General features: G+C 35.6%; 1 long non-coding RNA gene across 1 annotated transcript; it reads left to right on the top strand.

Moving 5' to 3' along the window:
* Positions 1-39,817: 39,817 nt before the first annotated feature.
* On the top strand, positions 39,818-69,816 carry LOC139040960 (uncharacterized). The gene is made up of 3 exons (XR_011495285.1): positions 39,818-40,059; positions 67,036-67,171; positions 68,832-69,816. It is a non-coding gene; the product is annotated as an uncharacterized lncRNA (long non-coding RNA).
* Positions 69,817-72,089: the final 2,273 nt, after the last annotated feature.

Below are 72,089 nucleotides of genomic sequence, written 5' to 3'. Positions count from 1 at the left end.
ACAGCTACTCAGTGATATTCCGAGTAGAACATGTGGTATCAAGTGATCGCCTACTCTCAAAATAGAAATATAAAAGACAGAGGGATTTGAGCCTCCATTTTATTTTATTCTTCCCAATGTTATCTTCAGCGGATTAAGGATGACTGATGTTGATACACTGAAACAACTAGTTTAGATGAAGTGATTCTTGAGACAGAGAAATGAGTGATGTATCCAGCTGTGCACCGGAGCACTCGGAAAATATTGAGGATATTGTGCTCTGAGTTTAGAAATGTTCACTCTGATAGATCTTGAGTCCTGTAGGAAAGAGAAAAGCCATGTGAAGTCTGTGTAAATGTCATACTCGGAATGTCAAATTGGCATTTTTGTGAATATACTTCTTACTTAGAAGTAAAATTAAAAAAGGAAATATACAATATAGCTTAGTCTCCTAGACTGCGTCTACATTTATTAAAAGTGCTCACTACTTTTTTGATCGATGAAATACATTTTTAATCCCCCACTTGGCAATTATGCCGCACAGTGAGTCCTTCAGCAGAAACTGCTCTTGGCAGAAGATGACAGTGTCACTGTAGGAGTGTCACCACACAGGGCAACCCAAGACCAGCTTCACAACTCTGATAAAAATGAATAGTACTTAAACTCTGTTTCCTCGGGTCCCAGAAAAGTGTCTTGTAAATCTGGTTAATGCTTAGAAATGTTTCCTGAATTAAATTATGAACAAATGGTGAAAGCCCAAGTAAATTAAAGGTTGCAATTTTTAAAAATAACAAATAAATAATGAAAGAGGAACTGTTATTGTGGGGAATTTAGATTACACTCTTGAAGGAGGCTACTTCATGCATTCTACTTCTATTTTTTTTTCCAATAATGAACACACATTAATTCTTTTCATTAAATAACCACTTGCAAAATGAGTTGTCTTGAATCACAAGGTCTGCTTGTGTGTCCTCAAGTAGACTAACACACTGTGATGTGACCCCAATTCCATAGTTTAATTTCCATATGATAGATCCCCTCAAAAAACCATCATAGTGTGTCTTAACAATTCACTTGAATAGTAAAATGTCCATTAGGTTGATAAATTGCCTTTATCATTTAGTATCAGGAAAAATGAGTTCCTTTAAATAATTAGTGTAAGCTCCTTTTTATCAGATAATGAGAATTACATAATCTGTCATGTTTCCATTTTCATTCAGGCTTTCAGAATGCAGTTAACTAAATATAATGGCCAAGCATGGCAACTAGGTTATGCATATATTGATATTTTCTTCATATTTTTTGATATGTTTTTATTTTGCTCTATCCAATGTCCTCATGTGTTTTAATTTTGCAGTGAGTAGCCAGTTAGATGTCGATAGGATATTTTCCAGCAGGAGAACAGGAAATCAGTCTCCTTGAATAGACACACACAAGCCTTGAAGGAAGTCTTGGTGGTTGGGATCGAGGAAGATCACCTATATAGACCAGTAGTAGAGAGAGCCACAGTTTTCCCCTTGATTGATGGGTGGGCTCTCTTTTAGTACTATGTCAAAGATAGTCTCCATGGCAGTCTGTTTAGGAAGACATCTCAGTAACACAAGTAGAACCGTGAAGGATAAAACTGAAATAAATAATATGGCAAGAAGTCAAATCACTTTGCTTATCAAGTCCCCATATGGCTCACTTTGCCCTACTACTGCAACGCATCTCATCTAAAAAAAAAAGGTATTGCAAATCAACAGAACAAGAAATTGCCAAAAATTCTCTTTCTACGTTTAGGTTCATAAGGAAAAGCTAAACAATATTTTACCAAAATATATGGTCTAGATGTATAAAGTTAATTAATATTAATATGTTTTATTTTCCTCAAAAAGTAGACATAGGATGCCATGTGGAATTTACTTTTCCAACTATTTGTGAATATTCAAAGTCATATGTAAGAAATATTACTTTGATAACATATATAAAACAAATTTCAGACTATGGAATTGTGATAGTATTTCTTCAGATTCTTTTCTATGAAGCTTTCCAATGTAGCATTGGAATAATATATTTGTTTTAAACAGTAAAATATTTTAAACAAAGAAGTGAGATCACACATTTTCTTTTTCAATAAGAAATTAATATAAATTAAAGTTACTGCTATGTTGAAGTTAGTGTCACATGAAGTCACCGGATACATAGTGTTTTACATAGAGATTACACTCTGTTTATAAGATGGACAAAGCCAAAAGTCTAAGTTAAACTTCTGCAAGAGAAAGCAATTTGGAAGAACTAGTACCACATATTTAATTCTCTGGATAGGACAATGTGCTAAGGAGTCTTGTACTATCTAGAAATCAAAGAAGTAGTTATTCTGATATAATATGCACAAATTAAAATATGAGAGTTATGTAGAAAGAAAACAGAAGGAAAAGATGACTGTTGCATTTTCTTAAGTGGGGGCCTCTTTTTAAAGATATTCTATCACCGTCGAGAGATATATATTTTAAAACTTATCAAGTTGTACATACCATATACATATAGTTTGTTGCCTCTAATTATACCTCAATAAAGTATTAAAATAAATTGTTACACACACATACCCACAAAAGAGTTCTGGAAAATCCAAGCCCTGAGAACCAACCAACCAAACAAACAGATAAACAAAAATCATTCTTCATTGGCATCTTAGGACAGTGAATGAAACAATTAAACACACTTTTAGATTTTATACAAAAATCATTTTACAATTAATTGCGATGTTCAGATGATATGACCCACCTCACCAGAAATCAAATAATGCCCCCAGTGCTCTCTGTCTATAGCAATACAGGGAATGAGTAGCAACTCAAATGCTCAGTAGTCAGGTGCTACTGCTCGGAGTCCATAATTCAGTAGTGATTTTTCTAATGATTGGTGAATATTAAATTTTTATCCCTGTATGTGAGATGCTTTAAGAAATATCATCATTGATTTTGAATTCTAAGGGCGCCTATCCCTCCCTTAGTGACTTTAACTTTTTTCTAAAAACTGTTTCATTAGCAGTTGGCCCCAACCTGCCCTAACCCTCACATCTTATACTAAACCCACGGATTGCATTACTGGTATTTTTGCTTCTGTAGCTTTGGATATTCTCTTTAATGTGTGTGGCTTTCCTTCTCCCCACCACAAGCCCATCTGTCTCAAATGTTACTTACTTTGCACCGTAATTTCTTTATGACTGGCACCTTCCAAACCGTGTCTTCATGCTCCATTAGTGAACTTTGTGTATCTGGGTCTGCACTCACATCACATTTTGTTGTGAGTTATTGTGTCAGAAACGAATATCCCATAGTAGAATATGACATCATCAGGGTAGAAAACATAACTTTTCATTTTTCTTCTTGTTTCTGGAGAACAAGTATAAATGTTGATGCATTGGGGTACAAAAGACATTACTATTAACTTGAAGGATCTGGAAGGATTTTACAATGGAAGCTGTATTTGAACTGACCTTAAAATTCAAAGATGAGGATAATTTGGATTGGAAAAGATGGAGTGCGAGGGCATTCTAGGCAGAGAAAATGATGTAAGCCCAGTTCTCATAGTGTGTTCCATGGACACTAATGTGATCCCCAAGATTCTTTCAGGAAGTTTGCAAAGTCAAAATTATTTTCACAATAATGCTAAGCTGTTATATGACCTTTTCACTGTGTTGACATTTGATATGATGGTGCAAAAGCAATGGTGGGTAAAGCAGGTAGTGACATAACACCAATCAAGGCAGTGACACCAAAATGTACTCATTGTCATTGCATTCTTAACTACCACACGTTAAAAATAAAACATAACAAAATGAGGAGTTAACAATGACCTAAATAAAACAGTAAAAATAAAAATTATATTATTCAATCTCTGGTCTTGAGTACGTATTTCTTCAATATTCTGTTTGACCAGTTGGGAAGCATATTTAAGCAGTTATGCTACACAATAAAGTTTTCTTTCATTTCTTGGAGTGAAAGCAGTTCTATGGTCTTTTGAGTGGTGAGTTGACCAAGACATTTTGTTCAAGAAACATTTTTGTTTGGAAGAATGACAAACATGTAAGCTATGGTCTGGGTAACATAAGATATGTCCTCAAAAATTAATGAGGTGCTCTGAAAATATACATTTAAAAATTATTAGCGTATGGATTGCATTTAAAACAAAAGGGTAGGTAATATTACGTCAAGAGTGGGAATAGAGAAGAAAAGAGATCAAAGACTGATTTCTGAGACTCTCAAAGATTGAATATTCACTGTTACTTCAAAGAAAATTAACACTATTTGTTGCAAATAATAAAATTTATGCTTTCAAGAAAGAATTAGAATTTTGGAAAACTTCTATCTTGCCACTATGACTTTAACAGCTTCTGAACACAAAGATAATTTTGATAATACTGGTGATAATATTAATGAATATGAATCCTTTAAAAAAATAATATATCAACATTTGCAGGATCTTCATAGTGTAGTGAACCAATATTTTCCAAATGCCCAGTGCATGACAGCACAAAATCATGTGTGGGCAAAAGACCTATTCAAAGCACAAGAGAAAACAATGGATGATATTAGAGTGAAAAAAAGTCAATGATATTGTTTCAGATTTCACATTGTAAATTTTGAAGTTTTGGTGTAGTATCGAAAAAGAATATTCACAATTATCTGAAAAGATTTTAAAGATTTGTCTGTCTTTTCTAATACTTTTCTGTGTGATGCCTGGTTTTCATTATATGCTCTCACCAAAACGTCATATTATAACAGATTGAATACAGAAGCAATATTAGTAGTCAACTGTCTTCTCTTAAACTAGATATTAAAGAGACTTGCAAAAATGTAAAATAATGCTTCTAGCTCACTAATTTTTAAAATACAGTTGTTATCATAAATGCATGTTATGTAAAAATTTAATAGATTTATCGTTATGTTTAAAAGTGTTAATAAACTTAACAATTTTTAAATTTAATTTCTAGCATAGTGTTAATAGAGTCATCCTACATAAACAAAAGTTTTTTGGGGATTCTCAATGATTTTTAAGAGGATATATGTTCCCTGAGGCCAACATTGTTGAGAATGGCAGATACAGACAAAAGCAAGAAGGATGGAAAGTGTAGAAGGCATGTTTGGAAACAGTGAGAATCCAACAGGCTTAGAGCATTGACTGTGTAAATGAGATCAGAATAGGATAAGACTACAGGTGTGGTTGAGCCAAATTATCATGGAGGGTTAATGAGAGTCTACAGGTATTGGAACCACCTTAGGAAGTATACATACCTAGGAGTCCATAAGGCATTAATACCTAAATCCTCTTTGCAAAAGTCAGTGCATGTTATACTTTCCTCAGAAGCAGGTAATGTATTGAGATCTCAGCATATTTAGTGAACCATATTCACGTACATAATGGAAAATTAATAGCTTAAAATAATTTATATAATGTAAAGTATGAGCCAAGTGAAGAGATTCATCTATATAAAGCACATATCTGGGAAAATTGCCAAGAAATTACTAAGGTGATATAAGAATCTGAGCTTGTTATAGGCACTTTTAATTTAGATTACAGGACAAGAATATTTTCTGAGCTCTCTGCCTTCTTTTAAAGTTGTAGTGTGCTCTAATAAGCTTGGCTGTAACACACTTATCTATATCCTGATATTGTGCTGCCTAAGAATTGAGCATTTTTAAAATGTTAAAAATTGAAACAAAAATTTTTGTCTAGTAAATATACAAGAGAATCTCAAAACTTAATTTTATACCACTTCTGAGAGTTTGATGGCTTAATTTTAAAATTCATACCTAATTTATTGGCTTTGAATTCCCTCTATTTATATTTCTTTCATCAAAAAATTTGTTTACCAAGATCGTCTTGATGTTTAAGATGTCTTCAGAACTATTATACTACTGCTTTTCTCCCCAAAATGGAGCCTTTTTGATTCTGTTACAATAATATGTGCACAGTGTATTAGCTAAAATTTGAATTAAAGTTCGAAACTAATTCCTGAAACAGAAAAGAAAAAGGATTCTGAGTAGGTGAGATTCAGGCAGAGGATATGCAGTTACTCCAGAAATAGTTTATTTAATGAGGGAAAAGTAACTAATATTTTTTTTATTTTCGTAAACACACTTAATTGAAATTGTCCTCACTTTTGCTATTCTTCCCACGATTTCCTTAATTTTAATTCCATTTTTTCACATCAGAACAACTGAGTGGGGAAAGATCTACTCTTCATGAACCATGGAGCTCAGTTGGTAGAAGTTCCAAAGACGTCTGTCACCTCCTCAGGGAGTAGTGGTAGGCCATAATGAAATAGAAATTCTTCTCTCAGTCTGGTGGGAGTTGGGGCCCAAATAATCTTTTATCCTGAGTAAAAATTAATAAGACCTTTTGTTCTCCTTATGAGAATAAAAAAGATAAGAAAATCTCCCATATGAATGTTGGTAGAGACGTGATGAATAATATTCCTCTGAAACTTGGTTTCTCAGAGACCAAGTTTCAGAAGGTTTAGGTAAACGTGTGTGTGCGTGTGTGTGTGTGCATGTGTGATCATGCTTACTGGAGGTTGGGTACAAATGGATGGCAGAGCTTAGTGGAGACCTAAACCTTTTTTCTTGTGATGAGAAAAATGTAAGTTACCTGACTCAAGTTTCCAGTCCTAGTTACAGATGGTGACATGGGAGACCATAAAGAGCAAGAATGGGGCAAGAATGACTCTCTAGGGACTGTTCTCTGGCAACTTATTAATCTCTTTTTTTGGTTTTTAAGATTTTTTAAATTTTTTTCCCCAAAGCCCCCCAGTGCATAGTTGTATACTCTTTGTTGTGGGTCCTTCTAGTTGTGGCATGTGGGACGCTGCCTCAGCGTGGTCTGATGAGCAGTGCCATGTCCACACCCAGGATTAGAACCAAGGAAACACTGGGCCGTCTGCAGCAGAGTGCATGAACTTAACCACTCGGCCACAGGGCCAGCCCCACCACTTATTAATCTTATTTACAGATTCTTTTCTGAAGGCAAGATCTTTCAGCTTGCTTAGCTCACATTTGTTAGTCCTTTCTCCAGGCTCAGAAGAAAGTCTTACATTAGGCCAGAGAATGTAAAATATCTGTCTTCCTTTTGGCTCTAATTCCTTGGTTTTCAAGGGAATAATTTACATATGTAAATATATGTAAAATTTCTAAGAAAATGTTGTACAGAAAATAAACGTAACATGATAGGCTTGCAAAAATATAAAACCTTTTTTCCTCAACTTCTCAATTCAGCTGGAGGCGGCAGCCTAAAGAATCTTTGAGCCTGGGGGAAAGCCAGTAGAACTTTTAGATAAAATTATGAGACTAAAAAAAAGAAGAAGAAATCTATCTTATACTTTTTAAATATTATAGTTTTCTTTTTTTTTAAATTTCTGCAGCTACACACCTGGAGTACATCATTTAACATGGTGAGCATTTTGCACTGACTGAATGCCAAAGAGATAAATGGATGCATGGATGAGAAAGTGGTCATGAAGATAAAATTTAATTTTTCTTTGATATTAAAGAAAATTAGCTGTTAAAATTAAAAATAAAATTATTTAAAAGACAATGTATTTTAAGATTCAAAACATAAATATGCATTCATTTTACTATGATTTACTGGAAGTTTCATTCTGGGAAATATTGTCTTTCTGTTTCCATGTTATGACCTGATCAGTGGAATATATGCTATTGATATCCTTCATATATATTAGTCTCTGATGTCTTGTGAGTTTCATGCAATTTACTCTTTAATTATGAGTACTGATAATTGAGAAGTGACTGGACAGTGGCATTATATCTGCATATAGCACCCTTGACACATGTAAAAGTTGTATAGAAGGAACTAAAATTTAACCTCTACTTAGACCCAATTCTCTCCTCAAGCTCAGCATATTCCATGAAAGAAAGGAGTGGTTAAGACTTTCTTCATGGTGTTCCTCATATTTACAGAAGTCTCTCATTAGAATATTTTTACTACAGCATTAAGTATTTAAGCAAGATATCAGGGAGAAAAAGTCTATCCTTTGGTGGGATTGTCAGAGAATAATGGACATACTCAATCACATAGTTTATGCAGATTTTTTTTGTTTTGTCTTATTGCTTTCTGTCTCATACAAACTTATTTTCATCAAAGTGACTCCAATCATCTACTGTAATACCCAGATTAGAGCAAGTGAATGAATGAATAGATGACAGAAATGAAGATGGCGTGATAGTGGATGGAATATTATGTAGCTATCAACTATCATGTTTTTGAGAACTATATGACATGAAAAATATTTACGTTTAAATAATCAGTTAAAAAATAGGCAAGAAATGCACCAGTAATAACAAGTCTAGAAATAACAAAAATATTACATAATACTTTATGTAATGCTATTTCAGCACCAGACCCAGTTATAAGTGTATTATTATAAAACCAACTGACATAATTCTCTCAGTTCTGTACTAAGACACAAATAATTCTATTAGCTTTCTTATTTCACACAAATAATAAGACACACATGAGTGGTTGAAATGTAAGTTGTTTGGTTACAAAGTCTGCCTTGTAGATTTTCATAAGAAATTTTAGATTTTATGGTGAGCAAGAAGGAAAGCCATTAGCAGAGTTTGAGCAGAGAGTGATATGGACTGTTTTAGAAAGTTGTATGTTTTAGAAAGGATCAAATCTGATACCAACAGTGTAGTTGGTGGTGACACAAAGGTAAAATAAAGAAAACCCAGTTTGATGGCCCAATAGTATGTGATGATTGAAAGGATGGAATGTGTGAAAGAAATTCAGGAGTCAGTGATGACTGTATTTGGTCCAAGCTCCTGGAGGGGTAGTTAACTTTCCTGCATTTATCTACAAACTTCCAGCCTGACAGAAAAGTGGAATGATGTGTTAAAGGCACTTTTTTGATGGTTACTTGAAGATACCACCTTAAAAGCAATCATTACATCACGCTAGTTCCCCAGGAGGTAGAATACACAGCTTTGGAAACTAAGGGCTATGGGTGAAAGTGTTAGATTCATCATCACTCTCAATGATCCACTTGGCGTATTCCTGTTCCCTGTTCCAGTAATTTGAAGGTCTTGGTGCTCATAGGAAGACACTTCCACTAGGTGACATAGTAAGATTTCCATTAAACTTACATCTATGACAGCCACTTGAGCACTTTGTGCCCATCATGCTGGAAGACCTGCAGAAGCGCTAGCGAAGAGGAGGGAAATCTAGAATGAACAGTGGAAGGGAGATGATGAGTATCATTTACAAATTCAAGATCAAATGCAGCCGCAAGGAGTTTACTTTGTCTCACTCTCCTCTTGTAATTTTTCCCATAAGTTGTGATTAACTAAAATCCTGAAGAAACAGTGCCTCTATGAAGTAACCTTAAAGAAAGAAAGAAATTGAAACTTAGTGAGAGAAGAAAGTTGATCTAGATGGTGCAAGAATGTAGTAGTCATGGTGAGGCCCTGTTTACATCACCTTCTCAGGTTTATGCACGCATCCTCTAGCTGCTGCCAAGGATGCACAGCTAGCATCTTCTCTAGAGATTGCCTACATGCCAATAGGAGGTGCCTCACATCCAGGAGATTGCACACTCCTGACTCCAGGAGTGGGAGGAAGCTTCAGGCCAATGATGAATTAACCAAAAGTCCATCTTCCTTGCCATAAGGTGGGAGGAACTCTCTAGTGTGTTTTGTACTCCAGGGGTCCCTGTGAGATCAGATGGAATCTAATCTTCCGTTGAAACAACAACCATGTTTACTAATTTTTCTCCCTTGATCCGAAAGTGTTCCATCAATACATCATTTTTCTAGGCTCTGTTTCTAGTGAACGCAATATAATACAGCACAATTAGTGTTAATGACAAGATGAAGGTAAAATTCCTTTGAGAAAGGCTGACCAAGCAAGAGTGAAGAATGGTATCCACTCTGCCCTTAAGTATGTAGCAGAGTTGAAGCCGGCATCTATTCTCAAAGGAAACATTTGACAAATATTTCAAAAAGGTTTGAACAAAGTTTGCATTATAGCAGAATAAAAACAGATCATTCCTGACTGGGCAAGACAGGAAGGGGATGGAGCACGTGGGTGGGTGGGAAGCATTGGTTGGTAATGGCGGAGGCACAACATTCTGGGTGGGAAAAATGCCATGAATAATACTGAAAGGTCTTTAACGCCAGCATAGGAGATTTGGAATTATTTTAGGCAATGAGGAATCTCAGTTTCTGAACAGGACTATCCTACTTGTCTATCATATATTTAGACCTACCAATCTGGCCAGGTTGAGTAGAATGAATTGGATAAAGAGTGACTGGAAAAAGATTTCTTTCAATAGTCTTGTTAACATATAATAATGGATTAACTGTGATGATGTGTGTAAAAATGGAAACGAAGGGAAAATCCAACTGATACTTGAAATGTATCTTTCTTTTAATGCCAAACTAATTGCCTAAAGAAGGAAAAGTCGAGAAACAGTCAAGGTAGAGAAGAGCCCAAATCTTCATCTGTAGAAGAACATGGTGTTGCAACCAGACAGGAACAGCCAATGGGAAAAATTGATTTGGTTAGAGTGTTTATGAGCACAAACTTGGACACATCAAATTTGAGTAATTTGCAAGACACATATTAGAGACAGAATGTTAGTAAGTCAGAATGAGAATCTGTAAAGAATTTGAAGCTGTGCTTTTTTTTTTTTCTTTTTGAGAAAGGTTGGCCCTGAGCTAACATCTGTGCCCATCTTCCTCCATTTTATACATGGGACACCTACCACAGCACGGCTTGCTAAAGCGATGCCATGTCCGCACCCGGGATCCAGACTGGCGAACCATGGGCCTCTGAAGTGGAACGTGTGCACTTATCCGCTGCGCCCCGAGGCCGGCCCCTGAGGCTGTGCTTTGAGAGGCAGCTAGCTCCACAGATGTGGGCAAGCCTTTGATGGAGAGTGAATAAATGCAAATAGGAGAGTCACAGACAAAATCTTTAGGGACATTCCTTAAGGGAATCTCAGAGAAAGATAAGAAGACGAATTTGAGCTAACATAGTGGTGAGGCACCATCCTTCAACAAATTTTAAATTTGAAAATTTAAGGTTGAAACTCAGTCAGTTAGGCAACATATAACCTGTAGTATCTTTAGAATCAACATGGTAGTAGGAAGGGTATGTTTTTGGAGTCAGATAATCTGTGTCTGGGGTATCCTGGCTCTGTGTTGTTTGATATCTCTGCTATTCAGCTTTTTTATCTGTAAAACAGAAATAATAATATATACTTAATAAATTTATGATTGAGAATTAAATGAAATAATCTATCTGGCCCTGGGCTTCTCTGTGTTGGAAGTTTTTGATTTACTCTTTCAATCTCTTTACTAGCAATTGGTCTGTTCAGATTTTCCATTTCTTCATGATTCAGTCTTGGGAGGATGTATGTTTCTAGGAATTTATCCATTTCTTCCAGGTTATCCAGTTGCTAGGAGTATAACTGTTCACCAATTTCTTTTATGATTCTTTGTATTTCTATGCCACCAGGTGTAATGTCTTGTCTTTCATTCTAATTTTATTTGAGTTTTCTCTCTTTTTTTCTTAGTCTAGCTAATGGTTTGTCAATAAAGGGAGAGTTTCATGACAGTGGTCTTGGCAATGACTTCGTGGATGTGACACCAAAAGCAAAAGCAAGAAAAGTAAAACTGGACAACTGGAACTACATCAAACTAAAACTTTTTCACAGCACAGGAAACAATTGACAGAATCAAAATGCAAACTATGAAGTGAGAGCATATGTTTGCAAACCATATATGTACGATAAGAGGTTAATTTCCAAAATATATAAGAAACTTCTGCAACTTAATAGCAAACAAACAAATAACCCATTCAAAAAATGAGTGAAGGATTTGTATAGACATTTCTCCGAAGAGGACATATAAATGGCTAACAGGTATATGAAAAGGTGCTCAACATCATTAATCATCAAAGAAATGCAAATCAAATCACAAGGAGATGTCACAACATTAGGTAACTAATATATTAAATAATAATAGTTATCAAGGTAGCTGTTATCAAAACAAGCAAAAGATAGGTTGGCAAGGAAGTGGAGAATTTGAAAACCTTGTAAACTCTTGGTAGGGATGTAAAATGAGGAAGCTACTATGGAAAACTGTATGATGGTTCCTCAAAAATTTGAAAATATAACTACATATGATCCACCAATCTCATTCCTGGGTATATATCCAAAAGAATTGAATCATAATCTCAAAGAAATATCTGCACTCCCATGCTTATTGCAGCATTTTTTACAAAGCCAAGATATGGAAACAACCCAAATGTCTACGGCCAGATGAACTGATAAAGCAAATGTGGTATCTACATGCAATGGAATATTATTTATCCTTAGAAAAGAAGGAAATTTTCCCATTTGCGACAACATGAATGGAACTGAAAGACGTTATGCTAAGTGAAATAAGCCAGACACAGAAGGACAAATATTGCATGATTCTATTTACATGCAGTACCTAAAATAATGAAACTCATAGAAGCAGTGAATAGAATGGTGGATGCCAGGGGATGGGGGCAGAGGCAATTGGGGAGTTCTTGTTCAATGGGTATGAGGTTACAGCTACACAAGGTGAGTAAGTTCTAGAGAGCTGCTGCACAGCGTAGCACCTGTCAGTAACAGAATGGTGTAGTGCACTTAAAAACTTGTTAAGAGGGTAGAGCTCATGCTAAATATTCTTACCAACAACAACAAAAAGCAAAGGATATGATGACTCTTTTGGAGGTGATGGATGTGTTTATTGCTTTGATTGTGTTGATGGTCTCATAGGTGTATGCTTATGTCTGAATTCCTCAAAACGAATACATTAAATATGTGCAATTTTTTATATCTTAAGTACAACACAATAAAACTGAAAAAAAAGAAAGAACCTATATGCAGTGCCAAGGACAAGGTCAGGTCCCTAGTCAGAGTCCAATAAATATGTCCCTATCAGCCCAGCTTCCTTTTGCATTTTTCTTCTCTCTTGGACCACTCAACCACCAAGACATACTTTCTTCTTCTTTATATTCTCCCTGAATAATTTGTTTATAAGCATACTCCAACTGCCCGTAGGCAGAGTATCTGGAGTGAGTGTCTGTGTTAGTATGTGTTTATGTGAGTATTTGTGTGTGGGTCTTTGTGTTTCCTTGTAACGGATGCTTTTTGTAGTTTTAAAGAAAAGAGACTAAAACATCTCCTTTTGCTATAATACTATGAATAAATAATTCAATCTCCAGAAAAAAAGCCAGTGACAGGTCATTGAGATACTTATGCAAATTCTGATATATAGTTTCCCAGTGCTTTGTAAATGTTAAAATCCTGTCACAGATTTTACTTGCTTCTTTTCTTGTTGGTGACATCTGAGGACTCTCTACTCTCTTACTTTTGATTATTTGTGTCATGGATTTTAATACCCAGGACAATTTAATTCTGAGGCAGCTAAACAGAACGAAAATTGCCCATAAATTTGAGAGATGCTTAATCACAGTGGGATTAAGAGTGACAAAGAAAGGAATTAACAAATCAACAATGGCTATCTCGAAATAAATAAAAGTGAGTGGAGAACCAAGTAGTTAGCTAACAGACTATTGCAGTTCTACAGAGAGAGATGAAGAAATCCCTGCAATATACAGTAGCCTTTATTGAGGAAATAGGTCAAAAAAATAATAATTTTTAAATTTACTTGCATGTTAATTTACCAGCTTATTTAGGGTATTTCTTTTTAATTCTCAATATTTTCTTAATTGCTCTCTAGTTCGATGTCCATTTTGATTGAGTAACTCACATATGATAATATGTGTATAATGAGACATGTTGAGTCAGTCAGTTCCTCCTGTAAGGAAGGACTTGTTGCCCAGTTATAGAAAGTGTGGTCATCAGACACTTTCTAGCTGTCATATCTTTTAGGGTATGCTATCCTACAGCTTCTGTCACCTTGTCTGAGGTGACATGTGGCTCACAAAATCACAGTGACTGGGAGAAATGGAGTATAAAGGGTGAACATTTCTGGCCAATGCAGGACACCATAATGGATAATATTTGTTCCAGAGCTGCACACCAACTGGCCAAGACTCTGTCATCCTGCAATGTAGTTCAATATCTTCTTCTGGCCAATCTTACTTTCTTCACATTCCTTTTACAAGTGTTGATGCCTAACAAATATCTCTTCTCAATGTCTGTTACTGCAGAATCCAATCTGCTACAAATACCTCATGCTTAACAAGCAGTTGATAAATATTAGTTACATAGGAAAATAAACAACCGTTATTCACAATAGGTATTTGTTGAAAATCTAGACTTTTTTATGCATAATGTATGTAAACAATTATTGTTTAGACAGAATCCTCACACAACAGGACATTCCACTAATTGGTAGGCAGTATAGGACAATGCCTGGTAGGACTCATTTCAGGGATATTAAACTTCTTTTTTCCCAAGTACTTTCTTCTATTTTATGATTAGTGTGTATCTTTGGACATTTATTGTGGTTTTAAATACAAATAACTCTTACAGATGTAACTTTTTGAATTTCACTGTAAGATTGCCATCACCCTCCTCTGAAGACTTCCTGAACACCTGTAGTTGGACAAAGTTGGGTTTATTGACTCTTTCTATTGAGGGAGAACCCACATCATGGGTGATTCTGGGGCATCTTAGTAAGTGATGTTAGAAGGGGCTTATCATAGTATTTGAGCATGTGATAGGATATTTGGGGAAGGTTTCAAAGAACTGTGGGTTTGTTCTGTATTTGTTGCTGTCATAAAATGGAAGCAATTCTATGATTTTGTGTCAATTTTTATCGGAGAAGAAAGAGGAACAGAAAGGGGCTTGGGCTAAAACCCTAATTGGTAAATAAGGAGCAGTTCCCCATGTTGGCCAAGAGAGGGAGATATTTGGTCACTTCTTTGATTTAGACGGTGTTTTCAGCGGGGTGGCTGGGCGATCAAATGTAATTATGGAGCAATATTTCCCTCTCAGTCGTCACCCACGCATAGTGGCTTTGATGACATTAGTACTCTGTGATATTATGTTCAACAGGAGAACAAATGATCCTGTTATTAGTCTATCAGACCTGCTCCTATCCGACAACAATCAGGGGCTGCTTTATTTCCTTTCTCGAGATATGCATGATTGAGATCAAGTTTTTGCCTGATAATAGTTTCATTAAAGGGAATGACTAGAGGACAAAGAGGTACTGGGCACACAACAGTGATAAGGCAGCAAAGATAACTCTTTTTGACTTTATTATTTTGCTTAGGGCTGACCCATGTTACAGGTACCTGAACTAAGATACTTGGGAGCATTTGAAAAATGAAGAGACTGGGGTTCACCCAGATCTTTGGAGAGCGGAAAGCAGACTTCACTGAATAAGCCCCTATGTAGGAAATTCCTATATGCTTTAATTTAATATTCACCATTTTGGAAAGTGAATGTGACCATCAAATTAACTGAACATATTACTTCAGTGGAATAATTCCAGAAAAATAGAATTAGACTGAAACCACATGGCCTGCTTTTTAGATATACTTTTAGTAGTAATCAGTTGTATAACTGAGAACAAGTAGCTTAACATCTCCACTTCTCTGGAAGGAATCAACTGAAGCTGGGGAACTCTAAGGTCCATTAGGACTCCCAAATTCTATGATCCTGTATGCATTAATTAGGACCTTAACTAAGAATTCCACCTCTTAGGTACAATCAGGACCAAGAAGAAATGGAACGCTGGAGAAACTGATTTTGCTTGTAGCAAGGGCTATCTCAGGTAAAGTGTAGCACTGAAAGAAAGTACTATATAGTCAGGAGACAAACATCCTAGAACTTGGGAAAGATAGAGCTGAACTTGGCAGATAACATCTAGCCAGGAAGCTTTCCAGTAAGAGATTGTGGCCAGCCACAGAAGCAAGAAGCCAACATGGGTTAAGCCAAGATTAAACAAACAGTTACTGCTCTATTCAAGCCAGGATGAATAACCCTCGACATCAAGATGAATTCAAAGCAATAAACATAAATTACTCATCCAAGAGCTGGACAGAGTCATGGAATGAAGTGAAGAATGGACAATTTAGGGCAGGGTTGAAGGAGGAATCCAAGACATGGGACCAGGGAGATAAAAAGCCCTGAGTGTCTGTCATTTCCAGTAGCATGATGTTTGTGGTGTCATCACTAGTAAATTTAGTGAAGTTTGTGGTGTCTGACAAACTTGACCTTATTGGACACTTCAAAAAAAATATTAAAGGATTATTAAAAGGAGAACATAACAGGGCATGGAAAGTTTACTAGAGAATGAACAAATGTTTCCCTTATTTTAAGGTCATTTCTGCTTAAAAAAACTGAATTTAATAATAACTAGGCAAATACATTACCTGCATATATGTAAAGATACTTAAAACTTATAAATGCCAGAAATCTTGTATTTCCTGAAAAGTGACTAGCACACTCAACCTAATATATGTAATGAAATTTAAAATTATATTTATTTTAAAGTAAGCTGGATTCCAGAGAAATTGAAGGAGAAGGAGAAATTCTGAGAGGTAATTATCACCACTAACAATAGAACCACTAAAACATGCCTTTGTCACTTCTCAAATAGTTCATCGAGAACATTCCCTTGGCTATAGTCACAAGAATCACATCCCAAAAAATATTTATTGGACATCCAGATGCTCCTTACTTGTGTACCTCCCAACTTAAAGTTATAAGGGAAAAATTAATAAGAATTTAATCTGTAGAGTGGATATGGAAACTGCAAATTGTTAAAAATATAATCTTTTACATATCCAATTTCACGGTTCAGGATTGTCACAGGGACAAGAAGTCATCTTGTCTTGATGAACATGCCGGTCCTGGAACACTTCTGAACTCATAGCTTCCATGCTTTGGTACCAACTTCAGTTGGCTCTCTGTTCTTCCAGGTGCTCAAATGAATACTTCAATACAAGCTGTCTCAGTCTCAAGTGGTGTTCTCGCAATTACTGGAAAGTCAGCTTCTGGCATGGATAACAGCTTCTTTCCTACATATTGCCATTGTTTTTCTCCCTTTCCTCTTTATTACATGAGTCAGGAGCCAACTCCTTATCTGTTCATAAAACTAGGTTCATACATCCCTGTTACTGAAGAAACATCTTAGCTTCACTATGGTTTATCTTCCAAAATATTTATTCTTATTCATAAGGCATTAGTGAATAAACACCCTGCAGTCAACCACTTCTTGCTTCTACAACTTAAAAGTGAAAGAGATTCACTCCCCTTCAAGAGCTTTTTGCACAGTGTTGACCACATGGTTGACATTTGAATATTTTTATTAAACAAATAAAGGAATAATCTCAGATATAAAATGCAAACATAAATTTTTTTTAGAATGCTGTTTATATCAATTTACCACTTTAAGTTATTCTAGAGTGAGCCTTGTTGCACTGAAGAGCATTAAAACAAGAGACAACACAAATTTCCCACTCAGCACAGTGCATCACAAGCTTTTAGTTTCTTTCTCTCTCCTCACATTTGGCCTTGTTGAGCTCTGCATCAAGATTCAGGCTATTGGCCTTGTCTTCACCACCTTGTCCAGGTAAAACTTTATGAAACAGCTATGGAGTTATATAGCATGGGAGAACAATAGCATAAGAAAGAACCTAAACACTTAAGTTTTTAACAAAGCTGGCTAACATCCTCATTTTTTCTATTTGTATGAATTCCCAAAAATCTCTGTTACTGTATTTTTTCACATATGAAAACCTCAGAATATTGTATTTTAAATGATTTAACCATGGTAAAGATAATGATTTTAAACCCGAATGACTATTATTGAGGAGTAATTCAGACAAATTGGAGATTATTGTCCCTGGATAAATTACAGGAATAAACATAGATATTGACAAAATCTAAAAAGAATTTTAAAAACATACTCAAGAACACTTTTGTAAAGGTGAGATAATAAATAAAGATGAGAGTTCGACTCAAAAGCTCAATCTCTAAATAAGAAATGTTCCATGGGGTCATTTTATATTATTATTATCATTTTTATTTTCACCAATGCATAAGCTGGTTTAGTTGAATTCTGGGAACTGCTAACATTGTTTTCCATGGCTATATTTTATTTATAAATTCCATTTAGAAAGATAGATGTTCCAAATCTGTGTATTTTTACATTTGTAATTGTCAATTTCTGATCTTATAAATAATGCACATTTGTTGCAGAAAACCAGAAAACTTCTAAATTGTAAAGAAAGTAATTGTTACTTTGTGGTGGGGCTGAGATTGGTTGTCCCAACTCCAGAGGTTGAATTTTAACTGTCATATGAAGCTTCCTTATCATATATATTTATCTGTCTCTCTCCTTCTCTCTCTCAGGCCCTTTTCACACACACACATATGATAAAGCCATATTATGTATTTTAAATACACATATAAATTATATTGTACAGAAACATCATTGTTTATCACTGTTTCAATTCAGTATTCTGTGGTTAAGAATCGCCATGTGGTCATGTATAAGTCTACTTACAATTTGTTTTATAACTTGCAGTAACTTTTATAACTTGCAGTAATTCATTAGATGTTAATAGGTGTTACTGAACTAATTTGGTGATTATGATGCCAAATAGCCTTAGGAAATTTTTTTTTTCCCGCTGCATAACTTTTCAGATCATTTAATAGATTCATATGTAAAATGATTATCTAAAGAGTAGTGTTTATACTTAATATCATCCCTCAATTTTGATATACTTTGAAAAATCTCAACTTAACAAAACACTGTGAAGAATTTTCTGTTTCTATTAAAATTATTTGGTTACTTGTGATGTATTTCGCCACATCCTATTTAAATAAAATGGTACCTATTTCCAAGAATTCTACTATTGTAAATTTTAATTCATGATATTAAACATCAATATTTATGCACATCTGTGATCCCCCTCAGGTAAGATTTCTAGAATATGATTTATTATAACAATAATAGGCATAATATAAATAATTTTAGTGACTTGAATAACAGTGAAAAAATGACCATTAGAACGTTTGCACCTATTTTGACCCCATCTAGAAAGATCTGTGTCTATTTCTCCATATTTTCATCTCCTTTTCCACATTTTTCTATTGGACTCTCTTATCTTTTTAAATTGAAATGTGGCAACTTCATTTGCATTTTGTGGTAAATAATTTCATTTTCTTATTTGTCTTTATTTTGCTTGCTATTTTTTATACCTGGACATTAAATTGATATTATTCTTCATTTCATAATGTCCTTGCAAGGACTTTTCTCTTGGTGATAGGTACATTGCATTATTGGCCCCAAATTTCACTCTCCCTGTATTCCTATCCATTACTGTGAGACTTTGCAGTTTTTTCCAACAACACAGCAGGTTATGATTGTCCACCTTGTGCTTTGTGTTCAGTAACGTGACCTGTTCTAACCAGTGGATTGAGGTAGAACGAAGTGTGTGCCAATATCATGCCTAAGACTTAGAGGCTATGTGGGATTTTCCTTGCTCGCTTTTGCCTCTGCCGTCACTGTGAGCATCCCCGGGTTAGTGTGATGGCGGAGGGAGATGAGAGGCATGTGGAACAGAGCCAGGCCTGCTGTGTCCAGCCTTCATTTGCTGACTCCCACTGTCAGCTGTTCAAAGTTCAGCTTAGATTAGTTGAACCTCTAATCAGAACCTGCAGACACGAGTTATGACAAATGATTTATATTTTAAACCACTGAGTGTTGAGGTGGTTTGATATGCAGCAATAGTTAGCCAGTATATTCACTTTGAGATAACATAAAACTTTGGATGTACTTTCTTTTAGAATATCATAAATCCATCTATATGATATAATGTTCTAAATTTATTGTTCTAACACTCACAGTATTTCAAATTGGTTGAGCGCTTAGTAGAGAGCAGTCACTCTTGTAAACTATTTATCTCTATTACATGAGAAAATATTTTCAATAACTTTTTGGATATCACTTTTTTCATTTTACAGATGAAATAACTAAGATGAAAGCAGTTTAAACAATTTCCCCAAAGACACAGACCTAGTGAGTGTCAAAGACAAATCTCAAAAGTAAGCTGAGTACAGTGTTTTCTTAACTTCTGTAAAATTAACTACCTCCCAATACTTAACCCATTATTCCATCCCTATTTATTGAATAATAACCACCCCACAGTGTCGAAGAGCATGTTTATTATGTGTTTATTTCAGACATGATCTTGGGGCTGTTCTTGGCATTCTATTACAGCAATCTAGTAATCATCTGTCTACTTTTGTCTTTCCAAAATAGCAGCCAAGAGGGAAAACCTAGTTCATATCTCTCATCTTACTCACTCTTTCCATTAAAGTTATTTTATGCATATAAATATATATACACATATATGTATATTTGTATATATAAGTATATGTGTGTATATATATGCATATGTGTGTGTATATATGTATATGTGTGTATATATAAATGTATGTATATGAAAAGAATAGTTATGGAAGGGAAAACAATGACTGTGGGCTAAGTAGCTATCCTCCAATGTTTCACATTAGACCTCTGGAATTACCCTTTCTGGAAACTGTTTTTATAGCTTATCCCCATATCAGGTCAGGGTTTACGCTAGAAAGTCCCCCAGTCTGGATCCAAGGAAGTAAGCCAAATCGAAGGGCTAGTACCCAGAGGAAAAATCGGTTTCTTTCAAGAGCAGACTTGTCTAGTAATCATCACTGAATTGCTTAAAAATATTTATTTGGAGTTACTTGTTCACAAAATATTCTCTCTAACTGGTCCAAATGTCAGGAATCTTTTTGTTTCCTTCTATTTTTGATAGTTTTGCATGGAGGGTAATCTTGCCAGCACTTCCCTGGCTCATATATGTGTCTAAAACAATTGTTTTCTCAGATCCACTGCCAGCCTCCCTAAATTTAGATCAGAACGCTGCTTTAGAATTTGCAAGTACATCACACTACTGCCGTAATCCTATAGCCATAACTTTTTCCTCTTTACATTTAAAAGCTCTGTTAGTATTTACGTGTCGATGCTTTAGTTTCAGAAATCGTTTTATCCTCACAGCCTTAAGTAGTGTGAAACTTAAAGGAAAAAATCACTCTTTAAAAAATAATTTTAAAACCTTAAACAGATGACTGTAGCCATGGAATCTTACCTCTAGATGCTTACCCATTTTTCCCTCATATAATGATGAAATTTTCTTCTCTTTCACAAAAATAGTTGGTTTAGTTTTCAGACTTTGATGAAGAAAAAAGCATAACGGTGTAAAATAAGTTTTATATAGACTTATGAATTTTTTAAAGCATTTTTGTGAAGAACATTTAAAAAACCAAATTTTTTCAATAAATTGGATGATTTTAAGTAAAGTGGGGTGATGCTCAATATTTCTACTGAATGTTAGCTGAAAAGGCTCTGTATTAGTTATCTATTAGTAGGTAATAAGTTGCCCCAAAACATAATGACTTAAAACAATAATTATTTATTATTTCTATGGATTTCTTGGGTCGGAAACCCAGGTTTATCTTCTCTGCATGCCTCGGATTTAAGATTTCTCGGGGGAAAGGATGCAGCCATCTAGGCTCAGCTAGGGGAGGACGGCTTTCTGAACTCACTCATGTGACTGTTGGCTGGCCTCAGGCCCGTGCTGGTTGGTGGCTGCAGGAAGACATCAGTTCCTTGTCTCATGGCCTCTCACAATGTGACAGCTGGCTTCACCCACAGGCAGGGCTCAGAAAGAGAGCAAGAGATGGAAGTCTCAATTATTTTTGTAATCTAATCTTGGAGGTGACATCTCATTACTTTTGATGTGTTTTATTTGTTAGCTGTGAGTCTCTAGGTCCAGCCCACACTCCAGGAGAGAAGCTTACTCAAGGATGTGAATATCAGTGCAGTTTTGGGGGTCATTTTAGATTCTAAGACAGGTCAGTTATTTTGTTTTGTTCAATTTGTCCATTTCTCCTCACTCTCTAATAGATGAACTCTCCACAGCTCAACTTTCAGATATATAGTATATGCCTGTAAATCAAACTATAAACCTCTAACATTTTTTTTTCTGGAAAAAAATACTGATTATAAGAGTGTCGCTTCTGCAGCATGCCAGCATATCGTTTTGAAATCTGCTTTGGATTCCAGCCTGACATTGTGCTGTCACAACAACCACGTTCATTTACCCACATTGTGTTTATTTGACTCTGTCTTTACCAGACAGCGAACAAAATTAGTATTTAACTTCTTCAAACCCAGCATGCATATCATTATTCACACTTCTTAGTTATGTCAATAGCATTAGGAAGTTTTTGAAAATTAAATCAATTGTAATTTTTCCCCAGGTAGTTTGAACATAGATTGTATGCATTTTTTCCTATTTTTAAATTTTTATATTACTTACATTCTTCGTGTCAATTATAAGACATGATTTGCTTTTTGGTAAAATTGGGAATTAGGCATAGAATTAATTATCTTCTTGAAGCTTTTCCAATGTTTCAAAAATATTAATTCTGGAAATTTCTGCTTCCAAAGGAATTGGTTTGGGAAATACCATGGTTAATTTTTCTCCTTTAGAAATTAACTTCATGTTTATATTCATTGTTCATGTTCTGTTTTCTACACAATTTTTTCATGGCCAAAATGTTATTTTAGCCAAAAAATGCAATATGTTATTTTTGAAATTTGAAGTTACTCTGACATATTTATTTTGAAAACATTAATAATAGAAATTTTAACTTACTTTTTATAGTCTTTTATAATTTACATAGTGTTTTCTCACAAATTAGTTTTTTTTCTGATGATCATAATAAGCTTATTGAGAGAAATAGGTCAGTTATGTTTGGTTCTGTTTACAGATAAATAAACTTGATCAGAGACAATAAATGACGTAAGGATAGAAAACTAGTGGATATCATAGGCTAGACTTAGAATGGAGTCTTGAACTTGAGTCTTAACCAGTGTCTACTTCAGTCAGTTCTTAAATAATTACACTTTCTAATTTTCTATTGTCCTTATTAAGGGCAATGTATACAAATATTTTGCGTTTCACTATATTCACTAAATTAAGAAAAGCATTAGGTCTCATCTTACTTAACCTTTAGTTGTTTTTCTCTCAAAGATTTTCTTCTTACGCCAGGCCCCTTAACCACAGAGTTCACAGAAATGTCTATGGATGGAGCGCAATACAGAAATGTTACTGCTCTAACTTCCTGGCCCAAGAGATCACAAATACGCTTCAAATAATAATTTTTTACTAGGTTCTTCTGCTGCCTTCCTATTTAAAACATTTATCTCATTACTCAAAACATAAAATTAGAGTCAAGAGATCCTTTACTGCTCTCTGTACATCACCTCCATATCCTGTCCATCTTCCAGGTCTTTCATATTTACCTTCAATCATATCCGTATGTGTTCACTTCTTTCTGTCTCTTTGACCACCATCCTATTCAAACCACCATTAGCTTGTGATTGTTCTACTCCTGATTGGTTCTTGCCCTGTTCCTTCACAAGCCATTCTCCACACAGCAGACAGAGTGGTAGTTTAACAACATACAGCAAATTGCATCACTGTCCCTGCTTGGAATCTGTAAACACATTCTCACGGGACTTCAACTTCAAATTCTTGACTGTATTTATTTAGGTAATTCTGGCTCATGTAACGGATACATCTCAAAATTGCAGTGGTATAATATAGTAAATGTTTATTTCTTGCTCACATAAAGTCTACAAACAATCTTCTTGGTTATTTTGCAGCTCACTCTCAATGGTGATTAAGTAACCCAAGCCCTTTGAAGTCCTGCCTCTGCCGACTTCAACAGGCAACTTTCAAAGTGGACATTGCTGGGGCATATATATAGACTGTAGAACTGCAGAAAGCAGCATACATGGGAATGTTTATTAGCCAAGTTGAATGTGTTTCTTGAACATTCGAAGCCTATCCCTACTATCTTCCTTTGGTGAACTTTGTTCTCCATTTAGGAGCTTGCTGGATCCTTTCTAAAATTCATGTCTTTTCTCAATTGTCAACTTCTCAGAAAGACCTTTCCTAACAATGGAATATAATAACTTCCAGTCATTCTATTTCAAAATCCTGATTTATTTCCAACTCATCACAATCTGAAATCATCATTGCATCATTTTCTCATTTATTGTTTTTCTCTCTGCCTCTCCCTAAGCTTCTCTGAGAACAAAGATCTTGACTGTCAGGCTCAATGCTGTACGTGAGAACTTAGAAGGACTGGTATCTCACGGACACTTAGATAAACACATTTTTGAATGAATGACGCAGCGTGCATATGAAACTAATCAACATTTTTACTAAAAAAAAATTAAGAGAGTTAATTCTTTGTCAGTGAAATTAGAGAAAGGACTCATAAGAAAGCATTAAGGAGAATCCTCAAATTTGCATAAAAAGTCAGAGGTTGACAGAGAATAGAAACTGGAGATTTAGACATCTTATCTAGGCTTTATTTCAGAACTGTGCACAGTTCTAATTAGAAGTCAAGCATTTCCATATATAATATGCTCTAATTTCTCAGGAGACATGTCTACACAGGTTCTTAAAAGATTTAACTACCCTCCCTCACCAACTCCTCCACCCCTTCTATTTTTTGCTGAACTTGAGAACTGTTAGTTCAAATGAAAGAGAAACTTTGAAGCTTAAAGTGAAAAACGCTACATGTAATCTCCAAAGTTTTTCTCATCTTGCTTTCTCCATTTTACTTCCTACCTTATATAGGTTTTAGTCAGAACAGCAAGGAAAAGAGCAGCTTAGCTAGTTGATGATTTGCAACAAAACGTTATAATTTGAGTTCTTCATTATTTATGCTTTATTCAGTAAATGATAGCTAGTTGTAAAATAATATTTTGGAGGGTTTTTCCTATTTAGATAATGTTAATCATTAAGACAATTAAAAATAAAAATGCATGATATCCTTACTCAGCAAAGATATTGACATTAATCCTACCCATATTTATTCACAAGTCTACTTTAAGATTGGAATTTAAAGAAAAAAGGGAAACATTATTATAACAAACCATGACAATTGTTCAAAAAATACTTTGTAAACAAGTCAAATCATATTAGAACAAAGATCTCTAACTGTTCTTTCAAGGTCTAGCTAATAATTCCTTTATTCCATAAGTGACATTCTGCTCTAGTAAAATAATATGAATAACCTCAGTAACTTGCCCAGTCTCTTAGAACTTATATAATTGGACTGTAAATCCTTCTAATGAGGTTTGTCCTTTGTACATCTTGAACCAGCTTTTTCCTGATTTTGTCTCTCTTTCAGTTCATATATTTTAGTAACAGGATCTAAGTGATCTGGAAGTGACATGGCCTCTGGAGAATGGGTACTGTGCAGGGAAAATTTAACTCACTCTCATATCTCAAAGTCCTAGGCAGTATTTTATTTCTAAGTCTTCTAATATATTGGGCTTCAGTTGTGATAATTTGCATAAGGTAAGGAATAAAACTCCATTTATGATGTGGCAAGAATGACACTGAAAAGATAGAAAAAGTAAAACTTAGGTGCCAAAACTGTGCTATCAGAGTCAGCTAAGTCGACAGAGTGAGGAATTCAGAAACTACATTTCATATACAACTGAGAAAAACAGTTAACTCTAGAAGTGGGAATTAGAGAATTTCCATGGAGGCCATCTATGCAAGGAAAACAACAGGGTCATGTGAAATATGCCAGGAAAATCAAGTAAATGTCTTGATTGTCAAGTGAGTGCCTAAGAGAAGTTGTGGAATGTAGGGTAGTGATTGATAAGAAATCTAGAACAAGAGAGACCTGTTTTCAATTCCTGGCTCATGCTCTTTTCTAGCTGTGTGTCTTGAGACAAGTTACTTAAGCTCTCCGATAACTGTGTTCTTATATTTAGAATGGGGTTAATTAAACATAAATCAAAGAGTTATTGATAATATTAAATGAAATACAGTAGTGTATATTGTGAGTTAGGGCATAATAACTGTGATTTGCTGCTGCTGCTGCTGCTGCTGCTGATGGTGATGATAATGATCGTTCCTAAGGTATAGTCATATGCAGTCAACTTGCTTAGGTTTGTCATTTTATATATCATCCATAACAAATATTGATATAGTTTTGTCCTGGTATCAGACACATTTGTAGGCTACATGTAACTATATAACAGTGTGTATAATGTAGACTATTCTATAACAGTATAGCATCAGTTATAGAACATAAACTGGCTTTAATACTGTCTATGCACAATTACATACCCCATAACCATTCCCTATTTTAACCTTTTTATTTTATATTGCTAAAATTTTCTTTTACATACTTTAATTTAGATATGCAGCAAGATAGACTAAATATTAAATCACAACTAAATATTTTGGGCTCAGTAGTTGACACCACGTTTGTTTAAAATTTATTCACCTCCTTAAAAATCAGGTCAAAATGAATCATTCTATGTGGCTAATTAGCCCAGGAAGACTATAATAAAAATAAGTCTTCTAGAGAATGACCAGATTAGAAGGTAGCTCAAATTTTGGTTTATCTACTATTTGGATTATCCCCATCTTTCATACACATGGCACAACAATTGAAATTTGTATACTTACCATACTAATTACGACAGACAGGATAACGGTTCATTGGTTTGCTTTGATGATTGATGGTCCTATGAAATTTAAAAGCAAACCCAATGGATCAGCACCTTCTTTGAGTAAATGTTACTGGGGCTTAAGGAAGGTCAGACTCTTGTGTGAGAACTGCCAGTATCTGTCCTCTGTGCTCTCTTGAGACGCAGGGCAGAGTGAGATGCACAGAGTCCACCTGTTGAGAAAGATGAGAGTTGAGCCCGAGACAGAGAAGTAAAGCTTCTGAAAGGAGAGGATTAGTTTAGTTTGCCATTTGATCAAGAGGTCCCAGGCAGCCTTATGGAAAAAACCCAAAAGGACCTTGGGGGAGCAAGACAGACAGTTTTTCTCATTGATCCGTTGATTCATCAATGCATTGATTCATTAATCCATCCATTCTTCAAGACATGCCTCACTAAAACCATTTAATCTATTTTCCAATGTGTTAATGTTTTAGATTGCCTTTCACAGCAAATCCAAATAAAGACTTTGGTACCACTCTACCCTAACATTAAACGTTACCTCTTTTTCAAGGAAAAACTCAGAACTTATAAAAAAAATTTGAAATATGAAAATAAGATTTGTTTTATTTAGCAAATAGAGCTTTTCTCTGTGGTCTGATGCTACCCAAAATCTCCAGTAATTAATCAGCAAATGAAGTGGTAAATTGGTGAAGTATTTCTATTTCAAACTTTAATAATTACTTACATTTAAAATGCAAGACTCTCCTTCTACTGGTGTCTGTAAGTGTTTCATTTCCAGCTAAGGTAATGAGTACTTTAGAAAAGAAACATGTGTAAAATTATTACAATTTAGTTGCTTTAAAAGGGCAAATTTGAAAAATACATCAAAATGAGTAGTTAGTTCCCCGAGTGGATGAGTGAGCATGCTGGTAAGGACTAACATATACTTAAGATTTACTGTAATTTCTTGCTTGGATCACTCCCACTTCTTTGATTAGAGTTGAAACTACCTTAAGGTATATAACACACTCGTCACTCTAGAAATGCACCCTGAACTATGCCAGGAGAGGAAGGAACAAAAGATAAGAGTTTGTCAAAAGAAACAGCTCTATCTACCTTCGCACTTTAGAAAGTACTGAGTGGTCTTTTTTCAAGCAGTTGTGTCCCTCGTTATTTTTATCGGCTTATTTATATTTTTCAAGAAAAGTGAGCATTGAAAAATTCCAGGCAATTTTAAATACATTGTAAATAGAGATTTAAAGAAAAATATTTTTGAAAATATAGAGGAACCGGTAGTAGAAATAGGACATGGGATTTCACATGAGTGCGTCTATATTTCTTCTTGATTTTTCTTTGTTTCTCTTCATATCCTCCCACAGAGGAGTGGAATTTGATAAGAGAAACTCTACCTGAGCTGGGGTGGGATTGCCTGAGTTGGGAAAACTAGGTTGGATTTTATTGCATCCCTAATTAATAAAGACATTTTTAGTGAAACATCAGATGTCAATTGGTACTTAAATTGGAGGCACAGTTTCAATGTAAGGCTCCCTTATGACTTCCTATGCATGAATGCCTTCCCAACTTCCTTTCTTTTCCTTTTTCTGCCAGATTCCCAGTACTTGTACAGATTTCTGGCAGAATTTGCTCTACCAAACCAAATTTGCAATTCTCTCCTTCTAATTCCAACACTATAAATATCATAGTTTGGTATGTATTTCCTTATTTTCAACAATTCAGACTAAGTTATAGATTCCTCAGCCTTCTTTCACTGGTTATTTGGAATTTATCTCATTTGTGGTCCTGTGGGATGGTCGTTCTTTGTATTTTGTTCTACGTGGCAACAAGGTTGAGCCTTTAAGCCAAGCTAGGCCAATTATAACATTGCATCCCTGTAGGAAGAGTAATCGATTCAAAGAAGGGCAGCAGGCCTCAGGTAGACCAATGAGATTCATCCTGTGAATTTCCCTGCTGGGAATGATGGGAAATACTGTCTTGATTTTGAATCATTAGCTCTAAACAAATAGAGTATGATACGCAGGAGTCATCCTTCTTGGTTGGGCAAAAAGCTTATCTGCAGCAAGAATGCAAAGGCCTGTGTGAAAAAAGAGGCACAGATAAGCTGAACTGAGAAATGGAAGCAGAGCCATGACAATATTCCTTTAACTCCGATTCTATCAACCTGAAATAAACCCCTTGATACATGAGCTAATAATTTTAAGTTAGTTTGAGTTGGGTTTCAGTAATACGCATGGGTGAATAAGTTTACCCAAACCAAATTATTTATATTATTAACCAAATAATTAAGTCATGGAATTTTTGGGAATATAAATTTGTAAACAATAATAATATGTTTAAATACTTATTATTATGTGATAATTTATAGTACCTTTGTGTACTTTGTGTAGAGCTTACAGTTTTCAGATATTTTACAAGTATTTGTTCATTGTATTTCACATTTATTCTCTGAATAATTTAACACAAGTGTTAACTAGTTTAGTTTTTGATGACGACCACACAGCTAGTAAATACTCAAGGTGGATTAGAACTAGATGTTTTAATGCCTATTTTAGGACTTTTTATTAATACTGAATACTTCTTTCCTTTCTGTAACTCCTTTTCTACTCTGACTTTTCTCAAGTTCTGTGTGACTCCCTTTTCACTGATCAGCTTTATATTCAGCAATGCAATGACACATGATTCTGTCACATTCCTCAGTCCCCCTCCACAACTTTTCCCAACCCAAACAAACACATTGTTCCATGTATAATCCTAAGACAGAAAGTATGAGTTAAGAGAGGAAGTGGTGAGAGTACAGACTTGGGAAGGACAAGTACACGGTAACACGAGGCTTCCTGTGTGTGCAACTTGCAAACGCTTGATTTACGAATATCCCACACATATAAAGAGAGTTGGCTTGTATAGAGTCAAAACCTTATGCTATGAGGTCTTCTTTCCCACATACAGAGGCCAGGACTATTATGCAGTTAAAGCAATTGAGTTATAAATAATCCCCCCAAAAATCACTTCTAAGAAGATGTAGACAGTTAAAAGATTATTGGAGTCCGAAAATATTTACCTCATCCGTCCTTTTCCTACTGGTCCAAAAACCATGCTAAAATTTAGGGAACATTCTGCTTTCACTGGTAGTACAAAGGGAAAGCTGTAGTTCCTGGTATCAAAGATGGGCATATGGGCTACATTTTGCAAAGTGAGTAGAGAAACAGATGGTAATTGGATGGGAATAGAAAGGTTTTTATTTATTTATTTATTTATTAGTGGGAAATATCAGAGCAGGTAACAAAGTTGATTCTAGGTTCCTGTAGACAGGCAACATATTCTTTTGCTAACTCTTATTTGTTTTTCCATATCCCACCTAGAATATTCTCATGTTGACCATGAGAATGAGCTTCTCGGACTTCCTGCTACAGAGAGCATAATTGACATGGAGCCCTAGCTGCTTTGCTTTGAAAGTCAGCCCTGAGTGTGAGCCAAGGCGTTTCCTCCCACAGGTTGCTCCATGTTAGTAAGAGAGTGTGGCAGAGAAACTAAGGTAGAGCCTTTCCTGGGAAACGTCGTATCCATTGTCAGCTGACTTTGGCTCAATAAATCTGTGACATATTTGTTGAATATTCATTAGAGCGCATGGCAGTCTGCCATGTTTCTGCCTCACATTCTCTCCCTCTCTTCTTCACTAGGGGGCAGACTTGCTTTGGAATCTGTTGGATCTCCCAGCTTTCCGTGAGTCTCTCCCTGTCTTCCTTCACCAAGTTATTTCCCTAATAAAACTCTCACATATTTAATCCCCTATTAGCATCTGCTTCTAAGCGGACTTAGATTAATAGAGTAGGTGCCCAGTAAATATTTGCTCCTTATTTTAGTATGTCTAAAAAATTTCAAGGTAGACCTCTTCACATATTTAGTTTCAGAATATTAAAGTCAGAGCCATTTATTTTTTATGATTGTGCCCTCTAATCTCTAATATACTTGGTAAATTATTTTTGATTTCTTAATTTAAAGCAAAAGTACTTTATTTTTCTCACTCTAATACCTGAAGAATAATTTATTGCAAGTGACTTTTGATGATATAAATGTCATAACGCATATTTCTTTCCCCAAAAATCTGTGTAAGTGCATGCATTTTAATTTTATTTTATAGAAATGTCAACACTTCCCATGCTGGCAAAATTTTGTCTACACCTAATGCCAGCACTTCAAAACACTTTCATTATTAAAGATTTGCAAGTTATGAATTTTTGCAATTTATAGAAAATTTAAAAATTAAGAATAGAGCAAGTATTATAAATTTATAAATTAAAAAGCCATTATATATTAAATGTGTTACATATGAAAATGGAGCAGCTCATAAATAAATGATTATAATTCTCTTTTTAAATTGGTAATACATGACTTTACCCCTTAGGCTATGATTTTAGCCTCACAGACATGCTCATCAGAATCGTGTGATGAGATTCACAAATAAGACAAAGACTTCAAATATTCTGCTAATTTTTCTCAGAATGTGAGAAAAACACATTTTCTTTTTTTACTTGCTTTTGTGGGTTGTCATTACTAGCAAAAGTCAACTTCCAAAGCAAGATTGGTTCATAGCCTTGTGAACACACAACACGTGTAGCACAGTAGGAATAGCTGAAGGTCAATATGCCACCAAAGCTGGCCACAAAAACTCTATGCTTTTTGTTTGATGTGGTAGCGCCTGACTGAAATAAAGATAAAAGAAAAATTTTATATCAATATTATCCAAAACCACAAGATTTCTTTGCTAGAGACAATACAATCACATCTACTGGTTTCACATGGCTTCTGTATCCATCTGTCAACGTTTAAATGATTTCTCTTCTAGAAGCAGTCCTTTCTTCCAATACAGTTGCCAACAAGTTAATCAGGTTTATGGGCCACAGAATGACATGCAATAGGTCTTAAAACCAGATAACTGGGCTTGCTTTGTCTCTTTCCTCTGCTCCAAATACGGTTGCAAATGTAAAGAACCAAAGCTTCATCAAGTCACACTTCACAGAGCAACTAATGCATATTTTCTAACAGATTTGACTGCACATAAACAGTACAAAATAAGTGCATGTAAATGTAACTCTAACCAATGCTATTTCTTGGTGAGTGAGGAAAGACCCCCTGTGGGGATTTAAAAAAAATGATCATTCATCATTCATCGCGGGAAATAATTCTAACACGAGAGCAAAGCAATCCTGGAGGAGGCTGCCATGAGCGACCAAACACCTCTGCTGCTCCAACTTCCCCTTTCTACTGTGATCAGAAAAGACCCATGGATATTTGCAGTTTATTAAAAGCTATTTAAACAAGAGAATTTCTTCTTCCAGGATTCTGGGAATTTCCTTTTCAGAGATATTATAAGGAGTAAATTGGCTCCCCTGGGTACTTGATGCTGGGCTTTGCAGATCTTCTCTGATGAAGCCCCTTCCTAATAGTCCCAGGCAAATCTCCTGGTGGTCTTTATAGGGTTTCTGCCTGAGTCGTAAAATCCTCCTTGTTTCTGAAGAGCCACTGTTTAATTTCAGGTCATCCCAGTGGAAAGTGAGACACACTTTTAAACAAATGTGGGACGGTGGTAGTGAACACTTTTATGACCCATATAATCAAGTCTCTCTTTCTCTTCATTGCCTCTTATTGGCCTATCTCAGGCTGAAGCCAGCCAGGCCCCCTTTCCTTCCCCAATTTCATTAAGTAATAAAGCTGCCCAAGCTACGTAGCTGTTCACCTGTGACATAAAAATGTTTGTACCGTCAGGAGAAGAGTAAGCTTTGCTTTTGTTTCAACAGGACACTAAGTTCCTACATTCTTCCCATTTTCTCATTACTTTCTCTGTCCTTCTCCAGTTCAAGAATTATTTTATAGAATAATCATACTCTTTTCACAAACGTAACTAAATGGATAATTATGAATCAATCATCAGGTTTATGCCACTTATAAAGTTAAATGTTTAAACGAAAACAAGATAAAAGCTAGTTCATTAACATTTCTGAAAGTTATTTGTATTGCTTGCATTTTTCTTCGCCTATATCAGTCAAGATATTTTTGAACTTGTCATTTATTTTGGCCTGGATTGATTCAATTGTATATGTACTTGGTATAAAAGCCGGAATTCTCCCTTTCATGACTACCTAAAGGCAACTATATTCCCCATGGTATTTGTAATTTCTTTCTTTTTTTTGACTAATTAAAACTGTTATTCAGCCTGACTCTGACAAACTTTCTCATTAAAGAAGGAAATAGGTTGTCTGAATTCCTAATAAAAGAATATCCTCATATCTTGGCAAGATACTGTCATGGGGAATAGAAAACTGACTCTTAATTCGTTCATTCTTTTGACCCCCCTTCACTCATTTACTTATTTCCATCTCCATGTTTTGTCTCCACATGATTTCTCTTTTTCAATAAAACTCTGAATATTTTGCACACAGATATTCATCATCATTCTCAGAACAAAGGCCTCTGCCCTGCCTCACTCAGCCTCATCTTAGGAAATGCCTCCCTGAGTAATCCTCTCCAAGTAGTCCAACTCTGAAAACACAACAATGTGCTCTCTAATGAATGAGAGTGTCAGTCAGTTTTTTACTGCACTTGTAAATAGATGTGTTCAGATTTGTTATTTTATTTTTCAGTTTTAAAGAAGAAAACTCTGTAAGCAATTATTATTTTTTTACTTAAAAAATTGTTAAGCTAGTACGTTGTTTGATCTGCTTCTTTTACCTCCCCTTTACCTTATTTTCCTCCTCATCCTCCTCTTCCTCATTCTTCTCTTCCTCTTTATATGTACTCTGCAGCTGGAATAGCCTATATCCTTTCTTAAAGACAGTCCTCATGGACCACTCCCTTCTCCTACGGGAGAAGCTACAAATTGTCTCTTTTTAAAATTGAGATATAATTAATTAAAATTGACATATAACATTATACTAGTTTCAGGTGTACAACATAGTGATTCAATATTTGTAGATTTGTATATTGAACCATTTGTATGTTTGTATATTGCAAAATGATCACCACAATAAGTCTAGTCGACATCTGTCATCATACATGGTTATAGAATTTCTCCTTCTGCCCCTCCTCCTCCTCCGACGTCTCTTCTTCTTCGCCTCCTCCTGCTCCAACTCTTCTTCTCTTCCTCCTCCAGATCCCTTTTCTTCTTCTTCTCCTCCTCCTCCTTGTCCATCTTCTCTGTCTTCTTCATTGTCTTTTTCTCTTTGACTCCTACCTTCGTTTCCTTCACTTTTTCCTCCTTTTTTCTCTATACTTTTTCCAAAGAAAACTTCACATCTCTTTCATTCCCTTGTTTTTACTTATATGTCCCAAGAACACTGTTCCAACACCACCAAACATGGGGCTATAACCCAAGACTCTATCAATAAAATGCAATCTTTCTTTGTCCTGTAAAAGAGAGTTGGTCAAGCATTGTGTGCTATGAAGGGACACAGTGGAAGGCAGGAGAATGTCTTGCTCACAGATGTGGTTGATAGAGTTAGAAGGAAGTTATCAATTTGTATTATGGGAGAAAGCAATGGGTCAAGGTGGAGATAAGAATCAAGATTTCAGGTGGAAAGTTAGAGAGAGTTCTAAGACAAAAGAAGATTAGTAAGGTAGGTAGAATTCTAGGATGGTCTCCAGCATTTCCACTCCATCTTGTATAGTCCCTTGAACTCTGAATCTGATGAATTTTACTTGCATGATTATCAACCTATATGGTACTATTGACCTTAAGATAAAGAGATTATCCAGGTGAATCTGGCTTAATCACATAGCCCTTTATAAGCATAGAGTTTTCTCCTGCTAGTTGCAGAAAGAAAGACAGATACTAAAATCAGGAGAAGGATTTGACTTGTTGGTGGCTTGAAGATGAATGGGACCACATGGCAAGAGATGTGAACGGTGTCTAGGATATGAGGACAGCACTCACTTAGCAGCGAGCATGGAAATGAGGAACACAGTCCTATAACTGGAAGGAACTGCATTCTGCCTAAAAAATGAGCTTGGATGCACATTTTTCCATATAGCCTAAAAATGAGAATTCACTCTGGCTGACACTTTGATTTTAGTCTCATGAAACCCTGAGCAGAAAACAAAGCCACACAGCACTAAGCTTTGGACCAAGCCATGAGCTAATAATTGTGCATTATTTTAAAGTGCTAAGTTCTTGGTAAACTTTTATGCAGCAATAGAAAACTAATACTCATAGACTAGAGAATAAAAATGGCCCATTCTGAAAGCTATGCATTTGTGTAATTATAGCAGCATCTATAGACGGGCAGGACAAGCCTATTTAAAGAGTTTGGAGAAATTCTAATGCTGAGTTTATACAAGTTTCTTATTGAATCCTAGACATTTTTATGTGGCCATAGAGCCAGAATTTCAGACTCAGCAGGTTTGAAAGCTGCTCTCTCTGTTTTGCTATCCTTCATGGGCTACACTATAGGTAGGAAAATAGACACCCCCCACCATAAAAGATATCCATAACCTAATCTCTGGAACTTTTGGATAAGTCATGTTATATTATAAAGGAGAATGAAGGTTTCAAATGTAATTATGGTTACTATTCAATTTATTTTAAAATAAGATTTTCCTGGATTGTCTGGCCTAACCCAATGTAATCAAAATGGAAAAGAAGGGAACATAAGAGTCAAGATCAAAGCAACAGCATCATGAGAAAGAAAGACTCCATCTGTTACTGCTGGCTTTGAAGATGGAAGAGGGTTATGGGCCAAGGAATGCAGACAGACTCTAGAAGTTGGAAAAGGCGAGGAAACAGATTCTATGCTAGAGCCTCCAGGAGGAATGCAGTCTTGCAATTACCTTTATTTTAGCCCAGTAAGACCCATTTTGGACATCTTACCTCCAGAAGTGTAAGATGATAAATTGTGTTATTTTAAGACACTAAGTATATGTAATTTGTTCCCATGGCAATAGGAAACTAAGAATGACCTTTCATTTCATTTCATTTCCCTTCTCTAGGTTAACAGTGTCACCACCTCCTCAGCTATCCCAGTTAGAAATCTCAGCGTCTTCTCCAATTCTTCCATTTCCTGCATTCCTTGTTTAACATATGGCCAAGTCCAAAGGATATTCTATCATGTCACTTGCATCCACTGCTTCCACTCCATTGACTGTAACATTATTGGGGTAGGTATTCATAATTTCTTGACCGGGCTATTGAAATCATTTCTGCCTCAGAGGTCACTCCGTCAGTCAATTTGACATCAGCGTTATTTTCTAAACCTGCAAGATGTAATCAAGCCACGTCCCTGGCTCACAAACTAATAAGTGACCTTCATAGTACATAAGTTTGGTACAATTGCTTATGCTGCCTAAAAAATTATTCAAATGTCTGAGAAGATTTTGGAAAATCTAAATGCTCATTTCTATAAATCTTACTCTTTGTAACTTTAAATATAGTGATCCTCTTTGCTTATCAATGATTTTGAATTGTTTTTATCATTCTAGCTGGTCTTTATTAATATAACATCATTCCTGTTCTCAGATAATTTTTTTGTGCCTGTTAAGATGGCTATCCTTTCCAAGTCAGTGTAGGGAAAATATTTTTATATTTTTCCATCATGTTCCTTGAAATCCAAAGAATGAACCCTAAACATTAGTTTCACTAAATCCATAGCCTACTCCCACTGTATTTTTCCACAAACAGAAAAATTCTCGGTACCACATTCATCAGTATCATATCAAATTTTTTCTACCAAATATCACTATTAAATTGGTGAACCATGAGATTTTTAAAGATACTGCATTAGTCTTTTAATTTTTTCTTTCATATTTCATGTTAATTAGACATTACTAACTTGTTCATTCTAGGCTTGTGAAGTTTTCCTGCAGATATGAATAATTTTATTTTTTTCCACAAGCAAAAATGTATTAAAACCATCATAAAACTGCAAAAGCCTTGATCACCCCACAGCTTATGGACATCAAATATGTACGTACTCCATAGAAGATGGCTATGATGCCCTCTCAATGGTCTGAAGTATCTCCCCTCCTTGGGGGATGGTTAATATTTTGACTTATTTCAAAGTTTTCTTTTACAAATGCTTATTCTTGGCTCCTATAAATTATTATAATGTTTTATTTTATTAATGTGAGCTATATTTCTCAAATCTACTGATTGTCTATTGAACAGTTTTGGGTAAAGACTAGAGTCATTTCTCCTTCTACTAACTTATTTGAATCATTTGAATTTGCCAATATTTGACTATTTTTCACTGACAAAATTCTCTATTTCATAAGGTTATACATAACATTTAGTTTAATAACTTGTATATATGATTGCAGATGCCTATTTTCCAATCTTCCCAAGTCTAGTTTTTTTAGTCTTCACAACCTTTTTGTACACTGTTGACTTTTTAAATTGAACAAAGTGAATTAATATGAACTTAGGTTTTTCTACAGTGTTTCATATTTTAACATCAACGTATAATATCCTGAGATAATATAGAATAGAGTGTGGATATTAGCACACACTCAAGCAGACTGAGGACTCTCACATGAAGCTCTCAGAAACGAGTTGAAGAGTCTTATCTTAATACCAGTGATCTTTCAGATCTCAGGTATCTAGCATTCTTGGAGTCATGGTCAGTTGCCTCATTAATTTCATGCAATGCCTACCATCTCTCTCCAGCACTGATTCCTCTAACATCATGCAACATCATTTAAATCAATTACAATGTGCTTTGGGGATTTGGAGAAACTTTGGAGAGATTCTTCAGAAGAATGGCAATTAATCTAGGGAGGATGGGTAACAGAATCCACTTTAAATCATTAAAATAACTGTTAAAGAAATAGAATTATGCAAAAAAATGCACTGTAAATAATTTAGTCAAAAAACAAAGGACCATTCGTTTCCCACTGAGGTATGTGAAGGCTGCTGATCACATATCACCACTCTGAATTTCACGCACACATGTTTACCTGTTCCTGCCAGTTACTCATCTCCGAATATGCAAAATGCTCATACACAGCAAGCAACCTCACAAAAGTCAAGTTTTTTTTAAAGCACGGAATGAAGCTGTCTTTTATTTATGTTCTTGTTTTTATCCCTTTGAAGTCTTATGAATAAGAGGACTTCAATCCACTAATTCTCATTGATTTGCCTTTGATGATTTGAAATTCATTAAAAGAAAATTTCCTCGCCTGGATTTTTAAATATGATTTGTGATGTGTTTCTGAAAATACCACTAGTCATAAAACTTAAATCTTATCTAGATACATTATTAATAAAAAGTTTTAAAAGCCGCTCAAATGTCTTCGTGCAATCTTGGTCAGATATATAGACTTTTTTAATACAGATTTTGTTTGTTTTTTCATTGTTTTTCTTCTTTGAGAAGGCAGCAATGGATGAAAATAAGTGGGACTTGAAAATATATTTTTCAAATATTAAGGTGTTTAAGAAATATGTTTTCTAAGGCAAATGATAAATCTGAAATAATTTTTATTTATGTTAATTACTTCTCTTGCCTTGAGTTTGAAGTCTATGAACCACAGGTAGATAAAAAAAATATTCACAAACATTGAAATTTAAAAGCTTGTTTAAAAAATCCACCTCTATCTTTCCATCTTTCTCTTCTGGTGAATAAATAATTGGAGAATTTTCCACCATCAAGCATATATTTGTAAAGATATAGATGAATGAGGGGTTAATTAATGGTATAAAAACAGGAAAATTGCTTATTTTTATTCCTACGGTACTGCTAACACTAAATTGTTACAAACACTTGCCACCTGTTTCTGTCACTTGTCTCCTTCTGCCTCCTTTCTCTTCCCTCCATTGTTTGAATAGATATTCAAAGGTTTTGGATAATTAATCACACAGAACTGTTTTAAACATGTCTTAGCCCCAAGAGGTCTTTCAAATAATTAGCCTCTTTGCAAGTGTTCAAAAATGTCGTACATGATGCCAGGATACTAAAATCTCCAAGTTATTTGCTTCCTTTCGCTGATCTCTATTAACCCAGTCTTTCAATTCTTTATTCCCAATTGTTGAGTAAAACATCAACAGAAGATGGCACTGTTTATTCATCGTTTAAAAGAATATCAAGAAATTGTCTCTCCACTTTGAATAAAAAAGAAATTTTAAGCTACCTGTGAAACTTTAAGAAGCTATCTGCCATTGGAAAATGGAGGTGAGATACACGGCATAAAGCATACTTTATTTGAAAATTAGAATAGAAAAATAATTGAAAATTAATTATGGAAAACTAAATCTTAGTGTATACTTTCTTGCCACTGAAATTGCAGCAACAGATCGTTTTATAACACAGTGATAGTTATATAAAAAATATCACACCTATATGTAATATAAAGGGAATGGAGTGGTACCAACTCTCACCTTGGCGTTTGGGTTCCATCTTTACTCTTACAAATTGTGATGCCTTAGGCAAGCTACTTCTTTCTGAATATGAGATCTCACTTATAAAGTAGAAGTAATAACACCTGTTTTATTTTCGAGGTTTAAGTGAAAATATAGTAAGTGCTCAACTGACAGCTAATGTTTTACCATACTAGAATATAAATATGTGGGGCAAAGAAAAAACCCTGTCTTTTATCATTATGCTATCAACATGTAGCACCATGACTGACATTTGTAGAAGCATGACGAATGTTGCTTTACTGGAAGCAATAACAGAACTTCAATGGATTCTATATTGGCTTTAAATGGCTTTCCAAAGAGAAATTGTTAAAATGATATTCAAGTCTTTAGAAATAGTAACTGTGTAAAACAAGTCTTGTAAGGAGATATAAAGAAATTTACCTTTTTTTCTTTTTATAATTGTAGCTCTTAAAACTGTTACATATAAATAGATGAATATGTCTGGAAATAAAACAAGGAAGAAATCTTTTTCCCTGTGGGATTACCCAAATTTACAAGCAAGACAAGTCACTTGAATCTAATCTACACTGATAAAATGTGTACATTTAAAATCATCACACATAGAAATGATGAGCTTACTTCCCTATCTTAGAATTTAATTCAAGAACAAACTTAAACCTAAAAACAAAAGTTGCAAATACATCTTTAGAAAGAGTTACATATTTAAATATTCATATCCACAGTCCCCATGCAATAGAAATTGCTAGTATTCAGTCAAAACATCCACTTTATCTTCTTCTTCAGTATACAGCTAGCCTGTATTTTCCAGTCTCCCTTGCAGTTAGCTTTGACCACATGACTGAGTTCTAGCCAATGGAATGTGAGTCAAGTCCTATGTGTTATTGTTATGTGAAGACTTTTAAGGAATGGATGTGCCCCTGGTAGGGTACCGAGGGCATGGTGGTGATTGAGCTCCACTCAGCCAAGGAAGAATATTTTACCACTGACATGTTTAGAATTGCCACTGCAAAATGTCTCTCTTTCCTTCCACTAGCAAGATGCAAATAACAAATGGCCGAAAAAGACAGAAAACTACAAGATGGACACAACCTAGTTCTTTGGATCATGGAGATAATTTGCCCATGAACCAAGAAAATCTCATTTAGACAGGTGAGTGAGAACTTCTACTGTGCTTGAGCATTGTAAGTTGTTAGGTCTGTTTTTTCTATCAGTTCACATTACCCAAACTAACACCTGAGGAAATAGTGATATGATACCCAGAGAACACACAAAACTTAGTATTTCCTTAGCTTTTTCTTAACTACTTTCTTTGCACCATAGTATTGCTAATTAACATGTCCCTGCTTTTCACTTTATTTGCTGAAAAAAAAAACTCATAGTATTATTTGCTTCTCTCTGACCCTCTCTAAGCTAGAACAAACACTCTTTGCTTACTTGATTCCTAATAGTAACAGCTTTATAAAGAAAGGAGACCAAACTTTGTTTATCCAGCTGATTAGTAATTATATACATTAAGAATATATTTTAATAAAATGGTGGTATTCTTAAATTAACAGTACAAAATTATAGCCTATATGCAGCTAAGTTTTTACTATATTTTACAAAAATATCTCTATTTTTGTCATCTCTCTGTCTGATAAGTTCATCTCTCAAGTCCTTGTCAAGACTGGTTAATTTCTAACACCAACAGTAATGAAGGGGGCAGGGGTAGGGAGATGTTCTTTGAAACAAACTTGATATTAACTGCTTCTACCTCTGTGTATATGATGAGGTACGTGGGTAGGTGTAGGCTATGGCATAATTCCTCTCAATGGGAGAGAAATACCTATACTTCTATTCCCTTTCACCACGGAGCATTAGTAGAGGCAAGAAGGGAACGTTAGAAATTCCCAAGTCACTGCTAATTGTTTACAGCTGAAGAGTAGAACCTGGAGTGGATGAGCCACAGAAGAACATATTAATTAGTCTTGGATAGTGAAGAAAGGAAGGAAGACCAAGAACAAACAGGGAGTAGAAAGCTAAATGCCTTGCACAATAAAATTAGTGAAAACGAGATGTAGGAGTGGAGTGAAAGAGAGATATAGTCTCTAAAAAGAGAGGAGCTGGACAATTTTATCAAAGACACTGCACAAAGACAGTGACAGAGGCACTAGTCATCTTCTAATTAAGGCTGTGAAGAGAGGAACAGTGAGCTGGAGCAATGTTGAGTGCTAAAAGGAAAGGAAAATCAAGCATTCTTGTCAAACTCCTTTTTGTAATGATTGTGCAGTAATTAACAACTACAGGTTCATCTTAGGAAAAATGATATGTTGCATGTAGAAATACCTGTAGCAAGCAGTTTTTGTTTGTGTGCTTTTTTTCCCTCCCATATCACCTTTTGGATATCTAATAAGGGATTTATTTTCCCTATCTACCTATCTTAAACACTGCCAAAATTTTGGAGTTTTTCCTCCCTTCCTGAGAGATGTCAAAATGTTACCTCTTTATTATTGTGACGGAGAGCAGATCAGTGGTTGCCTCTCAGGGATGAGAAGTGACTGGAAAGTGGTATGAAGGAACTTTTGGCAGCAAAGCAACCATTCCATATCTTGCTTTGGTTAGTGGTTACATGGGGCAAGCAGGTCAAAATTCATCAAACTGTATATTTAAGATGTAAGCATCCTTTGCATATAAAATTTTCTTTAAAAAATAAATAAGAGGCCAGCCCTGTGGCCTAGTGGTTAAGTTCAGTACATTCCCCTCTGGCAGCCCAGGTTTGGTTCCCAGACATGAACCTACACCACTCATTGGTGGCTGTGCTGTGGCGTGGCAGCGACCCACACACAAAATAGAGAAAGACTGGCATAGATGTTAGCTCATGGTGAATCTTCCTCAAGCAAAAAAGAAAAAAGAGGAAGATTGGCAATAAATGTTAGCTCAGAGCAAATCTTCTTCAGCACAAAAATTAAAATAAAAAATAAATTGGTTAATTTTAAAAATGGATAAAATAAATAATTCTCTCAGTTCTTTGTGTGTCTAAAGATCAGAGATTAAACCCCGTGACTGAAAGTGGGATAAAGTGAACATTGTAAATTTGAGTAGAGAGAACTTAAGATATTTGATGATTTTTAAGCTGTTTAAATTCTTATTATGTTTTAAATAGAAGTTAGGCAGTCTTTCTGAGGTCACACATAAAACAAGAACAGGAGATAAATTAATAATTGAAGAACCATGCGCCATTTCAGAAAGACCTGTAGAACACTTGATGCTTCTCATAACGACAATAGGCTGGGGTAGAAAGCTTTTGAATCTTGCAAGTTCTAAAAAAAAACAACATGAATAGTGATTAGGAACATTAGGAGCTATTTCGACAGGAAATGGCATTTGACTAGAGGGTCTTGGAGATTTTTACTACAAGTTTAAGATCTTAAGATTCTAAAACTTATATTTCAACATACCAAAAACTACATCCTAAATTACCCCTGCATAGCTATTCTTGTAAGTATCTGGAGGCTGCACTGAACACGCTGTTCATCGTACCTCACTGTCTGTCACATTTAGCACATTTGCTATCACCTTTAAAGCAATGTGTTTATAAATGAGAGTAGAGTTTTATATTGAGTTTCTTTTAAGTTTATGAGTTTCTTTTAATCTTGTTCCTTGGCATATTTCCTATTTCAAATTCTGTGCATTATAGAATTTAAAAAGAAATTGAGCTAAAACGTTTTTTCTTATTTGCTATCTAAGGCAACATACAATTAAAAAATTATAATAATAACATTTTGGTCTCTCGTAAAACAATTCTTCAAAAGTCCTCTGTTAGTGAAATAAAAGAAACTGTTTTGTCTAGTGAATGAAAACCTCAGTTTAGACCCCTCTTAAGGAAGATCTGTCAATGAAGTACTGAAATAATCTATTTGTTAGCAGGATTTTGGATTTCTTGAATTATAAAATGTTAATAAATAATTATAAATGAATAAATATTATTAATAAATAAATAATGTAATACATAAATATTTAGAGAGAACTGACAAAGTTTTCAAATGTTTATTTTGATAAGAATGACTGTATTAAAAAACTACAGAAAACAATCAAAATCTACTATTATCACCATTTTAGAGAAAACAAAATAACTTTTAAAGACCCCCAAAAAATAAATCAAAGTTAAGGTGGTATTCACAATATTTACAGGCATGATACAAGCGACTGACCGGTCAGAACAGACATTGGCTGATATGCATTATTGGTTTATACTAAAACCATGCTTGGGTGAACATAATGTTAAAATTAAAACAAAAAAATTGTACATTAAATATATTTTGTTTCATAAAAAATTATTGCATTGTCTTTATGTTCTTGCATTTTCTTGGATTATAAAAATTTCGTCACACATGAATAAGTGTCCTCAGAGAAATGTCGGGAAATGCTGACCTAAAATATCCTTCAAAGCTGTCAACTCCAAGTCAACACCATAGAAAGGAAGTTGTGAATTTCATGTGCTATTGAACCGCAAATACTGCATTCCAATATAAGAGATGGGTCTCTCAGCTGTGGGAAAAGAGAAGGATCCTTGAGGACTGTCTTTAAGAATGGAAATAGGCTGTTGCAGCTGCAGAATGCATATGAAATAGAACACTTGGTCTGTTCCTTAAGGACTTTTCAATCTAGCTATAGAAACAATGTGTGTAAAATAACCTGACAATTATTTTAAAGTGATGCATCTAAGTATATGATAGAATAGTATTTTCCAGGAACATCCCTAATAAGATAACCCATATGAAAAGACTAATTCACTGAGGCTAATTTAATCTGAAAAAGATTTTCAAATGCAAGGGATTCTATTTATATTTTGAGATCTATAAGAATTTTAAGCATGCTCATGAATAACCAGCAAGGTCTAGAGCTCTATATATAGACATTAGATTCTTAAAGTGTGAAAAAGGACTAACCTGGGTGAGAAATAGCCATATGTGCCTCCCTGCTTCGTGCTCCACAGGAAGTCTAGGGCTTCCTGCATACGCTTCGATGGGCCTTTAATTTGACATGCCAACCAAGCTGCCAAATACTCTGCTAAAAATACTGTAGGTCTATGAGTTTTAAGTTTTCTGTGAAGTCACGCTTAAGAAATTGGAGGACATACAGGTTGTGGTAGGCCGAATCATGGCCCTCAAAGATGGCCCAGTCATCTTTGGGATGGAAACTATGGCTGGAAACTATGACTATTGCCTTATGTGGCTCAAGGGAATTTGTGGATGTGATAAAATTAAGGATTTGAGTAGGGGAAATTATCCTTGATTATCCACGTGGGCCCTAAATATAATCACAAGTGTCCTTATAAGAGGGGAATACTGGACTAGAGAAGAGGAAGAAAGCAATATAAGGAAGGCAGCAGAGATTAGAGAGCTGGGGCCACAGGCTGAGGTGGGCCAGCCTCCTCTATGAGCTGGCGGGGATGGATTCTCCTCTGGACCCTCCAGAATGAAGCAGCCCTGCTGACACCTTGATTTGGCCTCTTCAGACTCATTTTGGACTTCTGACCTCCAGAAGCAAAGAGAGTAAATTTTCATTGTTTAAACCAATAAATTTGCAGCAATTTGTTACAGTAGCAACAAGCAACTAATAAATAAAGGTGTTTTTGCATTTCATGCAGCTGTTCTGATTTCATATTTAAATTAGATTGTTCTCAGTGCCTACTAAATTAGCAGCTTGCATCATACTTGCCTTTGTCAGCTCTATTCTGCTGTTGCATACCTCTTTTTTGTTTTAATAGAACTGTCCCCATTGCCAAATTACTGATATTAAGAGAGAAGCCATATTTAGTATTCTTTCTGAAGCAGTTTATCAGAAGCTTATTAAGGAAACCTATGTATTTCATCCCTTGTTGGAATATACACAGCTCACAGAATTCCTCATAGGACGGGGCCTGTTTGACAACTTGTTTCTTCTTTCAATCAAATAAACAATCATAAAATGTCATGTAATGGGGAAATTTACATTCTCTTCAAGGTTTACAGGTAAAAAATACAATATTTCGTAATATAATATTATGTTCACTATAGCTTTTTATTAGTGATAAAAATCATAAAGACATAAAATTGGACCATTTAAAAATTTCCAAGTTGGGGCCAGCCAGGTGGTGCAGCAGTTAAGTTTGCATGTTTCACTTGAGCGGCCCGTGGTTCACCAGTTCTGATCCTGGGTGTGGATATACACAGCTTGTCGAGTCATGCTGTGGCAGGCATCCCACATATAAAGTAGAGGAAGATGGGCATGGATGTTAGCTCAGGGCCAGTCTTCCTCAGCAATAAAAAAGAGGAGGATTGGTAGCAGATGTTAGCTCAGGGCAACTCTTCCTCAAAAAATAAAAATAAATATAAAGTTTCAAGTCATAAGTTGTAAGGTAAATATCATGTTCCTTTCCCAAAGCACCAACATTTTTATAAGTTGTAGTTCAAGAGGTGGTAATTATGGCATAACTGAGGAGTCGGATATAGGGAAACTGGAATCTCAGATAAATGGAGGGTGTCTCACGAAGATCACAGCAGTTGAAGGTTTTGTAGGAAAGTCAAACGAAAATGGTGCTGGGCTCTTTTAGGGACTATTTTGTGCCCCCCCCCCCCCCCACCAAATTCATATAGTGAAGTCCTAACCCCAATACCTCAGAATGGGACTAAATTCAGAGATAGGATTTTTAAAGAGGTAATTAAGTTAAAATGAGCCTATTAAGGTGGGTTCCAATCCAATGGTTGGTGTCCTCATAAGAAAAGGAAATTTGGACACCAGCACGTACAGAGGGAAGGCACGAGGAGAAAAGAGTTATCCACAAGCAGAGGAGCGAGGCCTCAGAAGAAACCAACCCTTCTGACATCTTGATCTTGGATTTATAACCTCCAGAACTGTGAGAAAATAAATTTATGTTAAGCCAGTACCACTCAGTTTGTGGTACTTAGTTATATTAAACTAATATAACAACCTAATAAGGACTATAGCAAACTAATAAGACTCAAACTCTATTAAGTATGTATTAGAGTAGTTAAGTTAACCTTAAGTTTCTTAGTCATTGGCTTAATAGAAAATCACAAATATTTGGGCATCTTGGCTTATTAATAAACAAAACATTAAGAGAATTTAGATGGAATTTTTTGAACTTCAGAAACATTTTATCCATCATATTTTACATGTCTCTGTGATACGGTGCTGAGAACATCAGGCTCAAAATTATGGTGCTGTGTTGTCTTTTGTGTTTCTCATAGTGTTTTATTCCTTTTGAGTGCCTATAGTTGTATTCATGTAAATTTGGCCCAGAGTAGTTTTTGATTTCACTAAAAAAATATTTAATGAAGATATGCTTACCTTTTACTTGTTTCTATGTATTAGCCAAATATTTGAGGGCATTTTAAAATTAAATTGTCCACTTCCTGTTATTAGTGAGGAAAAATAAAAATTTATAAAAGACAAATGCATAAACTTTTTTTAAAATCATGATAGTATGTAAGAAGACTGCAAATATTTTAAAAAGTTAATGATATTGTTTTGGAAAATATTTAATCCAAGCATTGTTGAGATTGTTACCAAATGAAGAACATATGACTATTTGTCATCATTTGTGTGATATTATGGTCATTATGAGAAATTTAACACATTTTTATTTATTTTCAATGAAGAACGAGATGTGTGATATAAATTTAAAATAATAAAGTTTGATTTTCTTTTAATTATTGGCAGCTAGGAAAGCTATAGCAATCTAAATATAGTCAATTTCAAGCATCCAGGAGCTGTGTCAAATGCTTACCAGATATGGAAAGGTAAATCTAGAAACAAGTGAAAGGGCACATTGAAATCATGCCTTATTTTAGGAACAAAATAATAGAATAGAAAGAAGGATTGAATGACGTTTAAGTGCCTGTTTATGGCATGCTTGCATATCCATCTGAGCTTTCAAATTTCCATAAGGTTTCTCCCACTTTCTCATGTTTCTGAAGAGTAGAATTTTGCTAGTTGTTGATTTTTTTTTTTTTTTGAGGAAGATTAGCCCTGAGCTAACTACTGCCAATCCTCCTCTTTTTGCTGAGGAAGACTGGCCCTGAGCTAACATGCATGCCATCTTCCTCTACCTTATATGTGGGATGCCTACCACAGCATGGCTTTTGCCAAGCGTGCCATGTCCGCACCTGGGATCTGAACCGGCAAATCCGGGGCCTCCGAGAAACAGAACATGCGAACTTAACCACTACGCTACCGGGCTGGACCTGTTGTTGAATTATTTTTATTGTTACTGGTATTGCTGCTGTCATTCCAATTCTGATAGATAAAGCAAATATGTTTTATTGTGTGCATTAATTGATGGTAACATCTACATTATTAATATTTCCTCTTCCATTTCTGAAGTTCCCAAGTTTACAAATCAGGAGAATCTTATATTTATGATCCATCTAAATAGAGTATGTTTTTCTTGAAATTTCACACAAAATAGGAGGATGGAAATTGTAGTCTGTTTTCCTAAATAATACTATTACCAATTACAGTAGCTCTGTAGTGTTTATCCTAAATTTGTGGGTGAATACTCTACATCTCATCAGGGAGACAGTGCACCATGCCTCTTTGTCAAGTTTATTTATTTATTTTTTAATTCCAATTTTCATTTTGATGTAATTATAGATTTTCATGCAGTTACCAGAAATAACACAGAGAGATTCCTCATAGCTTTTACCTAATTTCCCCCAATGTGATACTGTATGCAATGTGATACTGTATGCTACAGTGAGATATCGTAAACAATATCACAACCAGATAACTGACATTGATGTGATCCATATGTGTTATTCAGATTTCCCCGGCTTTACTTTTATTCATGTTTGTGTGTGTGTGTGTGTGCTTGGTTCTATATAAATTCATCGCATGTATAGATTCACATGGCCACCACACATTCAAGATACAGAACAGTTCCGTGACCTCAAGAATTGCGGGAGTCCAGCTCCAGCTGAGTCCAGGTTCCTGAGGGATGAATGGCGTGGGCGAAAGGAAGGGAATGAGACTGCACACCAAGTTGGTGAAAGCAAGTCTGAAGTCTTTATTGTCAAGCGTGCATTTATATATTTTTTGAGGATTACATAAATGTCTGGGGTACATCTATTTTCTCCCCTGAAGTAGCTTGGTTTTTCCCCGTGATATCATTTTACTTCCTTAATTTATTTGGGTCATCAGCAATTTCTAAAGGTTACTTCCCTTATTTAGTCTTGGGAAAGAGCTGTTCTTTTCATTTTCTGGGTAAGTGCAGTTAATATTTATAGATCTCTACAGTATTCTTTGCAGGGGGCGAGACTCGGGTTATGCTGGAGGACAGAACAAGCCTTGGGGCAAAGGTGAGCCAAGGTACGTTTAGACCAGGCACGTACGGGTCCCCACATCCTCTTATATAACTCCCACACTGAGACAGCTGACCCTTTAACCCTCTTTCTTCGGCAGGGCCCTGGGGATGTTGAAGGAGTGTTAGTCAGAAGAGGGTCTTTCTTGTCTATTACAGTGGGATTCACCTTTCCCAGCAGATTCCCCTGGGTAAGCACAAGCGTCATGAAAAGAGCCAATACAGCAACTAGCAACAGCAGATTGAGAAAGGAGGACCCTGGGCCATTCCTGCAGGGGTTGCTTTGCAAACTCCCGTGCTTCGTGTGCCCCGACTGTGTCACTGGGCTGCAGCAGTTGCAGGACCGCGTCAGGCAAAGAATTCCTTATGATGTTATTTTAGAACCACATTCAAGTCCCTCTCATCCCCCACATCCCTGCCAACCACTATTGTGTGCTCCATTTTTCTAGTTTTGTCATTTCAGAAAGAATGGGGGAAGTACACTTGTCAAACAGCGAGACTCCCACAGGTCCTTCATTGTCCAATAAGGTATAAAGACCAGGTGGTCTGTGAGCTGGGTTGAGTAGCAACCTTTTAGGCTAGTGGGATGCCAAAGGGAAGCTGGATACTGGAAACAGTCGCAAAAGTTCCCTCAGGAAACAAACCATAACCAAAAAAAAGCACAAAAGAAAATTGTCATTTTGCTTTAAGGAAATAAGCAGGAGCTTTAGATACTCTTGACCTAGACTTCAAAAACATTTTGCTTCCGATAATAATAGAAAAACTGAGGGATAGTTTAGACGAAGGAAACCATAATATTTTAATACTGGAGGCTTATTTTCTATATAAAGTAAAATGAAAAGTGATTTTTACTATGTTTATTTTATAAAGATTTTTTTAAAAAAGCAACACACAGAATTTTTTGCCACTTCAATCTTTTTTCCAAAAGTAGATAGATAAAGTCAATAGAGCCTTTATTTCTCAATTTCGTTGTGGAATATAGCAGTCATGACAGGTCCATGTTTTTTTTAATGTAAAAAATTGTTCAGTATTCCCCATGGTCAAAAAAAACTTTAAAACCTTATCTGCTGGCAACCTATATTAATTCAACCTTGTGTAAATAATACTTAGGATTTAAGGCTCTTGAAAAATAGAAATCCCCTCCTCATGGCTCAGAAAATTGCAAATCTGATTTCTTTCCTAAGTCATAATGGAGGGTGAGTGCCATGAGGAGGGAAGATGAAAGTAACCACTGTTCGGGCAGGAATAAGTCAGGAAGCAGTTCACGGGCTGGTCTTAATGAAATTTCTGAAGAATTGTACTTTTCATGGGCTCTGTTGCAGGAAAAATATCACAGTGGGATTTAATAACATCAGAGGTTAGTAATAGAAGGAACATTATGGGAAAACAAAAAAAATAAAATCTTCATAAAGTGCATGCTTCCTACTGAAATTACTAGCATATTATATATGAAATTGCAGTAAAAAGGGAAAAGCACGTAAAAATTGTGATTATTTTTTAGCTTTTAAAAATGAACAGATTGCTTTTGCTCTTTACTTGCTAAGATCTGAGTTCAGGGATCAGCTCTTCTGCAAGTGGTTATGGCTTCTGAAATGACCAAAGGGCTGTTTTCCCCTTCGTTTTTTAGATATTAGACTAAAACTGGGGACAGAAGAGAAACTTGTGGGAATAGAAAGCCTGAGTTTTTCAACTACAAATTACTGGAAAATGATTGTGATGTAGTGATAATACTTTTCTATTTAGTGACTTGTTATAGTGGGTAATTTTAGAGTCTCTTGTTAAGAAATAATGTCTCTTTGGATTGTTGCTTCTCTTATCAGACAAAATAAGTAAATATCCTGTAAATGTGAAACAATGAACATAAGTTTGAAACAAACATTGAAAAATAAAATACAAAAGATTATTATAGGGGTTAAGAGCAATAAACACTCAAGAGAATATTACGAAAGGCTACTTTTAAAGTCTTAAAAGTCAAGATGAGTGTAAAGAACATTAGATAATGGATTAGGCAACAAAATATATCCTAGCTTATTTTTGAATGCATTCGTATGAATGGCAGAGTTGGAAGAGTAAGCTGCGTCTGAGTGTTTGAGGAGGAATGAAGGCTACTACTGAGCTTTCCTGAGACTTACTTTCTCCATGAAAAAATTGGGTGCTTCTGAGACAATATTGCAATAAAATATTTGCTTCTAGCCAATCTGTTCATTAAGAATAAGAGGAAGTTTTGAGCCAAGACTCTTAATTCATACCCAGTTAGAATAGCCCCCAAACAATCTGTTGTATGGTCAGTTTTCTTGACTCTTGAACTTGTTTTGGGCTTAGGAAACATCTTGAGAGAATATGCTAAGATTTCTTATCAACTGCTGACGTCCATGTGGAGGGAGAAATAATCTCTTCTGACCATTATCTGTCATATATATTTATGCTCAGTTTTGACGTACACATTTTAATATAGTAATATTTCAGAGAAAAAGAAGAGATTAGTTTAGATTATAATTGTCAGGGAATCCATCATAGAAAGTAGATTTGATAGACCAGCCAAAAGTTATATTTTCATGAAAATGAGGCAAGAGTAAAACCGTGTAAGTGGAAATAAAAATTGGGGGAAACTTCTTATAATTTCATTCAATTTATTAAAGCTTTGATTTAAATAGCTACAAGGCACAGGGAGGCAAAGACCAATTAACTACTCATTTGTTTAAGTAATTCAAAATCTAGCCAATGTGTGGAATTCTATCCACACATTCCCTCACATAACACACACACAAATATATATTCACCCATGTGCATACACATGTATATGTACATATAATTGTTGAATCAGTGGGAAATGAGGAAAACTGGGAGCAAAGAGAATGGAGAAATTATATGTACTCCATCTGAGAGAGGAGTGCCCTGGGAAGTGCCCTTGACTTTGAAGTCTATTGGCTGTTGTACTTTCTGGTCTCCTGAACACAGGAGCTTCCCCATTCTCGCCATCCTGCAAACCTGGTTATGGTTGCCTCTGAACTGACTCAGGTATAATTTGAAATCTTTCATATGTTTGTGTGTGCATGTATGAATGTGCCTGTGCGTGTGCTTGTGTGTGGGTGTGTGTGTACAAGTGGCTTGAATGTTTGAAGCAATTTTTAATGGAAATTTGTCCCACTGAAAAAATGAAATTGGTCACCCTCTAAATAGCATATTTGTCCTTAATTGTCTTTCTTTTAAATGTTTTATTGTGAGTTGTTATACAAACAAAAGAGTGATATATATATGTGAGTGTGTGTGTATATATATGTGAGTGTATATAGTATATATAGTCATGCACCTCATAATAATATTTCAGTCAATGGACCACATATGTGACAGTGGTCCCACAAGACTGGTATCATATAGTGTAAGTGTGTGTAGGCTATACGATCTAGGTTTGTGTCAGTACACTCTATACTGTTTTCACAATGAAGAAATTGCCTAATGATGCATTTCTCAGAATATGTCCTCATCCTTAAACAATGCATGACTGTATACATATTTAATGATAACAAAAATAAATAAAACTAACATCTGTGTACAGACCACTCACTTAAGAGGAATACCATTTTTAAAAATCTGAAGACAATATATCGCTTCCTAAAGTCAAAGTTGTACGTGTGGCAATGAAAATGACTACCTGGGATGATGTAGGAGAGTGGGGAAATTTGGTGATATAGCAAAGAGGGGTAGAATCATACAAAAGGGGATGGAATTTAGTGTCCAAATGGAAGGATTGGATACGGGCAGAAGTATGGATAGCTTATCTACAGTAACTGGCAGGAAAACAGAATATGTGAGACAAAAGATGGTGTGTATCCATGTGTGTGAGGGGGGTGGAAATTTGTGAAGTTTTCTACTGATTGCTCAACTTTCTGAGAAAGTACAAATCAAGATAATCAACTGAAAATGAAAGTAACGAGGAGGCTTAAGAAGAGACGAAAAGTGTGAAGCGCAGACAGTTCCTGACTTATGAGGCTTCAACTTACAATTTTTTGATTTTCCAACAATGTGAAAGCGGTACACATGCAGTAGAAACCATACTTCAAATTTGGAATTTTGATCTTTTCCTGAGGTAGCAATACACAGTACTATACTCTTTCACTGGCAGCTTGCTGTCATCCATACCATCAGGAGGGTAAACTGATACACTTATACCCATTCTGTACCCAGACAACCATTCTCTATTCACTTTCAGTGCAGTATTCAATACATTACATGAGATATTCAACACTTTATTATAAAATAGGCTTTGTGTCAGATGATTTTGCCCAACAGTGGCCTAATCTAAGTGTTCTGAGCTTTTTTCTTAATGTAAATGTTCTGTTCATGTTTAAGATAGGCGAGCCTAAGCTATGATGTTTGGTAGGTTGAATGTATTAAATGCACTTGCAACTTATGATATTTTCAACTTGCGATGGGTTTAGCAAGATGTAATCCCATTATAAGTCAAGGAGCATCTGTAATTGAGCAGACTGAGAAAGTGAAGGGCCTAAGACAAAGGAAAGATTTAACAGTATCAAGAGCATCCTTAAGTTTGGTGGCTGTGAATTTGGTGTTAATCCAATTAGCACGATTGTGTTTTCTCCTTCAGTCTTGCTGGCATGTGTGCAGGTTCAAAATAAATATAAAGTGGTTTTGCCAAGGAAATAAAATAAAACAAGGCAAGGAAACGGAGTCCAGGAAATATTTATTCTGAGCAAGTAATGGCATAAGAGCATTTAGAGGGTGAGAGACAAGGAAAAGTTGGTAAGATCAAGAAACTGGAGGTCCTCATGGAGTTGTAGAATTATTGGAGTCAATATTCTAGAAGAAATGAGATGGAAATATAGGAATTGATGGACAGAGAGTGAATCCCTGTAATTAAGAGTACAGAAGAATTGTAGAATTGGTGATTTCAAAACAGATACATGCCACCCCTAACAACAAAACTGACAAATGATCATAGGAGTTGTGGGAGACTGGAATTGGCTACCCCAAGATATGCCTCTTTGGCATATTTTCGGCATGAGGATTATTTTTGTCTGGTTACTTTTGAAAACTGCAGACAGGAAAGAAACTCTGAAAAGTAGAATTTACTTACCCTTTATTAAGAGACATTTACATTTGTAAGGGAAATCTCCATCTGTAAAGGTATCTTCCTCTCTGTACCAGGAAGAAGGAGGGATGGCCTTATCTCTAGAAACTTTTAATCAATGTGGAAGGCAAGGACTTAGATCTGCATAATAACCTTACTCTTGTTTACTGTACTTTTTCGGTAACCTCCCATAATCAACTCACCCCATCCCGAACATCCTCCTTTCTCTCTTCCTGAGGGTGATATTTAAGGTAAGAACTTCCGTCATTTTTGTGAGTTTCTCAGGTTGCCTGAGCCTCTCCCATGTATACATGTTATAAAGCTTTGTTTAATTTTCTCCTGTTATTCTGTCTCATGTGAATTTAATTTGTTTCCCCGGCCAGAAGAACCCAGAGCAGGTCGAGGAAATATCTTCCTCTCCTACAGAGTGAACAGCTGACATAATTTTGAGATTAAGATAATGCTTGGAGAGAAATCAAGAGACTCCAGAGTATGGGAAACACTTTCTAGGTGCATTTTGAAATGATCATAATTAAAACCAGTTATATTGGGGATAGTGTAAACTAGGGGCTGAAATTGTCATAAATAAAGGAAAAATATAGTGTCGGTAAAAGACAGAGGCAATGAAGCGTCATGGTAATCTAGTCTGATAACATGAGATTTAAAGCTGAGTGTTTAGGAAGGCAGGAGGGAAAATGTTTTGGCAGGGGAAGTGAGGAGCAATGACACTTCTAGCTCCAGGTCCAGTGGAGGATGGCTATGGAAGGAAAATAAAAGTAGCCACCTCTAAGAGTACTTCAGGGAATCAGTATCTTCAGGGGAGAGTCAGATTTCTGTCAGATAAGAAGAAAAGCTAAAGAAATGCTCAGAGAAGAGGTTGAAGATATGGGGAGTTTTGGAGAAGACTGATTATGGATTCCAGAGGATAGAATGAAGGGGTCTCAGGAACTGGGGTATGTATGAGATAGAAATAGTGCAGACTATATGAGGCTTAAGAATAGATATAAGATATAGATTTGGTAAGCTATAAATTCAAGAGATGAAATATTTAAGGATCCTAATGGTGAAAGAGAGGTGAAGAGAAGAGAGTAAAACTTAATAAATACTTATTTGAGGGATAAGGGGAATATAGCTGTGAGTGGCTTTGGAGGAGCGGAAATAGAACAAGAATTATGTAGTACAGAAGAAGCTAAAGAAAGAGGAAGTTTAAGAAATCAAATTTGCTCAACATGGGAAAATGCATAATAATGAGAAAGAAAATTATCAACAATGTACCATCATGCTATGAGACTTTTTACTGAGCAGTGGTGGTGACATCTGAGAAAATAACTCCCATGGAGGGATCTGAATGCATCACAGGTAGTTTAGGACATATGGAGGAAAATGCTGGAGAAGTCAGTATTGCAATTTTTACTTCGTATTCCCAGGAACATCTCCTGAGAATGTAAGACAAATTGGAGGCATTAGGTTTCTCAAGAATGAGAAATATAATGTGGTCTCCAACTATAAACTTGGTGATGATGGTCATGATAATGAAAAAGCAATAAATCAAATCGTCATTGACACTTATCAGGAGGTAAAAGAAACGTAAACATTTCTGCCTCTTCTCCCCTTGTTATTTATTCAAGGTACACTAAAATATTTAGTGCAAAATATGTGAGCATTTTCTCTATATTTTTCTGGTCTATAGATACCAGCTTCTTGTAGTTTTTATCCCAAAGTCCATGATGTGTTAATATTAGAATTTTTTAATGTATAGGTCATATGGCTTTTCCCTGACTTACTTAGTGTTGATTATTACTTTTCTTGTCATAGATAAAGATGTAAAATTATTAACTAGATTGCTATACATATAAAGAAATGAGATGTCATGTTTTACTTATGAAATATAGAATTATGAATAGTGAGAGGGTTAATATAACTTAGTAGGTTTTATTCTATTGAGCTGAATCTTCTATTGTTATTATTATTCAAAAGAAGCAAAGAAGAATTCATCCAAGACAATTCATAAACCCAATGCTTTTAGTCCTCTATAATTTTGCAGATCTGTTTCAATATAAAACAAATCTACCATGCAGGTAAAATCAAATTGCAGAAGGAAAATATAGGAGATGATAAGCTTCAGAAAAGAAACACATAGTTTCAAGAACTGCTTTATATTGATGAGAGTTGCAAAGCAAAGGGATGAGCCATTTGTCAAATAAACTTCCTGCTGTTATGAAACACCCTGGGGTGGATCCACAGAACATAGGGATATCTTGGGAAATGGCTGAGTGCTCTTTACCTACACTGTTCTACAGATTGCTTATCACGTAAATAATATGGTAGCTTTGACTTTGCGGCTCTAACTGGACTGGTTTGCCTAAAAGAAAGTTTATGCTCTACAATCTTAGATTACTGTGGCCTGACAAATTTCTGCTATACTTATCTCTTACTTGCTATGCACAGGGCTCTGTCCTGATTATAGGTTGTACTCCATGTAGATGGCTGGTTCTGATTGCCTACTGGACGCTTGTTGATTTTCAGGGTAACCACTGTTCATACTAATTGATGACTTGCTTGCTTTACTCAGGAAGAGAATGCTGATGATTCTAGAAATAGGAAATGAAAACAACAGCTGAACATCTATTATTTTCACAACTTGATTAGAGAGAGAGTGTTAATTCAAGTGTTATTATCGATTGTTGAGGAATGGATTTGTTGTAGAAAATAAATGAAGAAGAAAAACAGAGATAAAGGAAAAGTAAATTAGATTCTCTTTCTCTCTGTTTCTCATATTTTTTCTTTAAGTTTAGAGTTCTTTTTATTTATTTTTTCTTAAATATGCAAAGGCCTGGTGCATTTGTAAGGTAAGGTAAAAGAATCATGTTCTCACCTCCCGTAAAAACAAAGTACTAACAAGTGACTACTCTCCTTATGGATTTTCTTTACAAGAAATAGAGGATATATGGAGACCCCAAAGAAAGAGGGGACAAGAGCTAGCCTTTAACATATATTTTACTGCTCTCAGAGAGGTGCCAAAAGTACAGCTCTCCTCAGTTAGTGCTCCTCTAGTGCTCTTCAAAAGTATAAGAAAAATATATGAGGGAGCAGATCAAGAAGGCAGAGTAGGAAGCTCTGTAGCTCTCCTCCTCCCACAGACACACCAAAACTACACCTACGTCCGGAACAGCTGTCACTGAGAATACCTGAAGACTAGAAGGACAGATTTTCCACAAATATGGATATAAAGGAAAAAAAACCCCACATTGAGACAGGTAGAAGTAGCAGACACTGTCTAGTCAGGACCCACACCCCCAGTGCAGTGACCCACAAGCAGGAGGGATATCACAGCTGTGGAGGTCCTCCCAGACGAGTGAGAGCCCTGAACCCCACATCAGGCTCCACAATCCAGGGAACCTGAACCAGGAAGATGAGCCCCCGTAATGTCTGGCTTTGAAAACTAGCAGCACTTATGTCTGGGAGAGCCAGAGGACGACAGAAAACTGAGAATCCTACTTTGCAAAGAGATATTGCAGCTGATGTTTTTCAGGATTATACTGAAGTTATGCATTTTTTTCAATAATGCCAAGATGTTATGGTAGGCCTATTTAGTACCATCAAGAAGTGCACGATATGTCTTGCTACTTGTGGTGTTAACTTGATTAAAGGGATGTCTTTCAGATTTCTCCACTTGCTAAGCTCTGAGCAAAATAAAACGTTAAATTTTAAACACACCAAACTTATAGGAGTACTAGAATATATTTTATATAAGTGATTCTCAATGAAATAAACAGATGATTCCCAGTTCAAAACTCATTGCAAAAGTTCTGGTTTTAATGAAAAAATGGAGTTGATAAAGCAATGTGTCCTTTCAATATGCTATGTGTGGTGATGTCATTCTATGGAATTAAAACACATCTTGAGTGTACTATTTATTTGCTTACCAATAAACAGAATTTTTTGTGAGTAATCATTACATATTAGTTAAAAGCTGGTAACAGTTAAGCTTCATTAGCTAAAGCTGTGGGGACAGACAACTCCAAAATCCCATTGTCCTACAATTGTATTTCTCAACCTTTTATTCATTGTCACTCCTGTAAGGAGAGACATTAACTTACATTTAAATTGTCTTCAGCCATTATGAATGTCTTCCAACCACAAGTTTCTTTTTTACTTAATTTTGATATTAGGAGCAGTGGGTTGTTTGTGTCCCTACTCATGTGACTTAATCTGGGACCCAGCCTGAAGGCATAGGCCGTATCTGTCACATATGGTTGTTGAAGCAGAAAGGAAGAGAGCTGCTAAAAGCACTTGATGATTCTTAAATCTTATGCTTAGAATGGCATCTGTTACTTCTGCTTACATTCCTTTGGCCAGAGCAAGTCAAACAGCCGAGCACGATCTAATAAGGTAGGGAAGAATCTTCTTCCCATAGGAAATCAACACAAGTCATGACAATGGGATGGGGATAAGCAATCTTATGACAGAGAAGGTGGGCAAGGGGATAAGTGAAACAATAGTGCCATCTATACAAGAGTAGGGACACTGAAAGAGGCCAACAATGTTCGATTCCTAATCTTTTCTTTTGCTATTTGGATGAGCTTAAAAAGACATTTAGCTCCTTTGTGATTCATTTTCCTCATCTGCAAAATGGGAAAACTAAAACTATTTATCTCATAGGATTTTTTTTCTTTTTGAGGACTAACTCAGTTAAAATAAGTAAAGCAACTAAAATATTTCCTGGAACATTAAAGTGCTGTATATATGTGTGTGTCTGTTAGATAAATCACGTGAACACACACACTGACACAGAACAAGCTTGCACATAATTAAACTAGCTTCTTTTGGCAATATTTTCAAATTCTATGTTAGTGGAGACTGTCAGCCTGTCAATTATATCTATTGAATTGCAAACAAAGAAGAATTTGTTCTCTAGTTTCATCTGGTCCAAGTCCCCATAAAACCAACCCTGTAGTAATTTTAAAAGCACTAAGTTAATTTTATTTTCCAAGGTGTCATACAGTTATTGCTGTTTATAATAAAATTGCAAAACATGAACTTTGTAATATCTTCCTATTGCTCCATCAAAGTATTATGCCAAATTTAAAAACACATTTTAGAAATGTAAGCTTAAATGGAGAGCAAAGCTTCCATTACTTTATATTACACTGTTGACACCCAAGTATATTACTCTGGCTCAGCCCTCTCTTATGAACTCAATCAACTACCTACACATCTCCCCTTGGGTATCTCCCAGCCACCCCCTACTCACTGTGAACCAGCTTGAACTCTTGATGTTCTTCCCCAAACTTAACCATGATCAAATGCTCTCTAATTCAGTGAAGAATATTATCATCCTTCTAGTTGTACAAAATCCAGTTTACCCTAAATCTCAGAAACATGAGAGAAATGTTTTACATCTCCCTTTTGCAGCTGTCAGATTGATCTTATCTCTAGGCCCTATCATTTTTCTTCTTAACTGTGTCTTGAGTCTATCCACTTCTCCATAGTTGATGGTTAGTTCTGGCCGCTTTGTCTCTCATTTAAGTGATTGCAATGATTAGTATCCCCACATCTCCCTTCTCCACCTACTATCCATGTGCACACATACACAAATATTTAAAACACTAAAGCCAGTGTAATCTTTCCAAATGCATATTTAGTCATCTGTCTTAACTTGAAATTATTGTTAGCATGGCCAATAAAGATATGACCTACCTCTCCATGTTCATTTCCTACCATGCTTCTTCCTGCTCTGTCACTATCAACCACATCAATCTTCTTTATCTCACAACATGTCCCAGGCCAGGTACTACAGCTACCATAACTGCCTGAAACACACTTCCCATCCCATTCACTACTTTCCATCATCCTTAGATCTCAATTCTGTCAACCCTCCCTCAGGGTCCTTCTAAGACCTGCAGTATTAGTTCAAACTCCTTATTATCAGCTCTCATATAATCATTAATTTCCCTTCATAGCACTTATCAGAATGATGATTCTGCCTTATTTGATTGTTTAATACCTGTTTTCACTATCAAGTCAGAGTTCTGTGAGTATAGGAGTTTAGCTTTTGTTGTGGTTGTTGACCTTTATTTTCCTAGCTTCAAGCATAAGTACTATTACATAGTAGGTGCTTGATGAATACATATAATTGGTTATTAATCAATAACCCAAATCTCAAGAGTGCCATTTAATTTAAATTAGAAAATAGATGCAAAAGAATCAGTAAAGAGCTACAGGTAGGTTGGCCATTGTTATTGCAATTTATAATTGAGGCTACCTGAAGTGCATAAAATCACTCATTCAGTTCTGGAGAGAGCGTAAGTGAAGCACGTAAGGAGAACCGACAGCAGCAGGACACCTGGACCTATTTGAGCTACTCCATTTATTATTTCTTGCCACATGGATCTGAAGGAGCAAACTATTAATAAAGATAAGAAAGAAAATTTCTGGAGCTGATAGAGACCCAATCAATCTGCTACTTATGGAGATGAAACTCAGGTATAAGAAGTTTTAAGATTTCTAGTTTCAGGCTTTAAAAATTGTGGTGAGATTAATCTATAAGGGAATTTTGTTCTTTGCCATAAATTATACCAAACTATTTATCATGTATCTTTGGAGGATCTAGATATTTATCTAGATATCTGTGACAGTTTAGCATGAAGAAAAATCTATTTCTGCCATATATTTTATGGAAATAAATAGCACTCAGTTATTTTATTAGCATGACTTGTTAGACAGTTAATAATATGTTTTTGACTTTTAACTGGTTTCCATACCCTTAACTCTACACTGAGCTCACTAAAAATCTAATTTTATGTTTCTCCTCTCAAAGAGCCTTTTTCACCCGTGGAAAAGTCTCATATATTATGCCATTGTTTTGATTTATGTTTTTAGGTCAATAATTCTCTACATGAACTGAAAATGTATTTAATTTTTACTACTTGTCAAAATATTTGAATTTAAATCTAACAGGAAGATATACAGATATTTTCCAGGAAAGCACTGGAAAATATACTAGAATAATTATTAGAAGCTGTAGGCTTAGATTTTTTTAACCTGGGTAATGTATTGTATCTCTGTGTTCTTTAGTAATAGGAATAGTCAAAAGGAATAACAATAAATCAGTTTGAAATATTATGTATTGTCAAGTGTGTCTAGAAAAGCAAATAATGTTTGTTTATACATATAAATACATGGTGAGATTTATGTATTTTTGTTATTATTTAGAGAGTAAAATTACAGGCAGATATCTTAACAAGAATGACATTGAATTTGGGACATGCAGTTTTTAGAAAGGATTGCTCCATGGGGGTTTTATGATGTTAGGCATTTAGGAGGGGTGGCTTTTAACCATGCCAAAGAGAATGTGCTGTGAATAAGGCCAAACAAACAAACTAAAAATTCTATAGTGGTGAGCTATCTCTGCATGAAGAGAGATACACTGCCTCTTCATATCTGTAGAATTGCACTCTAATCTTAGCTAAATGGCTCTGCCAAAGCATACTGTTGATCATTTGGGGACTGCATGTGGAATGTCTGTGAAGTTCCAACATAAAGCCCAGCATTTGAAAGTATAAAAAACATAATATATAGAGATGTAAATCCTAGGTTTAAGCCCTTGCTCTTCTAGTTATTTCCAGGGTAGTTTTGGAGAATTTCACTTCAAAGGAATTTTTTTTTATTGTAAAATGAAAAAAGCTCTGTGTAAAATATACAGAATTATGAAAAATTAAAGATGACACATGAATGATCTATGGAAATTGTGAGGATCTTTATAAATTATAACAAGTAGTTATTGCTTTATTTATTTATTTATTTTGAGGGAGACTAGCCCTGAGCTAACATCTGTGCCCATCTTCCTCTACTTTATATGTGGAACACCTGCCATAACATGGCTTGATAAGTGGTGCATAAATGCACACCCAGGATCCCAGCTGGTGAACCCCGGGCCACCAAAGCAGAGCATGCAAACTCAACTGCTATGCCATCAGTCTGGCCCCAGTTATTGCTTTATTTTTCCTATCATTATTTTGTTTTCTTATCATTCCAGGATAAGTAGGTAAGTATATATATTTACCTAATGACTATGGATCAGCAACAGTTATTTTATTATAGCTAGTAATTTTACATGACTGGGTATAGCTTCCATTTTTAAAAGACTGGTGTCATGTATTATGCCAAATTATTAATAACTAACTCTAAAAAGTACTGTGAAAATTACATGAAGTTGCAGAGCAAATGGCTAAGTCCCTGGTCCACAGGGAACAACAGTCAAGGTCAACTTCTCCCCAGCTTGTTTCTCTCCCATGTTTTCTGCATGAAGAATTGCACTCGGGTTGCTTCCAGGACTTGGCTATCGTGAATAATGCTGAGACGAACAGAAGGATGCATAAATCTCTTTGAGTTGTTGATAAATACTGAGTATTTGGATAACTGAATCATATGTTATTTCTATTTTTAATTTTTTGAGAAATCTCCATACTGTTTTCCATAGTGCTGCACCAGTTTGCATTCTCACCAGCAGTGTATGAGGGTTCCCTTTTCTCCACATCCTCTCCGACATATGTTATTTTTTGTCTTGTTAATTATTGCCATTCTGACCAGTATAAGGTGATATCTCAGCATTATTCACAATAGCCAAGTCGTGGAAGCAACCAAGTGCCTATCAACAGATGAATGGATGAAGAAGAAGTGGTATATGTATACAATGGAATACTACTCAGCCATAAAAAGATAAAACTGTACCATTTGCAACAACATGGATGGACCTTGAGGTTATTATGCTAAGCAAAATAAGCCAGACAGAGAAAGACAAACACTATATGATTTCACCCATATGTGGAAGATAAGCAAACACATGGATAAGGAGAACAGGCTAGTGGTTACCAGATGGAAGGGGGTGGGCAGGAGGGCTAAAGTGGTAAAGGGGCACATATATACGGTGATGGATAAAAACTAGACTATTGGGGATGAGCACGATGCTGTCCATATAGAAACTGACGTATAATAATGTACACCTGGAATTATACAATATTATAAGCCAATGCGACCTCAATAAAGTAATTAAATTTAAAAAAGAGTTAAATAGTTCTCAGAGGTGAAGAAACCAATTTGTTTAGAGAGTTAATGGTAAATCTGAGCCCAAGATTACCTGGATTTGACAGCTTTGATTGATCTTATAATTGCATATTTTGCAAAGGAATTAATTTAAAGAAATAATTCTATACATGGCACTATATTAGAGCAAGAAATAAGCAAAATATTACTATCATGGGTGCTAATATTAAGTCTATTGTTATAATAACCCATTACCAGATTGAGCAGCCTGGAGACTGCATTGCTGTGAATAATCACTGCTTCCTTTGGAAACTGTATTGTCCATAATACGACAAGAATTAATGAATTTGGGGGGCCGGCCCCGTGGTCGAGCGGTTAAGTTCACACGCTCCGCTTTGGCAGCCCAGGGTTTCGCTGGTTCGAATCCTGGGCATGGACATGGCACTGCTCATCAGGCCATGCTGAGGCGGCATCCCACATGCCACAACTAGAAGGACCCTCAACTAAAAATACGCAACTATGTACCCAGGGGGCTTTGAGGATAAAAAGGAAAAATAAAATCTTTAAAAAAAAATTAATGAATTTGGCATGCACACGCTACTGAATACTAACACCAACTGACTGTTCATGAAAGATATATTTATTACACCACAGAGCACATATCTGTCTAATTTTTTTCCTGCAGTACTGTTAGCAAATACTCATTTATCAATTCACAACTCTGTGTGACATTTTAATTTTTAATGTTATAAATCTAATGGAAATATGATTAGTATTTACTTTCAGAGTGTAAGTATTTTTCATAAGATTAGACCACACAATGGCTATTTTTGACTTAACTCATCATGGGCTTGCACTATGGACCTGAGGCAGTTAAAATTATCCTGGAATTTCAATATGTTACGAGGTCAGAAAGCATTATGATATCTGAGAAATGATAAAGAATAGCAATGTGGTCTCTCTTCATTCATTCCAGAAACACAGCATCCACAATTGACTTACAGTGATTTCTCTTTCTTATATCTTTTATATAAATAAGTCATTATTAATGACTGGCATGTGTTGGAATTTTGCCAGCTTTCCTCTGTTGTGTAATTTCCTCTAAGGCATCAAAATTGCTTAGAGATACAATATGTCAATTTTTATATTAGATACTTGGATGCCTTGGCTTATGCATGCCCACAGTTGCCAAATTTTACAGCAGCTTATCCAAATTCTTACCTAATCATCAGGGAAAATGGTGGTTGTTCTATTGACTTTTGAACTGACATTGTTGGTCATTGTTTTTCAACTCTTTATAACACATTTAGAATATTAGCTTTGACAAGGCATATCATTTTAAAATTTTATTTCTTTGCAGAATGAACAAAACATTGAATGTGCCTGAGTATTGATTTTCTTCACACATATTTAATGTCTGATCTTGATACAAATGCCAAATTAAGTGGTACTTTGAATTTTGAATAAGAAGTAATACAAATAAATTTTTAAAAAGAAGTCAGGGCAAATATGAAAGCTTTAGGGTCAGCGAGGCAAGAAGGGTCTCCTCTTTAAGGAGAGTACAGAGAGATGAGGGCAGAACGCTCACATGACCACAGGCAGAAAAAATATGTAAACAATGATACTTTTCAAAAGAGCATGCTACCACAAAGATTGAGGAGAATTAGAAATGAATATTTTCTGGATGCAGTCTTGGAAATTATTTTCATGATGGAGAATGTGGCCAACTTGCCTTGAGACAAGACATATTTGTTACATTTTTAATTTTACTTTGAAAGGGAGTGACGAGGGGTGACAATTGCCTGTGTTCACTGTAAGAAACTACTATATAAATGCGTGTTGACTTCAACTACTTAGAACAACAAAATTTATAGTGTTAGTGCATTACAATTATGAGTATTTCCACGTAATAAGCATGTTTGAACTTTCTTCTTCCCTCCACCATCATTGCCGTTGCCATTGCCACTCCATTGCCCCTGCAACCATCTCCAAACTTAGTAGTGTTTGGATAGTCAGTTCTGAGCTTGCATTGTGAATGGGTAATTGCATATTTGATATAATTTGAAAAGCGATGGGAGAAATCCCAGCTGTCCAAAATAGTTTCCTTATACTCAGATTTTAAAAAGTTTTCAATTTCATTAAATAAATTTATTTGGCTTTTCTCCACTTGTTATTTTTAAATGCACCTACTTCTGAGAGGGTAATCTATAAAATAATTTTATATACAAAATGGACCCTGCAGAGGATGCCACTAAGAAGGGCTGCTCTGAGAATTGGAAAGAGAAGAAACATTTGCTTCCTCACTTTGAGTTGGTTTTTCCGCCAATTCTCTTGAACTAAATAAAATGATACAATTACTTTTTAAAAACACTAACCTTGACTACTTGACTAGTGATAGAGTAGCAATATAAACAGAAGCATCAAAATCCTGAATATGCATCAACAGTGCTTCAAGCATTGCCAGAAGTTATGCAAAAGAGGTCGTTTCGGGAGAGAAACTTTTCCTCCAGTTGGCACCCAATTTTGTAGGTTGAAGATTTTCATTAAGCACAACAACAATTCAGACTCAAGTTGCATCAAAACAAACTCTCAATGTTAAACTTTGAACTTTCTAAATAAATTCACTTCCTCCTTCTCCCTTTTGGATCACTGAGTCAAACTCTTGTATTTTTCTCTCCATATTTTCATCTTCCACCACGAGAAATGATCTAAAAAGCATAGCTCTATTCCCAAAACACGCCAGAAGCTCATTCAGTTCTGTTTTCCTTTGGCCATGAGATTTCCCCACTCACTTTCAGGTATAAACGGCTTTAGAATGCAATCTTTGCAGCTTTAATAGCTCGTGGCGTGCACAGTCTCTCAAGCTCAAATCTCTTTCAAGTCTCCTTGTTTAAACACTTGAGGCTTCTGGATTTAGTCATCCCATGCTCTCAAGCCTCCTGGGTTTTCTGTCTCCTTTTCACCTGGTTTCTTTTTTCCTTAACTAGATACATTTAACCTGCTCTGTGTCAATCTTTTGAGGAGAATAAAGCACCTGAGATGTTTTCAATCTAGTTTTAGAATGCCGGCCTGATTTATACTTCCTCAGAAAAGACGTCTTTCATTTGCCTGAACACCAACTCTGATTTATCTATAGCAGTATGTAATAGTTATAGTATCCTTTGTTTTTTAAATTTAAGTCAAAGCATTTATTTGATAAAGGCAGCTTAGAAGTCATATGTGGATTTTCCTTAATACTGTTCTTTGATGATACAGCATTTGTTGAAGATAATTCTGTTAAAGAGACAATTTAGACTGGAAATGGATTAAATTTTCCTTAAATCATTGCAGGGCTGTGATGTCCAATATCATCCACTGGCCACATACGGCTATTGAATATTTGAAATATTGCTGACCGCACTTGAAATGTGCTGTAGGTATAAAATGCACACTGATTTGCAAGACTTAGTATGAAGAAAAGAATGTGAAATGTCATAGTAGTTTTTACAATGATTACACATCGAAATAATATTTAGATATAGTGGATTAAATGAAATAAATCATTGCACTTAATTCTTCATTTTTGTAATTTTTATATATTATTATATACCTTTTATATATTATTGTGACTACCAGAAAGTTTAAAATTTCTTGTTGTGACTTGTGTTTATTATTTACATTATAATTCTACTAGACAGCACTTGTAGAATAATAAAAGATGACATTTAGGCAAGATATGCTAAGCAAATGATTTGGGCTGTATGTGTGAATAAATAAATGATAAATATAAATATATATCCATCTATGTACATTTGTATTTATACATACACACATTTATATATGCTTGTATATTACATACATACACATACACAAATACACACACATATGCTTGAAACGTGACTACTAAAACACTTCCTCTGAAATTTGTATATATGTGTGTTTCTTTTATTTTTGCCAAGGCACGATCTTCTAATTCTGTTTCAGCTATATGGAACATGCATGTAGGTCTTTTAATTTATTTCTATTTTTCACTGAAGAACAAACCAAAATCTAGAGTGATTAATAGGAAGACAGACACATGAGATAAATATTTGTCATTATTTTCTTATCATTTGTTTAGAAAATGCTTATCTAAATTCACTTCATTGCTTGAAAGAAATTAGAATTACCTCAATAAGCTTTGAGATTATGACTCTTTGCTATTCTGGGAAAACAATCACGCATTTTGATATGAATTATGCATTTGATAGCACGAACATGAAAACTTTTTTGGTCACACGGAAAAGATAATCAGAAAGAAACTAGAAATTTGATAATACCTATTTTGAAAGCACATTGTATAAGCCACACTTTTTTGTGGTTTACATGCTGTAGGCATAGAAAAGACAATGTTTCTTCCCAGCTGTTTTATTACAGTATTTTTATCATACAACAGAATTCTCTATAACGTTCTTATCAAAATCTTCGAGATATAATGACATAAGGCAAACTATTTCTAAGTGGCTTTTTAAAGTTTTCTGAAAAGTTTTTATTTTTTATTTATTTTTTAATTAATTTTTTTTTGAGGAAGATTAGCCCTGAGCTAACATCTGCTTCCAATCCTCTTCTTTTTTACTGAGGAAGACTGGCCCTGAGCTAACATTCATGCCCACCTTCCTCCACTTTATAGGTGGGATGCCTACCACAGCATGGCTTGCAAAGTGGTGCCATGTCTGCACCTGGGATCCGAACCGGCGAACCCGAGACCGCCGAAGGGGAATGTGGGAACTGAACCGCTGTGCCACTGGGCCTGCCCCTGAAAAATTGTTGAGTATCGTATTTCTTTTCTTACTGTCTAATAGCTCTGTTGTTTCTCTATAGCTGTAGATTTTCAGTTCCACCCCTTAATTTTCAGAGACTAAGATCGATATAAATTTAATGACTTAGTTTTACAAAAATGTTGTCATAAGATCTAGGGATAAGTGGTGGAGACTCTATGAGTTTCGACGGGATTCAAGGAGAACTTGACAAAGGTTTAGAAGCAGATACCGATCTTGAGTATATTTAATATAAGGGAAAAGAAGAGCCATGTGGGCAAAGGAAATAAATTTAATCAATGTATCTAAGCATTGGGAAGGTTAGGAAAGCTGTGTTCATGTAATTATATGCAAGTGAGAAGATGAGTGGAAAATTACTTTGTAATATTTGAAGTAAGGAACATTGGCCCTGTTTTATTGCAATCTAAATATATGCATTAGCATCTCTCCTCAAAAAGAGAGTTAAACATAAAGAATTTCAGGGATGAACGTCAGTGAGACTCCTATAAGTATAGAGGCCATACTAGCTCTTAGAATTAAGGATGTCTTTAATGAACTACTAGAATTTTACTTCTTCAGGGAAACACTTCATTTCAGATTTCTTATTGTAAGTAGTATATTGACTGTATTTAGTCTTTGTGCTTTCCCCCTCATTCCCTATGATTTAGTATCTGCTCAGCCATCAAAGGAATCTTTGAAAAGGTCAACTCATATCGTCTCACTCTCTTAATCACATCACTTCAATGGATTTCCATTTCAGTTAGGATAAGCACCAAAATTTTTACCACGTGTACAAGTTGCTACACGATCTGGCCCCGTCTCCCTTCCCAACTCATCTTACACCTTGCTCTTCAGTGCTCACTCTCCTGTATTTGTATCTACTTTGAATATGCCAAATCCTCTGCCATTTCATAGCCTTTCTACATGCTGTTTCCCTTCCCTAAGAAGGTTTCTTCCTCACCTCAAAGATCTTTATCTTTGTGAAAACCAGCCTCCAACGTAGCCACCAACGATCGTAGCCTCCTGATATCCATGCTCCTTTGAAGTTCCGTCCCGTGTTGAATGGGGCTGACCTTATTACCAACAGGTGACTGTGGAATATGGTTGTATGATCTGAGGCTAGGGCATAAAAGCATTGCAACTTGGGCATCTCAATACTGGATTTTTCAGTCTGTGGGAAATCAGCCACTATATCCTGAGGTTGCTCAAGTAGCCATGGAGAGTCGCTTATGGGAAAGAATTGGGGCCTCCAGTCATCAACTAGCACCACAACCATGAGCCATCTTGGAAGTAGATGTTCCAGTGTTGGCTGACATCTCAGCCGCAACCGCTAAAGAGATCCCAAGCCAGACCCACCCAGCTAACCCACTTCTCAAATCCTGAACCACAAAATCCATGAGATAAAACTTATTCTCCTTCTCAATCTTTCTCTCTCACGCTGATAAATATTATTTATATAATTCAGATGCTAATAAGAATAAAAGTATTCAAATATAATAATACATTAGTAAGGTTGTAAATATTTGCATAGTCTCATTAGGAACATCTACCCAGTTCATTTTCAGGAAAAACAATTGGACTGAAACTACTGAGAAAAAAGATGTACATATAATTATCTAATTTTTGTTATCTATTTGTGATATGAAGCACTTTTCTTCTGCATTTGCAGGAATGTTTAAAAAGTATTCAACATACATGGACAGCAGCTTCAAATGCCACCTCAGAAGTCTGGTCTTGTGAGTGGTAATTTTCCCCGGTTTTGGAGGAAAGGCGATTTCAGGAACATTGAACTCTGATCACACTTTTATCTGACGTGAGTCATGCAATGGCTGGATGACATAATGTTGATACATCATTTGAAATAGCCAGGTGGTTCAAAGCTGCTTCAACTTGTCTTCTATTTTTAAGTAGAAGTTCTCCATTTCCTCTTTTTTCCTCATTTCACTCTCAAAGTCTCTTTTTAAAAAATAAGACAGAAATGATATTATTTGCAAATACAAAAATTTTCATAGACTGCTGGGAGCCGTCAGCCTACAAGTTAAGCCTCTGCCTTGTGACACGGTCCGGGAGAGAGATGAGGGGACGCACGGAGACCCTCAAGGGAGTCTACCAGGCTGCCCCTGCAACAAGTCTCGCTGGTACTTCTGACTTTCCTGCTTCTGCTCACTCTGTTCTGCACCTGGGATTATTTCAGGGGAAGTCAGCCCGGCCCTGGGAATGAGAATGATACAATGCAATATTCTAGGGAAAGTTCTGGGGAAAAACATCTTCTAGGGAAAGAACATTCTGACCCGTCCTTTGGTCGGGTGAAGCGGCGGGAGTGGAGAGGGAACAAAGAAATCTGTAGCCCCCACAGATCTCTCTAGGAGGACGGTGGTTGCCACAGTTCATTGAGTCAGGAGGCTCCTGGGGGTGGCCTCCTTGAAGTAAAGGATTGCAGAAACTTGACTCCCCCCAGGCCTACACACAATCAATTGCTCTTAGGACTATTGTCTACCTTGCAATCAATTGCTCTTAGGACTATTGTCTACCTTGCAAAAACCCGCTTACACGAGCCAAAAATATGTACTGGGACTGTTTCATGAAATCATCCTTGCATATCCTGAGCCCTATATAAAATATACATACACAAAATAAAGTTAGACTTGGACACCAAACTCCTTGTCTCACTGCCTCCTCCTTCGCCGACGCCATCCACCCCTCGGGAGACCCTGTTCCAGCTGGGGCTGGACCCCGGCAATAGACAAAGTGTTGGTTAAAGAATATTTGGAAAGAGTTGAATTTCTTACACTTTGGAAAAATAATGTGATTTATTTTATTTAATCTTTCTTTCTTTCTTTTTTGGTGAGGAAGATGGGCTCTGAGCTAACATCTGTTGCCATTCTTCCTCTTTTTGCTTGAGGAAGAGTGTCACTGAGCTAACATCTGTGCCAATCTTCCTCTATTTTATGTGGGATGCCACCACAGCATGGTTTGATGAGAGGTGCTAGGTCTGCTCCCAGGATCCGAACCTGTGAACACCAGGCCGCTGAAGCAGAGTGTGCGAACTTAACCACTAAGCCACTGGGCAGGCCCCAATGATGATTTATTTTAAATCAACAACATTGTAGTATTTAATGGTATTCAGTCTCTGAGCTTAGTTATCGATTATAATTAGTTTCATCTGAGAACTATTAGAATATAGGAAGGAGTGGAATTTTAAAAAGCAGATTTAAAAATAAAATGAGTATTTATCACAATATGGGCAATCAAATGATAAGAAGAGCAATGGTAGCTCTGGCCATTATTGTATATTTACAACTAGGTACCTGAAGTCAGATATCAAATGAAGGCATTTAACACCAGATGTTTTTTTCCAAAGAAAATAAAGCATTAAATACTTAACTAAGGAAATTATCCTAAAATCATATTACTCCATATTAAATTATCCCATGCATGTCTAGAAAATTATTTGTTCTTCAAGTAAAGAAGGTAGGCATTTGTGTTCTTTTTTAATCTCTTTTCTTTATCTTCTTTCCTTTCCTTTCTTATTTCCTTTTATTTTTGTTGCTTATCTTTGCCCCTAGCTTGAAGTTTCGTTGTTGTCTTATAAATCAAGTAAATTTTACTCTTTAATTTTGGTAACTATTCTGCAATGGTTCTGTGATAGAGATCAGAATCCTCGAGAAAGGAGCTAGTGATTTAAACATGATTAATAATGGAGCTGCACTAAAGTGTCACGAAAGCTTGGCTGGCAGATGTTCGAGACAGAGACTTCACAGAAGAAAATTGTTGCATCCTATTCATTGTGGACTACGAATAAAACATTCCATTTGTTGGAAAACTCAATCGAAATTCAGATTCTCAGCATCTATATTTAAATTATAGAGTTAAAGTCTAGATGTACGCACTAAATGTGTAGATGCATGTATGCATACACTCACACACTGTGAAATGATGACCACAATCAAGTTAATTAACATATCCATCACCTCAGGTAGTTACCCTTTCTTCGTGTGTGTGTGGTGGGAAGACTTGAGATCTACTCTCTTAGCAAATTTCAAATGTACCTTGTTATTTGCTGTAATCACCATGCTGTACGTTGTCTCCAGCACTACTTCATTTTGTAAACTTTGTACCCTTTGACTAACATCTCCCTTTTTGCCTGCACCCTCCAGTCCCTAAAAACCACCTTTTTACTCTCTGTTATTGTGAGTTTGCTGTTTTTTAGATTCCACATGTAAATGAGATCATGCAGTATTAGTCGTTTGGTATCTGGCCCATTTCACTTAGCATAATGTCCTCCAGTTTCCTACATGTTGTTGCAAATGTTCCTTTTGTTTAAGGTTGAATAATATTCCGTTATGTATATGTATATAGAATATCACATTTTCTTTATCCATTCATCTGTTGATGGACACATAAGTCGTTTCCCTATCTTGACTATTGTGAATAAGGCTGCAATGAACATGGCAGTCCAGTTATCTTTTCAAGATAGGAATTTGATTTCATTTGGATATATGCCAGAAGTGGGAGTGCTGCATCATGTGATGGTTCTATTTCTGATTTTTTGAGGATTCTTCATAGTGTTTTCCACAGTGGCTGTCCCAGTTTACATTCCCAACAGTGTACCAGGGTTCGCTTTTCTCCACATCCTCACCAATACTTGTCTTTTGACTTTTTGATGATAGCTATTTCACCAGGTGTGAGGAAATATCTCATTGAGGTTTTGATTTGCATTTCTCTGATGATTAGTGATGTTGAGCATCTTTTCGTATACCTGTTGATGTTACCAAATAATTTTAATGCATTTGCTTGGTTTTAATTTATTCAGAATCATTTTTAAAGATAATCCATATTAAAATGAATATTGAAAGCTAAGTTATATTTTACTTATGCAAAAGATGGAAGTTAGCATGATATTATTCTGGATAATATGGAAATATTT

This window comes from Equus asinus, chromosome 18 (genome assembly GCF_041296235.1).
Source record: "Equus asinus isolate D_3611 breed Donkey chromosome 18, EquAss-T2T_v2, whole genome shotgun sequence".
Classification (NCBI taxonomy): Eukaryota; Metazoa; Chordata; class Mammalia; order Perissodactyla; family Equidae; genus Equus; species Equus asinus.
The sequence above is the reverse complement of the archived record's forward strand: the minus strand, read 5'-3'. Positions and strand labels throughout refer to the sequence as shown.